Genomic DNA, 72,089 nt, shown 5'->3' with positions numbered 1-72,089 from the left:
GGACACAGTTCTAAATTAGAGGGGCAAAGGTTTAAAAGTAATATAAGGAAGTATTACTTTACTGAGAGAGTAGTGGATGCATGGAATAGCCTTCCTGCAGAAGTGGTAGCGGCAAATACAGTGAAGGAGTTTAAGCATGCATGGGATAGGCATAAGGCTATCCTTCATATAAGATAGGGCCAGGGACTATTCATAGGATTCAGATATATTGGGCAGACTAGATGGGCCAAATGGTTCTTATCTGCCGACACATTCTATGTTTCTATGTTTCTATGTTTCAGGCTCTTGAGAGGGCTTTCTTATGTTTTTCCGCTTCTGGGGGGCGTATTCGGCATCTTCGCGCTCTTGAGAGGGCGTTCTTATGTTTTCCCGCATCTGGGCATGAAGAAGAAGCGCCATTTTACGAATATGGCAAATTAACCCTTTGAATGCTGGAGCGCACATTTAGCGCTTTCTGGCACAGCAATAAGGCAATAAAGTCACTTTTCAGGGTTTTTTGCCCAGGTGACCCTCCCCTCTTCCTCCGAACTGCACATGTCACTGGCATAACCTGGATGCCATGTGAAGTCTAGGATCTCATCACCCTCCACATCACCTTCTACCCACTCCTCACCCCTTCCCTCCTGGCTGGTCTGCACTCTGCAGAAAGCCCCAGCAGTTGACACCTGTCTTTCACCATTGTCATCAGAGACGTTCTGCGATGGTTCTCCCACGTCCTCATCCTCAAACATAACTGGTTGGGCATCAGTACACTCAATCTCACTTCTGGGACAGGGCTTGGTGGGTGTCCTACGAAAAACCTGCCAGCAGAGTCATCAAAAAGCATAAGTGACTGCCGCATGACTTGTGGCTCAGACTGCTTGGCTGATGTGCAAGGGGTTGAGGTGGAAGACGGATGCCTGTGGGCCGCCGGTGTCAACCCTGTGCTTTCAGAAGTGGACCGGGAGGAAGATAATGTGAAGGAAATGGAGGCACTCTCAGCCATCCAATCTACTACCTCCTCTACTTGTTCTGGCCTCACCATTCTTCCCTGCAGCAGGAGCTCCACCACCACCTCCAGCAGCACCACGACCACCGCCCCTAGTTGATGCTCTCCTCATTTTGTTACGGTCACCCACTAAATTGGCTGACAGACGAAAATTGTATATCTGTGTCACTGAAGCAAAAGAGGTGTTTAGCACAAAAAAAAAAATAGGTATCTCTCGCCGCCCCAATTAACAGTGATTAACTATTATATTTCCCTGTGATAGTGGCAAGTAAAGGTTTTTTCACCCCAAAATATAGGTATGTCTGACCCACACAAACAGGCTGATTAACTATTACCTTTCCCTGTAAGTGGTGCAAAGGAGTAGGATTGCACCGAACAAAAATCCCAACAGGTCACCCTCAGACTGAACGACATGTAAGTACGGTATTTCAGTCTCATTGGTGCAAAGGAGCTGTATTGCATAATGCCTACAGGTCACCAGTAGTGATGATCGAGCATGCTCGGCCGAGTACCACATGTGCTCGAGCGCCATGCTCGAGTCTCCTCCCCGGACGTTTGGCGCCTTCTAAGCAGCCAATTAACATGCTGGTAAGTATTGCCATCACTGTAATGCCATTAGACATGTTTTCTCCTGGCATTACAGTGATTGGCTGGCCGGAACACATCATCGGGTGCTATATAGCACCCAGTCACGCGGGTTCGGCTCATTGCGAGTCAGGGAGAGCTGCTGTTAGGAAGGGACAGAGCGAGTGTAGAGCGAATTTGATCTCAAACCTTTACGAGACCCAAAAGTCCTTTTAAGGACTATTGTTAGAGGTGGCAGCAAAATATATTTTGGGGAAATAATTATTTTGTGTCAGGGCGACCGTTAGTGACATTCATTTTCTGCATTCTGCAAACTCTGCTTGCTGTGACCAGTGAGAAGCAAATCAGCACTGATATCTAGACCGTGTGTGACGCCTATATTTAATCCAAATTGCAGTTACAGTCAGTTTCTGTATCATACAAACTCTGCTTGCTGTGACCAGTGAGAAGCAGATCAGCACTGATCTCTAGGCCGTGTGTGACGCCTATATTTAATCCAAATTGCAATTACAGTCAGTTTCTGTATCATACAAACTCTGCTTGCTGTGACCAGTGAGAAGCAAATCAGCACTGATATCTAGGCCGTGTGTGACGCCTATATTTAATCCAAATTGCAGTTACAGTCAGTTTCTGCATTCTACAAACTCTGCTTGCTGTGACCAGTGAGAAGCAAATCAGCACTGATATCTAGGCCGTGTGTCACGCCTATATTTAATCCAAATTGCAGTTACAGTCAGTTTCTGTGATATACAAACTCTGCTTGCTGTGACCAGTGAGAAGCAAATCAGCACTGATATCTAGGCCGTGTGTGACGCCTATATTTAATCCAAATTGCAGTTACAGTCAGTTTCTGTGATATACAAACTCTGCTTGCGGTAATCATTGAGAAGTAAATCAGCACTGATATCTAGGCCGTGTGTGACGTCAAAATTTAATCCAAATTGCAGTTAAAGTCAGTTTCTGCATTATACAAACTCTGCTTGCTGTGACCAGTGAGAAGCAAATCAGCCCTGATATCTAGGCCGTGTGTGACGCCTATTTTTAATCCAAATTGCAGTTACAGTCAGTTTCTGTATTATACAAACTCTGCTTGCTGTGACCAGTGAGAAGCATACCAGCACTGATATCTAGGCCATGTGTGACACCTATATTTAATCCAAATTGCAGTTACACAGTCAGTTTCTGCATTCTACAAACTCTGCTTGCTGTGACCAGTGAGAAGCAAATCAGCACTGATATCTAGGCCGTGTGTGACGCCTATATTTAATCCAAATTGCAGTTACAGTCAGTTTCTGTGATATACAAACTCTGCTTGCTGTAATCATTGTGAAGCAGATCAGCACTGATATCGAGGCCGTGTGTGACGCCTATATTTAATCCAAATTGCAGTTAAAGTCAGTTTCTGTATATTACAAACTCTGCTTGCTGTGACCAGTGAGAAGCAAATCAGCACTGATATCTAGGCTGTGTGTGACGCCTATATTTAATCCAAATTGCAGTTACAGTCAGTTTCTGTATTATACAAACTCTGCTTGCTGTGACCAGTAAGAAGCAGATCAGCACTGATATCTAGGCCGTGTGTGATGTCTATATTTAATCCAAATTGCAGTTAAAGTCAGTTTCTGTATATTACAAACTCTGCTTGCTGTGACCAGTGAGAAGCAAATCAGCACTGATATCTAGGCTGTGTGTGACGCCTATATTTAATCCAAATTGCAGTTACAGTCAGTTTCTGTATTATACAAACTCTGCTTGCTGTGACCAGTAAGAAGCAGATCAGCACTGATATATAGGCCGTGTGTGACGCCTATATTTAATCCAAATTGCCGTTACACAGTCAGTTTCTGCATTCTACAAACTCTGCTTGCTGTGACCAGTGAGAAGCAAATCAGCACTGATATCTAGGCCGTGTGTGACGCCTATATTTTATCCAAACTGCATTTACACAGTCAGTGTCTATATTTAATCCAAATTGCAGTTACAGTCAGTTTCTGTATTATACAAACTCTGCTTGCTGTGATTAGTGAGAAGCAGATCAGCACTGCTATCTAGGCCGTGTGAGATGCCTTTATATAATCCAAATTGCAGTTACACAGTCAGTTTCTGCATTCTACAAACTCTGCTTGCTGTGACCAGTAAGAAGCAAATCAGCACTGAAATCTAGGCCGTGTGCGACGCCCATATTTAATCCAAATTGCAGTTACAATCAGTTTCTGTATTATACAAACTCTGCTTGCTGTGACCAGTGAGAAGCAAATCAGCACTGATATCTAGGCCGTGTGTGACGCCTATATTTAATCTAAATTGCAGTTATAGTCAGTTTCTGTATTATACAAACTCCAAGGGGAGGGATTTGGGAAAAAGATTGAGTCCAGACCTCGTATTGAGTTAAACAGCAGCTTTACTTGAATAATGTTCCTCAGAAACAGTCTTCAAGCTTTGTCTTGGTCTCAGCAGGCTTTAGCCTTAAACTGGCAGGCTTGCTTAATAACTATGCTTGCTTTCTCTCTTTCTGCTGTACTGACAGGCTTGCTTAATACTCTGCTTCTTCTGTATGCTGCACTACACTTTTTAGTCTGACTCTAAGTTACGCCAGGGAACTGTCCTCCTGGCTACTGAGGCTTTAAACTTTGGCCTCCATGGCCAGCAGAGCTTAAGGTGCTTTGTCTGGTTTGGGAACGTTCAGCAGAGACGTGCCCAGGTACACCCTTGCCATATCAGGGGGTAAGCTAGACTGACTGGAACTAGTCCCCACCCTTCTTGAACGAAGTGGGACTGTCACTTGCCCACTTCTGCACTGGGGGGGGGGGGGGGGGGTTAGAATTAAATGGAAGGGTCCATTCTATCAAAGAATAGCTCGGCCGTGTTTGCTGCCAACTGGCACATTACTTATGAACAGTTACAAACAGATTAGGAAAATCAAAGGGGCAGTAACAATTAAAACGTGATATTTATTGGTATGACTAAAACATGTATAGTCCCCTTACAAGACAAACAAACAGACACAGTCGGGTCCTGCGTACAGGTGTACCACTGGAGAAGTGTCTCACTGTGCTCGGAGTCCCTAGAGCGAGCCCTTTATAAGGCTGTGTGGACCCCAAGGATCACAAGGTGCCACTAAAGTGCTAAAAGACCCCGGCAAGGGTGTCCTGAATCCCACTTGGAGAACAGGAGAAACCCTAGTCGGGATGAAAAATAAGGATGGATCTTACCGGTAACGGGTCACACCGTGCTTGGTAACAATCGGGCAATGCAGACGACCAAGGTAAGTTCTTATTCCAGCACGTGGATAAGGTGTTCCGATTTGAGGGAAGGGTACTTCGTAGGTAGGAAAATGCCTTTTGGGGGGGGCAGCAGGGAGAACAACTGTCCCTGTCGCGCCCTACTTGACCTACTGTGACCCTGTTACCCTAACACGGGATCCGTGCCCGCAAGGGGTGGTCCCGTCCGGAACCTTACCCTGAACTAAGGTCCCTATGAGACCCTGTCAGGGTGATGTGGAGGGGAACACCTAATCTAGTTAGGCTGAAGGTGGTGATGACACCGTGGACAAAATGAGAGTATGCTCATATGTCCCTGGATAAATTAAAGTATGCTCATATGTCTCTACGCGTTTCTTCAAATAGAACATACACGGGAGAAGTACTAGTACTAGCAACCTCTTGAGTCGTCAGGGGACGGGGGTTGGTACTAGTGGCTGTTGCCTAAGTCACTAAGTGTCGGTGATGTACTACTAGACACCCGTGGCTTAGGACAGACTAGAGAAGATAATTTAGTAAACTTAGTCTATTTAAGAGAGACCTCACAGCCACATAAGGAACTGAGCTTATGCTAGGCAATTAGGAGGGAGGTACTGGCTACCTCTAACCACTTAATGGTGGATAGCGTGGTTGATTTGTATCTAGAATGCGTGTGGCAAAATCCAGGTACATCTGAAACACACAAGAAAAAGGTACAAACGCCCTATAAGCTACTATAACATGATAGGTGTGTTTGGTAGAAAACAGCATACATGAGTACAATGACCCCCTGAAAACGATATGTGGATAAGCAGTCTTCAAACATATGGGTGGGGATTCAGGCAGTAGACAATACTTGTACTTACAATCAGGCCTTGGTGCGTATGGCATCCAACTAGCTAGGCCGGCATCAATCCGTTTCGCTGAGGCTGGATGTATGGCGTCTGGCAGCGTTGCTATGCGCGCCGCTTCTGCTTTTAAATGGTAAGGGGGGCGGAGTAAGCGCTGCGCATGCGTGCGCCGATCTCCACTGAGTGGCGCAGTCTGATGACGAGGATGACGCAGTCGCAGTCAATGACGCGGCCCACGTTATGGGTCACGTGTGTTCGTGTCATCAGTCTGGAGTGCCGCGACCGTCTCCCCGCTGTATGCGTCCATCTGTCAGCCCGTCCGTCACCAAGCAGATAAGCGCTGCTGAGTGGGCGGGGCTGGCTGACGCTGGATAGGCGGATATATCGGCATCTCCAGGAGGCTGAGTGGGTGGAGCTGAGTACATCAATTAAACTCAGCTACTACAGGCCACTCGCAAATAATTAGTCTGTGGGGGGTCATGGTCACAGAACCTCCACTCTGGACAACACAGTGGATATTTAACGACAGGGCTAACCACAGTGGCTGGCAATAGGTGCCCTTTCTTTCTTAACAGTACAGAGACAAGCCAATATGCAGGAGTATATGAAATGATTGTTGCATAGTCGGTCAAACTAAATTGTCAATTATGGCAATATGGTTATATTCCCCTCCAGGGTCCGATCCCCAAAATAAACAAATGAGGAAGGGTTGCCGGGAGGTAGGAGGATAGAAGGTATGTACAGATGATCCTTTCAGAGGAAGCAACCAAACTGCAGCTGTTTGTTTAATCCTAAGGGATGAGTGTTTTTTTATTAAAAAATCCACCAACACTCGCGTTGAAGTATACGCTTATCCCAGTCGCCTCCACGTTGGGGTTTCTGGACGTGTTCGATACACAAAAAGGACACCGCTGAGGCACGGCCCCCATGATTGTTCTGGACGTGCCTTGCCACTGGAGTATCTCTATCATTACGTATGTCCCCGAGGTGCTCCCCCATCCTCTTGCGCAGTTCCCTGCGGGTCTTACCTACGTATCTTTTGCCGCACTCACAGGTGATGAGATAGATAACACCCATGGTGCGGCAGTTGATAAAATCACGTATGTGATAAGTATGACCCCCTGGGTCCAACGCAAAGGATTTGCCCTGAGTGAGCTGACCACAGAAACTGCAGTGTCCACATCTAAAGCAGCCCTTAACCGGGTTATCTAGCCACGTTCTAGGTTTCTCAGGTGGACTATAGTGGCTGTTCACCAGTTTGTCTCTTAAATTTGTGCCCCTCCTAAAGGTCACCGAGGGTTGAGGGCTTAGAACTGCGGTCAAGTCTGGGTCCATCAGGAGGGTCCCCCAGTTGTGGCCTATAATCTCTCTTACGCTGGTAGATGCCGCGTTGAAAGTCCCTACAACCCTTATCAGTCTCCGAGGGTCGCTGACCGGGTTCTTAGTGGGGTATAAAAGAGAAGTGCGTGTTTCAGCGCACGCTCTTTGGTAGGCCCTCTTAAGTGACCTCTCCGGGTACCCACGTTCACGAAAACACCTCCTCAGGTCATCGGCCTGTCGCTTAAACTCCCTTGTTTCGGAACAATTGCGTCTGAGTCTTAAGTATTGTCCGACCGGTATACCCCGTTTAAGTGGGGTCGGATGGCAGCTATCCCACCTGAGAAGGGAATTCGTGGACGTTGATTTGCGGTAGATGGTCGTTTGTACTCTACCGCAGACACCCCTAGATATGGAGATATCAAGGAACAGAAGGTGATCCTTCACTATGACGGAGGTGAACCTAAGATTTAGGTTGTTGACATTGAGATCCTCAACGAACCCTGTGAACGCATCCTCTGGCCCGCTCCACAGGACGAAAATGTCGTCTATGTAGCGGGACCAGAGGACCACGTGTTCCAAGTACCTTCTTGGGGTGTCGCCAAAAACCACTGTCTCCTCCCACCAGCCCAGGAGCAGATTCGCGTAGGAGGGCGCACACGAACTGCCCATGGCGGTGCCCCTGAGCTGGTGGAAGATACGACCGTCGAAGAGGAAAAAGTTGCTGTGGAAGACATAGTATAACAGTTGTAAAACCAGGTTATTATGTGCAGTGAACTGTAGTCCCCTGGCTCTTAGAAAATGGGCCGCTGCATCCAGTCCCCTGTCATGCGGTATGGATGAATACAGGGCCTCAACGTCAATAGATGCCAAGAACCAGTGTGGTTCCATCTCTATGTTCTCAAGTTTGGTGAGAAGATCTCCAGTATCTTTCACATACGAGGGCAACGATTGTACGAGAGGGCTTAGAATGTGATCTATGTAGATGCCTACATTTTGTGAAAGATTCCCTACCCCTGATACAATGGGGCGTCCCTTGATTGGCGTTGTCTCTTTATGAACCTTTGGCAGGCAATAAAAGGTCGCCATTATTGGGTGGGGGGGATAGAGGAATGCAAACTCATCCACACTGATGAGTTTGTCCAACTTAGCTTGAGTTAGGATGTCTAGCAGTTCTTTTTGAAATCTGCAGGTGGGGTTGGCGGACAGAACTTCATATCCCTGGGTATCTTGGAGAATTGTAAGGCACATATCCCTGTAGTCTGAGGTGTTCATGACGACTACATTGCCCCTTTTATCTGAGGGTTTGATCACTATCTGTCTATCTTTCTCTAATACCTGAAGTGCACCCCTCTCTTCCTTGCTACAGTTGAACCTCATGGAGGTAGAATCCATGGTAGAGAGTTCAGATAGGGTGTGCTTGAGGAAGACGTCAATACACGAGATTTCCCCAATGGGCGGCATTTTAGTACTCTTATTTTTTAGATCTGTGAAGGGACCTCTACCTTCAGGGTTGCTTGGCATGCTATCCAGATTATATAAAAAGCGAACGTCGCCAAGGATCTCCACCGGTATCCCCAGCTTGCGACTTTCTTTTTTGTCCCTTAGCTGGAAGTGTTTATGCCACCTGAGTGTACGTGCGAACAGGTGGAGATCCTTGGTCCAACGAAAAAGGTCAAATCTGGTGGTCGGTACAAACGAGAGGCCCCGTCTCAAGATCCTGACCTCTGTTGGGGTCAGAGGTCGAGATGACAAATTAATCACCAGCCTATCGTCAGTCAACACTGTTGTGTTGCCGGGGGTTGGTTGTTGCGATTCCGCAATTGGTAATGCATCCCTTGATCTAAAAAAGTGGAGGATGAAGAAGATGGTTGTGAGATGGGGGGAATACATTGCGGTTGATTGCTATATTGGTTTGTGTTATAGCGACCCCCCCGACGTCTTCCTTTATACCCACCCCGACCCCGGCCCCTAGTTTTGGGATGTCTCTCTCTCTCGCTGTCCGAGATATCGGTCTCGGTAGAGGATTGATCAGTTTTTTTGGGGTGTTATCAGGGTTTGTCAGGAAAAGGTATGCTTTATTTTCTTTAAAGTCCTGTGAGTCTCTGGAAAACTGCCTATGTTTGCGTTCTTTAAGGTGATACTGATAACGCTCGATGGTATTCTGCAGTTGTGTTTCCTTGTTACTAAACTCGGGGTCTTGGGGGAACCTCTTTGTAATATCAATCTGGTCCCCCAGGTTATTTTCTACCCAATCAAGGACAATCCTTTCCTCATCCAAGAGTATCTGCATTAACCTAAGGGAACTGTTTGTCGCCTCCTTTTCCCACTTTCTCAGTAAGTCGGGATTTCTAATGCGGTTTGCAGGAGTCAGGGATATACGAAGGCCACGTGGTACAATACCTTGTTTAATGTATTGGTCTAAGCCCTGTACTTCCCACCAGGAGCTGATGTGCTCCTTGTATATGCGTGTGAGTTCGGCAAAAGCTCAGTTTAGAGTGGGGGTATACTTTTTTTGCGTGAAGGCTTGCTCAGAGAAGACTGTTTTGGCCTCGTTAAGCCAAGAGTCCCTATCTAGGCCTGTGGTTAAAAAACCTGCCATATCCACAAGGCACGAAAATAGCAAAAGAAGAAGTAGAGTTGTCCTGTGAGGGTGAGAACGGTGCTGCCGCACCTCTCCCCAAGGTACTGCTGTAAAGCGTAATAGGAAAATCAAAGGGGCAGTAACAATTAAAACGTGATATTTATTGGTATGACTAAAACATGTCCAAGATACCCAGGGATATGAAGTTCTGTCCGGCAACCCCACCTGCAGATTTCAAAAAGAACTGCTAGACATCCTAACTCAAGCTAAGTTGGACAAACTCATCAGTGTGGATGAGTTTGCATTCCTCTATCCCCCCCACCCAATAATGGCGACCTTTTTTTGCCTGCCAAAGGTTCATAAAGAGACAACGCCAATCAAGGGACGCCCCATTGTATCAGGGGTAGGGAATATTTCACAAAATGTAGGCATCTACATAGATCACATTCTAAGCCCTTTCGTACAATCGTTGCCCTCGTATGTGAAAGATACTGGAGATCTTCTCACCAAACTTGAGAACATAGAGATGGAACCACACTGGTTCTTGGCATCTATTGACGTTGAGGCCCTGTATTCGTCCATACCGCATGACAGGGTACTGGATGCAGCGGCCCATTTTCTAAGAGCCAGGGGACTACAGTTCACTGCACATAATAACCTGGTTTTACAATTGTTATACTATGTCCTCCACAGCAACTTTTTCCTCTTCGACGGTCGTATCTTCCACCAGCTCAGGGGCACCGCCATGGGCAGTTCGTGTGCGCCCTCCTACGCGAATCTGCTCCTGGGCTGGTGGGAGGAGACAGTGGTTTTTGGCGACACCCCAAGAAGGTACTTGGTACACGTGGTCCTCTGGTCCCGCTACATAGACGACATTTTCGTCCTGTGGAGCGGGCCAGAGGATGCGTTCACAGGGTTCGTTGAGGATCTCAATGTCAACAACCTAAATCTTAGGTTCACCTCCGTCATAGTGAAGGATCACCTTCCGTTCCTTGATATCTCCATATCTAGGGGTGTCTGCGGTAGAGTACAAACGACCATCTACCGCAAATCAACGTCCACGAATTCCCTTCTCAGGTGGGATAGCTGCCATCCGACCCCACTTAAACAGGGTATACCGGTCGGACAATACTTAAGACTCAGACGCAATTGTTCCGAAACAAGGGAGTTTAAGCGACAGGCCGATGACCTGAGGAGGTGTTTTCGTGAACGTGGGTACCCGGAGAGGTCACTTAAGAGGGCCTACCAAAGAGCACGCACTTCTCTTTTATACCCCACTAAGAACCCGGTCAGCGACCCTCGGAGACTGATAAGGGTTGTAGGGACTTTCAACGCGGCATCTACCAGCGTAAGAGAGATTATAGGCCGCAACTGGGGGACCCTCCTGATGGACCCAGACTTGACCGCAGTTCTAAGCCCTCAACCCTCGGTGACCTTTAGGAGGGGCACAAATTTAAGAGACAAACTGGTGAACAGCCACTATAGTCCACCTGAGAAACCTAGAACGTGGCTAGATTACCCGGTTAAGGGCTGCTTTAGATGTGGACACTGCAGTTTCTGTGGTCAGCTCACTCAGGGCAAATCCTTTGCGTTGGACCCAGGGGGTCATACTTATCACATACGTGATTTTATCAACTGCCGCACCATGGGTGTTATCTATCTCATCACCTGTGAGTGCGGCAAACGATACGTAGGTAAGACCCGCAGGGAACTGTGCAAGAGGATGGGGGAGCACCTCGGGGACATACGTAATGATAGAGATACTCCAGTGGCAAGGCACGTCCAGAACAATCATGGGGGCCGTGCCTCAGCGGTGTCCTTTTTGGGTATCGAACACGTCCAGAAACCCCAACGTGGAGGCGACTGGGATAAGCGTATACTTCAACGCGAGTGTTGGTGGATTTTTAAATTAAAAACCACTCATCCCTTAGGATTAAACGAACAGCTGCAGTTTGGTTGCTTCCTCTGAAAGGATCATCTGCACATACCTTCTATCCTCCTACCTCCCGGCAACCCTTCCTCATTTGTTTATTTTGGGGATCGGACCCTGGAGGGGAATATAACCATATTGCCATAATTGACAATTTAGTTTGACCGACTATGCAACAATCATTTCATATACTCCTGCATATTGGCTTGTCTCTGTACTGTTAAGAAAGAAAGGGCACCTATTGCCAGCCACTGTGGTTAGCCCTGTCGTTAAATATCCACTGTGTTGTCCAGAGTGGAGGTTCTGTGACCATGACCCCCCACGGACTAATTATTTGCGAGTGGCCTGTAGTAGCTGAGTTTAATTGATGTACTCAGCTCCACCCACTCAGCCTCCTGGAGATGCCGATATATCCGCCTATCCAGCGTCAGCCAGCCCCGCCCACTCAGCAGCGCTTATCTGCTTGGTGACGGACGGGCTGACAGATGGACGCATACAGCGGGGAGACGGCCGCGGCACTCCAGACTGATGACGCGAACACACGTGACCCATAACGTGGGCCGCGTCATCAGACTGTGACCGCTAGGTCATTTGACTGCGACTGCGTCATCCTCGTCATCAGACTGCGCCACTCAGTGGAGATCGGCGCACGCATGCGCAGCGCTTACTCCGCCCCCCTTACCATTTAAAAACAGAAGAGGCACGCATAGCAGCGCTGCCAGACGCCATACATCCGGCCTCAGTGAAACGGATTGATGCCGGCCTAGCTAGTTGGATGCCATACGTACCAAGGCCTGATTGTAAGTACAAGTATTGTCTACTGCCTGAATCCCCACCCATATGTTTGAAGACTGCTTATCCACATATCGTTTTCAGGGGGTCATTGTACTCATGTATGCTGTTTTCTACCAAACACACCTATCATGTTATAGTAGCTTATAGGGCGTTTGTACCTTTTTCTTGTGTGTTTCAGATGTACCTGGATTTTGCCATATGCACTCTACCGCAAATCAACGTCCACGAATTCCCTTCTCAGGTGGGATAGCTGCCATCCGACCACAATTAAACGGGGTATACCGGTCGGACAATACTTAAGACTCAGACGCAATTGTTCCGAAACAAGGGAGTTTAAGCGACAGGCCGATGACCTGAGGAGGTGTTTTCGTGAACGTGGGTACCCGGAGAGGTCACTTAAGAGGGCCTACCAAAGAGCGTGCGCTGAAACACGCACTTCTCTTTTATCAACCACGTTATCCACCATTAAGTGGTTAGAGGTAGCCAGTACCTCCCTCCTAATTGCCTAGCATAAGCTCAGTTCCTTATGTGGCTGTGAGGTCTCTCTTAAATAGACTAAGTTTACTAAGGTTACTTTCACACTAGCATTCGATCCGATCCGTTCTGAACGGATCCGATCATATTAATGCAGACGGAGGCTCCGTTCAGTACGGATCCGTCTGCATTAAAGGGAACCTGTCACCTGGATTTTGGGTATAGAGCTGAGGACATTAGTTGCTAGATGGCCGCTAGCACATCCGCAATACCCAGTCCCCATAGCTCTGTGTGCTTTTATTGTGTATAAAAACAGATTTGATACATATGCAAATTAACCTGAGATGAGTCAGAGCTTGAAAATATGACTCTTCTCTGGTCACACAAGTAAGATATGACTCTTTTATGTTAATTTGCATATGTATCAAATCTTTTTTTTTTACAAAATAAAAACACACAGAGCTATAGGGACTGGGTATTGCGGATGTGCTAGTGGCCATCTAGCCACCCACGTCCTCAGCTCTATACCCAAAATCCCGGTGACAGGTTCCCTTTAATAACTTAGAAAAAATTCTAAGTGTGAAAGTAGCCTGAGCGGATCCGTTCAGACTTTCAATGTAAAGTCAATGGGGGACGGATCCGCTTGAAGATTGAGCCATATGGTGACATCTTCAAGCGGATCCGTTCCGATTGACTTACATTGTAAGTCTGAACGGATCCGTTCGCCTCCGCACGGCCAGACGGACAGCTGTCCTCCTGTCCGTGCGGAGGCGAGCGGTGTGGAGGCTGAACGCCGCCAGACTGATGCAGTCTGAGCGGATCCGCTCCATTCAGACTGCATCAGGGCTGGACGGAGGCGTTCGGGTCCGCTCGTGAGCTCCTTCAAACGGAGCTCACGAACGGACCTATGAACGCTAGTGTGAAAGTAGCCTAAATGATCTTCTCTAGTCTGTCCTAAGCCACAGGTGTCTAGTAGTACATCACCGACACTTAGTGACTTAGGCAACAGCCACTAGTACCAACCCCCGTCCCCTGACGACTCAAGAGGTTGTTAGTACTAGTATTTCTCCCGTGTATGTTCTATTTGAAGAAACGCGTAGGGACATATGAGCATACTTTTATTTATCCAGGGACATATGAGCATACTCTCATTTTGTCCACGGTGTTATCACCACCTCTAGTCTAACTAGATTAGGTGTTCCCCTCCCCATCACCCTGACAGGGTCTCATAGGGACCTTAGTTCAGGGTAAGGTTCCGAACGGGACCACCCCTTGCGGGGCACGGATCCCGTGTTAGGGTAACAGGGTCACAGTAGGTCAAGTAGAGCGCGACAGGGACAGTTGTTCTCCCTGCGGCCCCCCCCCCAAAAGGCATTTTCCTACCTACGAAGTACCCTTCCCTCAAATCGGAACACCTTATCCACGTGCTGGAATAAGAACTTACCTTGGTCGTCTGCATTGCCCGATTGTTACCAAGCACGGTTTGACCCGTTACCGGTAAGATCCATCCTTATTTTTCATCCCGACTAGGGTTTCTCCTGTTCTCCAAGTGGGATTCAGGACACCCTTGCCGGGGTCTTTTAGCACTTTAGTGGCACCTCGTGATCCATGGGGTCCACACAGCCTTATAAAGGGCTCGCTCTAGGGACTCCGAGCACAGTGAGCCATTTTTCCAGTGGCACACCTGTACGCAGGACCCGACTGTGTGTGTTTGTTTGTCTTGTAAGGGGACTATACATGTTTTAGTCATACCAATAAATATCACGTTTTAATTGTTACTGCCCCTTTGATTTTCCTATTACGCTTTACAGCAGTACCTTGGGGAGAGGTGCGGCAGCACCGTTCTCACCCTCACAGGACAACTCTACTTCTTCTTTTGCTACAAACAGATTAGGAATGCACAGTGTATGGGACCTGGAATAAATACACAAATGACATATAGGTTAGACCAATAAAGACAGTAATAGGGTGCAGAAGTGGTAACACCACTCTGGGGTGTTACATTCCCCCTTACTTAAAACCAAGCCGTCCTCGACTTGTGCTTACTATGTGCTCTAAGGGTACCCAAGGGAAGTTAGAGTGCTGCATGAGGACATTTTTTATTACATACATATATAGACTAACATATCAACGGCTACCAATAGGTTCCTGCCCATATGAGTAGGGTGTCTATTCACAGTTTGCCCTCTCGGTAAGAACCAGTGAACCAAAAGACTGCACTAAGTGCTCAAATACTCCACGACATAGCCATAGTCGTATATGTCATGTACTGTAATCCCTCCACGATGCTATGAGACGCCTGCAAATAGGTTGGCTTAATCCTGTATTCACCTCCAAGCACCAAGGTCTATATAATGCTTTTTGCACGGTCACCTTGATGACTAAACAGGTAGCTTAAAAAATTTCATTAAGGCGGTGCACAAGGCCTTAGGACAGCTAGAACTAGGAGGAGGAGCCGGTCCCAGAACTCCCATGAGGGCTAATCTCTCCAAACACACATTTTAGAAGCGGGGTTAACCTTGACGATGTTAGACTTGCTTGTGACTTACCACTTGGCCCCCCTTGTGTACAGGGGCGTAGCTAAAAGCTCATGGGCCCTGGTGCAAGATTTCAGCTTGGGCCCCTGTCCCTCAGTGCATGTTGGCAAGGGGCAGGGGAGCACAAAGCCTTCCTGCTGCCTGAGGCAAACATTGAAAGGGCACCCCCCTCATGCCAAATTCTTAACCTAACCCTTTCCCTCCAGCCAGAGGTGTAAATTGACCAGTATGCACTTTCTATAATGCCAGTGTCTTATGTGGCACAAGGGTCTTTGGGCCCCCTTAGGCTCCTGGGCCCAGTAGCAACTGCTACCTCTGCACCCCCTATAGCTACGCCCCTGCTTGAAAATACAATACAATGCCTAGGCTTTCTGAGCTAACATAAGGTAACATAAGAACCATTAGTGCAATTAGATTCATATTAGAGTCTTTTCCGTTAGTGCTGGCGGATCAAGTGTACCAATACTAGAACAAATCACGCAAACATACTTTTGTAATCCACATGAGGTAGCAATGTCATTATTTGTAATCCACATGGGCATACAATAAAATAGCAGTAATGGTAATGAGAACCCTTTTAGCAAAAGGGGCTCCCACTTAACCTGAAAAGGGGGAAAAAAGGAATTGGGCGCAAACGTGTGCAACTTGGAGGTATTTTTGAAGATGGGGGGAGTCCTAACAAACCATGTCCATATTGATGAGGATCGAACAGGGCAACAGAACAGAAAATAGGCCAACACTTCCTCACCCGTCAAGTCCAGTCCATGCTGTGGCACCCATTAGTCCATGCTTTTTCTGGCTGTATCTTTAGGAAGGGAGCTCCTTAGAGTAGGTTGCAGAAGTCCTCCTCGCTGCTGCTGAAGGACATTAGAGGGTGCTCCTGCCTTTTATATTCCAGGTTTGTTTCTGTAGTGAAGCTCCACTGACCTCTGGTGGAGGACTCTGGTAATGACCGGGTGGTCACACTGGCTATGGCTGCAGCTACCTTTTCTTTGGACGTGCCGGAACCTCCTGCCACTGCAGGGGAGCTCAGGATCTCCGGCTGTAGGGGCTGCAGCCAAGTGATTTCTAATGGCGGTGATGGAGGTCTTGGTTTTCTTGCTGCGGCCGATACCATCTCCCACGGCAACTGGGAATTTACCACCGTTGGATTGTAAGAAAATGTGGCTTCTAACAAGCTTCCCAGCTGGACAGTTGGAGGCTGGGGCAGACCCGGGATCAGAAGCTCTGGCTGAGGCTGTGGCTTCTCTTGGAAGCGGAGGACCCCCTCCGCGGTCTCCTGGATGCAGCACACGCTGCCTGCAGCAGCAGGATCCTTCCGCCAGCACTCAGGTACCGGCAACGGAACGAGGGGCTTAGATAGGAGGGTCACCCTGGTGGCGAATGGTCCCTTGAGGGAGTCAGTGGGGGTGTACTCCACATGGTCCCCCACATACAAACTGTGACATGCCTGGGGCAGGTAGGGGCGTTTTACAGACCTGCGTCCCACGATTAATTCCTCGTAGCTTTCATCGTTCACCAGGAAACCGGAGCAGCGTGCCACTGAGAACCACAAAAGAGTCCCTGTGCGCCACTCCAGCTTTGTATCTCTTGAGCCGTGGGTGGTCCAGGACGTGGATCACCCAGTCCTCAGTGCTGCTCTTGTAGTCCCACTTGGTCTGGGCATTTGCTGTAACCTACGACTGGACCATCTGATTCAAGTTGGAAAATGACACGCTTTTTATGGACGGTGGAGTGGACATTCCAGCCGCCTCCACAACACCAGCCGGCACAGCGATCGACTCGGACCTTCTCTCCAGGTCCCGCTGTACTTGCAACAGTCGTATTTCTTGCAGTGTAGCCTGCATCTCAGGCTCGTCGCTTCCCCACACCATTTCGCCCCAGTTGGGCCTCAGAGGACGCGCCATCTTGCTGTCTTCTGTCTCTCTGGCACACACTGGCAAGAGAAAAGAAGTCTTATGGGTGGAGTCTTCACTCTGAACATTTGCACTGGGCAGTTCCAGTTGGGCAGGGATGTTGCTTCCCGCTCTTCGTCTGGGCATCTCCCTGTTTTCCCCCCTCTTGAGGTACAAGAAGAACATACGCCATCACTGGCAAAGATGGCGTATTAACCCCTCGTATGCCGACATGCATTTTCCTGCGCCTGTCGTTCCCCCCAAAAAATAGTAAAGTCATTTTTAGGGGGTTCTCTGACAATTCTGTAGGCCTTGTAGTATAAAGGCACGCAAGTAAATCATCAGAAACAGTCTTCAAGCTTTGTCTTGGTCTCAGCAGGCTTTAGCATAAAAATGGCAGGCTTGCTCAATAACTATACTTGCTTTCTCTCTTTCTACTGTACTGACAGGCTTGCATAATACTCTGCTTCTTCTGTATGCTGCACTACACTTTCTAGTCTGACTCTATGTTAGGCCAGGGAACTTTCCTCCTGGCTCCTGAGGCTTTAAACTTTGGCCTCTATGGCCAGCAGAGCTTAACGTGCTCTGGCTGGGGTGGGAACGTCCAGCAGAGACAAGCCCCGGTACACCCTTGACCTAGCAGGGGGTAAGCTAGACTGACTAGAACTGGTCCCCACCCTTCTTGCAGGAAGTGGGACTATCCCACTTCTCCAATCAGGAAGGGGGGGGGGGGTTAGAATGGAATCTAAGTACAGCTCAGCCACACAAGATGACATACGGGTTAGACCAATAAAGACAGTAGCAGGGCACAGAAGTGGTAACACCACTCTGGGGTGTTACACATAGTCATACCTACAACTGCTTTAAAATTTTGATAGAAATGACAATTAGGCGACCGTATTAGGCACACAACCATTTTTTGGGGTTCCGCTTTTTTGGGCATTGAATGCGGACCGTTCCTTCCAACAGGGCCACCAAAAATGTGGACAGCACACAGTGTGCTGTCCTCATCCGTATGTCCATTCTGCTGGTCAGCAAAAAATATTTAGAAAATCTCCTATTCTTGTCCGTTTTGCGGAATACTTTTAGCACAGGGCAGGATGTGTGGAAAGGGAAATTGCAGAACGCACACACCAGTATTTGGGGGATCACGGTCATGTGCATTAAGCCTGATCAGCAAAATGCCGTTGTGGTAAACGTTCATATATTGCTCAAACTCCTTCTAAAAGAGTCTTTTTTGTGGATTGGATGCAGACCCATTCATTTCAATGGGGCTGCAAAAACTGCGGACAGCTGTCCGCATCCGTATGTCAGTGCCGCAGTCCCATAAAAAAAATTGCATTTTAAAGACAAGTATAGGACATTTCTACAGAAGGGAGAAATAAAATGGCGACATGTACATGGCCGGTATCAGTATTTTGTGGATCCGTGGATTGCAGACCACAAAACACATACGGTCATGTGCATGAGGCCTTAGAGCGCCAATCAGTAGCCCATAGCAAACTTTCAGGAAGATTACCAAGAGTGCCTGCCATAGTGTATGTAAGAATTATAAGAGTAGCAATCACAGTGGCCACATTACAATGGCGCCATGGTGCCACAGAATGCAGCAAAATATATTCCCCTTAACCCCTTAGGGACACAGCCTTATTTCACCTTAAGGACCAGGCCATTTTTTGCTAATCTGACCACTGTCCATTTAAGTGCTGATAACTTTAAAAAGCTTTGACTTATCCAGGCCGTTCTGTTTTTTCGTCACATGTTGTACTTCATGACACTTGTAAAATGAAGTCAAAATTATTTGTTTTCTTGCACAAAATAATGCCTAATTTACCTTATTTCAAAGTTTCAGTTTCTCTACTTCTGTAATACATAGTAATACCCCCAAAAATAGTGATGACTTTACATTCCCCATATGTCTACTTCATGTTTGAATTATTTTATTTTTTGGGGATGTTACAAGGCTTAGAAATTTAGAAGCAAATCTTGAAATTTTTCAGAAATCCAATTTTTAGGGACCACTACAGGTCTGAAGTCACTTTGCAAGGCTTACATAATAGAAAACACCCAAAAATGACCCCATTCTAAAAATTACACCCCTCCGGGTATTCAAAACTGATTTTTACAAACTTTGTTAACCCTTTAGGTGTTGCACAAGAGTTATTGGCAAATAGGGATGAAATTTGAGAATTTCATTTTTTTGCCTAATTTTAAATTTTAACCCATTTTTTCCACTAACAAAGCAAGGGTTAACAGCCAAACAAGACTGTATCTTTATTGCCCTGAATCTGCCGTTTACAGAAACACCCCATATGTGGCCGTAAACTACTGTACGGCCACACTGCGGGGCGTAGAGTGAAAGGTGCGCCATTTTGTTTTTGGAAGGCAGATTTTGCTGGACTGGTTTATTTACACCATGTCCCATTTGAAGCCCCCCTGATGCACCCCTAGAGTAGAAACTCCATAAAAGTGACCCCATCTAAGAAACTACACCCCTCAAGGTATTCAAAACTGATTTTACATACGTCGTTAACCCTTTAGGTGTTGCACAAGATTTAATGGAAAATAGAGATACAATTTCCAAATTTCACTTTTTGGGCAGATTTTCCATTTTAATATTTTTTTTCCAGATACAAAGCAAGGGTTAACAGCCAAACAAAACTCATTATTTATGGCCCTAATTCTGTAGTTTACAGAAACACCCCATATGTGGTTGTAAACTGCTGTACGGGCACACGGCAGGGCGCAGAAGGAAATGAATGCCATACGGTTTTTGGAAGGCAGATTTTGCTGGGCTGGTTTTTTTGACACCATGTCCCATTTGAAGCCCCCCTGATGCACCCCTAGAGTAGAAACTCTAAAGTGACCCCATTTTAGAAACTACGGGATAGGGTGGCAGTTTTTTTGGTACTAGTTTAGGGTACATATGATTTTTATTTGCTCTATATTACACTTTTTGTGCGGCAAGGTAACAAGAAATACCTTTTTGGCACAGTTTTTTTGTTTTGTTATTTACAACATTCATCTGACAGGTTAGATCATGTGGTAATTTTATAGAGCAGGTTGTCACGGACGTGGCGATACCTAATATGTATACAATTTTTTTTTATTTATGTAAGTTTTACACAATGATTTCATTTTTAAAACAAAAAATGGTTTTAGTGTCTCCATAGTCTAAGAGCCATAGTTTTTTCAGTTTTTGGGCGATTATCTTAAAGGGCTTCTGTCACCCCACAAAAGTCTTTTTTTTTTTTGGGGATAGTTACATTTAAAAAATCGCGCGCCTCTGTTCATTCGGCGCAGGCGCTCTGAGATGAGGAGGCTCGTCTCCTCAGAACTCCCTCAGTGCGCCTGCGCCGATGACGTCTTCTCTTTCGGTGATGTCATCGGCGCAGGCGCACTGAGGGAGTTCTGAGGAGACGAGCCTCCTCATCTCAGAGCGCCTGCGCCGAATGAACAGAGGCGCGCGATTTTTTAAATGTAACTATCCCCAAAAAAAAAAAAGACTTTTGTGGGGTGACAGAAGCCCTTTAAGATAATCGCCCAAAAACTGAAAAAACTATGGCTCTTAGACTTTTTTAAATACTGACAGGGCCGGCCGGAGGATGAGATCGCGGCTGGCCCTGTCAATCAACCCGGCGAGGGGGCGGTTTTCTGCTGCGGCTACCAGCAAGTAGACGCCCTACTTGCTGGTAGAGACCGGATTTACATATTATAAAACTTCATTTTCTAAAGAAACGGCCGCATCAAAGTAAGCGACAAGATTATATTCTCCTATATCGCGCTATAAGTAATGTTACTATCCCCCCCCAAAAAATGACTTTTGTGGGGTGACAGAAGCCTTTTAAGTAGGGTCTCATTTTTTAGGGAATGAGATGACGGTTTGATTGTTACAATTTTGGCGTACATGCGACTTTTTTGATCACTTTTATTACCTTTTTTGGGGAATTAAGGTGGGCAAAATTTCAATTTCATCAAAGTTTTTTATTTTTTATTTTTATGGCGTTCACCGTTCGGGTAAAGTAACGTGACCGTTTTATAGATCAGGTCGTTACGGACGCGGCGATACCAAACATGTGTAGGGAATTTTATTTTTTTTCATTTTTAATCAATGATAAATGTGTTTTTTGATTTTTACTCTATATAGCAGGGCTGGCCAACCTGCGGCTCTCCAGCTGTTGCAAAACTACAACTCCCAGCATGCCCAGACAACCTACAACTATCAGCCTACAGCATGGCATGGTGGGAATTGTAGTTTTACAACAGCTGGAGAGCCGCAGGTTGGCCAGCCCTGCTATATAGGGTACTGTATTTTACTTACACTGAACAGATCAGCACAGATCTGTTCAGCACCATGGACAGCAGGATGCCTGAGAAGGCATCCTGTTGTCATGGGAACCTTCCCTATCTGCCACAACTTCGCAGACGGGGAAGGGTGAGGACGGGGCTGGTGGGGGGCTATCTGGGGGCTCTCTCCCTCTCCATCGGGGGGCTGCAAAGGCACAGCAGCCCCCCGATCGGAGAGGGAGGGAGCTCCCTGCGCTGTTAACCTTTTCCATACAGCGGTCCGTATGGACCGCAGTATGAAAAGGGTTAAACGGCTGACATCGCATCACCGATGTCAGCCGTTTATACCAGGGTGCCAGCAATGTGCTGGCACCCTGGTATACCCACTAGACGCCAACGATTATTCAAGGGGAGGCACCGCCCGCACCGCCCGCAAACCCTCCCCCTGCACCACCCGCCCACATAATATAATTCAGGGGTGCAGGGGGAGGAAAAACATATATATTTTGGGCATTATAAAGTTTCTGATCCCCGCGGTCGATCAGAAACAGCAAAAAGTGCATCAAACCGCAGGTCTGAATTGACCTGCGGTTTGTTGCGATCGCCGACATGGGGGGTCCCCCCCGCGCATTTAGCCTAGGTGCCTGCTCAATGATTTGAGCAGGCACCTCGTTCCGATCACCGCCCGCCGGGCGGCAGTGATCGGAACAACACATGACGTACCGGTACGTCATGTGTCCTGAAGAGGTTAATACATGTATGGTTTCTCACCTAAAGCTATAATGCATCAAAGCCATAGGAAGCTGATATACTTCCAACTTTGACTTATCAAAGGGACTTGGGTTGATTTGGCAACTACTGTGTCTTTGCATGGCACTAGTTTTGATCTATTCCCTGTTTGATATACAGATGCCTCTTAGTGATTCATGTTAACCGTGGATAGGGGTTGTTAGTTTTCAGCCATAATTATGAAATGTGACTTGCCATAAGCAATCTGACATAAACTGCTGGGCTACGTTCACCTGGCTAAAATCTGCCACTGATTAAAGGGCTTCTGTCACCCCACTAAACCGTTTTTTTTTTTTTTGTTTACTTATAATCCCTATAGTGCGATTTGTGCATACATAAGCTAAATAATTAATTTGGTTCAGTATAATTTGTTAAAAATGTAATTTTAAAATATGCAAATTACCTTGCTACCAGCAAGTAGGGCGGCTACTTGCTGGTAGCAGCCGCATTCTCCGATCCTAAAGACGCATGTTGATTGACAGGGCCAGGGAACGGGATCGTTCTCTGCTGGCCCTGTTTGAATTAAAAATATCGCGCCTGGGGCGTACCTGTCTTCAATCGGCGCAGGCGCACCGAGAGGCGGCCGCTCGCTCGGCCGCTCGCTCGGCCGCTCCATCCTCAATGCGCCTGCGCCAGGTGTAGATGCGACGTCATCGGCGCAGGCGCATTGAGGATGGAGCGGCCGAGCGAGCTGCCGCCTCTCAGTGCGCCTGCGCGACTGAATACCGTTACGGCGCAGGCGCGAGATCTTGATAGCAGACAGGGCCAGCAGAGGACGATCCCGTTCCCTGGCCCTGTCAATCAACATGCGGAGGGGGCGTCTTTAGGATCGGAGGATGCGGCTGTTACCAGCAAGTAGCCGCCCTACTTGCTGGTAGCAAGGTAATTTGCATATTTTAAAATTACGTTTTTAACAAATTCTACTAAACCAAAATGATTATTTAGCTTATGTATGCAGAAATCGCACTATAGGGATTATAAGTAAACAAAAAAAATCCACATTCAAATCACCATCAACAGCTTCCCAGTGACGTCAATGTAAAACCTAGTCTATGTACACAACTTGTACACACGGTAGAGTCTTTTTCAGCAGCTGATTTGAAGAACGCTTCAAAGCGATGTTATTTCTTTGAAGCTGGCGTCCATACTCTTCTTAAACACTTAAAACTCCTCTAAAAACCACCACCAAAAACAACCTGTATTCAGCTACTGGTTCTGTTACTGAACCAAGTGAACATAGCCCTGAACCCGAGGCGCCCCTTCTCCTTCTTCCATTTAAAACGTTATAAATGAGACAAGTTCAGACAATGTTGCAGTGCAAAAGCTACGTCACAATGCAGAGTGAAAATGTGGAAGATAAAGAGCTGCCGATCACTAAACATGGGGTTTTAGATGCTGCTGGATTTTTATTAAAGGACTAGTTATGGAAATTGGCCAAGAATTTCTTCCAATAGTCCCTGTAAATACCGCTATCAGGTGGTACATGTGCATTTCAAAATGGGGATAAACACAGCAAAATGACAATAGATAAAGATGGGACTTTAAAAAAATGCTAAAATGCATCATTTTAATTGTAACAGATATGATTTATATTAAATCTACTGTAAACATCATGAGACATCTGGATGCATCAATTGCCCCACTGCAAAAACCACTTTAGTGAAACTCCAAATGTAACCTTGACCTAGTGCCATTTTATTTATGTTTTTAATCACTGGCAAAAAAAAATAAAAAAATTAAATCCTACACGTATCTATATAGACATATATCTGAATGCGATCAGTCAGGTATTAGTCACATGACCAGTGGTGTGAGGGTAAATGGAACCTTGGCACTTGGCAGTTAGAGAGTGACAGTTGGCGTTGGATGTGGATGGAGCGGAGCTGCCTTCAGCGAAGCAAGAAAATGGATAGCGAAGAGGAGGTCTTCAGGAGGAGAGAAAAGAAGAGGAGAATCGCATTTTTGGAGGATGAGGAATCGTCCAGCAAGAAGAGCCAGGGAGAGAAGAGAACTGGCTCTGAGGAGGGGATCGTCTCCCAAAAGACAGATCACCAAGGCCAGAGAGAAGAACAGGAAGAGGAAAAGGAGGTCCTTGACAGAAGAAACGGAGCCAAGAGGAGAAGAGAAAACTCTTCAAGCAAGAAAGAAGAGGAGAACTCCAGGGGCTTAGGTAAATAATGATATACTGCAGCTTACCATAGGGCACACCATGAAATGTAGCTTCTCGTGTACATACTTCTATGTGTCCATGTTAGAGTCATCTTGTGGCACCATCACTTATAGACAGTGATGAAGAACAGTTCTTTCAAATCAGGGCAATATTTATAAGTCTTACCTCTCACCCCAGTACATAGCTTTATAGCATCAGTATTAGTTAGACCGGCAAAACATTAGAACCTGATGAGTTTATTAATTATTGATGGAAAAATGCAGAAAATAATTTGACCGTCCCTTTAGCTGTTGTTTAATGAAGACAAGTGATATTACATATTCTTTATTTAAAACAAGAAAAACTAATTACAGTTTTATTACAAATTGTGTTAACCACTTAAGGACCACAGGTTTATACCCCCCTAGTGACCAGGCCCTTTTTTACAAACAACATTAACGGTTTATTGCTCGGTCATATAACTTACCACCCAAATGAATTTTACCTCCTTTTCTTCTCACTAATACAGCTTTCATTTGGTGGTATTTCATTGTTGCTGATATTTTTACTTTTTTTGTTATTAATCGAAATGTAACGAAATTTTTGCAAAAAAATGACATTTTTCACTTTCAGTTGTAATTTTTTTTTTTTTTTAAAACGACATCTATATATAAAATTTTCTCTAAATTTATTGTTCTACATATCTTTGATTAAAAAAAATGTTTGGGAAAAAAATGGTTTACAAACTATGGTACAAAAATGTGAATTTCCGCTTTTTGAAGCAGCTCTGACTTTCTGAGCACCTGTCATGTTTCCTGAGGTTCTACAATGCCCAGACAGTAGAAAAAACCCACAACTGACCCCATTTTGGAAAGAAGACACCCCAAGGTATTCCGTGAGGGGCATAGTGAGTTCATAGAACTTTTTATTTTTTGTCACAAGTTAGCGGAAAATGATGATTTTTTTTTCTTACAAAGTCTCATATTCCACTAACTTGTGACAAAAATAAAAACTTCCATGAACTCACTATGCCCTTCATGAAATACCTTGGGGGTCTTATTTCCAAAATGGGGTCACTTGTGGGGTAGTTATACTGCCCTGGCATTTTAGGGGCCCAAATGCGTGCAAAGTAGTTTGAAATCAAAATGTGTAAAAAATGGCCTGTGAAATCCGAAAGGTGCTCTTTGGAATGTGGGCCCATTTGCCCACCTACGCTGAGAAAAAGTGTCACACATGTGGTATCACCGTACTCAGGAGAAGTTGGGTAATGTGTTTTGGGGTGTCAATTTACATATACCCATGCTGGGTGAGAGAAATATCTCGGCAAAAGACAACTTTTCCCATTTTTTTATACAAAGTTGGCATTTGACCAAGATATTTATCTCACCCAAATATTCACTTTGTCCCAGGTGAAAGGAGAGGTTTGTGGCAGCTCTGTTTGAAAGGGCCCTTTAAGACCCCTGTGTGCCTGTCCTGTGTCACGCAATCCCTATGCTAATAGTGTACCTGAGTGTGGAACTTGCGGAAACACTCCCCTATGCATAAGGCAGGCTGGTCAGGACAGTCAGGACAAAAAAAGATGGTGTCACGCCTTATTCCACCCCTGCTACAGACACGACATCTTTTTCTTGGGGAACGTTGAGTTGGGGTACCAGGATAGACAGACGAGAAGTGTCTGCCATGTAGCCGGCTCACTACATCAGGGCCTCGGACCCTCCTGGATACAGGATTTCCGAAATGATCTCTTCCTGGAATTTTAGGAAGGATCCTGTTCTCCCAGCCTTACTGTAGAGAACAAAACTATTATATACAGCCAATTGGATCAAATATACAGACACCTTCTTATACCAGCGTCTGGTGCGTCGGGAAACTAAATAGGGAGCCAACATCTGGTCATTGAAGTCCACCCCTCCCATGTGAAGGTTATAGTCGTGGACAGAGAGGGGTTTCACAATGACTCCAGTTGCCCTTTCAATTTGGACAGTCGTGTCTGCGTGAATGGTGGACAGAAGGTAAACGTCCCTCTTGTCCCTCCACTTCACCGCGAGCAATTCTTGATCACACAAGGCAGCCCTCTCCCCCCGTGCAAGTCGGGTACTAACGAGCCGTTGGGGGAAGCCCCGGCGACTAGGTCGCGCGGTGCCACAGCATTGAATTCCGACTAGATGTAAGTGCCGAAAGAGGGCCATGCTTGAGTAAAAATTGTCCACGTATAAGTGGTACCCCTTATGGAGTAAGGGTGACACCAAGTCCCAGACAATCTTGCCACTGCCCCCCAGGTAGTCAGGACATCCGACCGGCTCCAGTTTTGAGTCTTTTCCCTCATAGACCCTAAAACGATATGTATAGCCTGTGGCCCTTTCGCAGAGCTTATACAGTTTGACCCCATACCGGGTGCGCTTGCTGGGGATGTACTGTTTTATGCCAAGGCGCCCGGTAAAATGTACTAGGGTCTCGTCTATGCAGATGTTTTGATTAGGGGTATACGCATCTGCAAATCTGGATGACAAATGGTCTATGAGGGGCCGAATTTTGTGGAGCCGGTCATAAGCAGTGACTGGTTTCCACCGGTAAGGCTGGGCATAGAAGCTTTCTGGATTGGCGGTAATAAACTGTGTGGCGTAGCGGTTGGTTTCTGCCACAACTTGGTCATAGAGATCCGCAGTTAAGAACAGCTAAAAAAAACTGAAGGGCCGATCCTAAATGAGCCGTCTCCACGCGAACTCCAGACTGGGCGGTGAAAGGGGGCAATGCGGATGCGGCGGAAGCAGGGGAGTACCAATTAGGATTTGCCAACACCTCTGGGAGACTAAGGGTTCTACGGGCCTGTGAACGCAGTGGCTGCGACGGCGGAGTTATTGCACGTGCCACCGTACCAGCTGGAACTGCCCTTCTGGTGCTCGCCACTTCACCAGGAAATACGGCAGTGCTGGTAGAAGGTCCAGGATGTGCTGCGCTGCTGGTGTATGCCGCACCATAAACAAGATCAGCGCTAGCACCACTCTGCTGCAAATGAGGCTCATTATGCGGGGTATGCAGAACCCTGACATGGGATCGGGTACGCCTGACCGTAGCAGGGACCTCTATCTCGTCATCTTCGCTAGCGGTTGGAGTGCCACTGCTGTCTACAGGTTCATATTCTGAACCACTGGATTCAGCAGGTGAGGCGTCCCCATCCATCACGGCCAGAATCCTGTAGGCCTCTTCAGCAGAATACCCCTTGTTTGACATTTTGGGTTCACTAAATTTAGGGGGTATTCCTCTGAGACTACCCAGGAAAAAGAGCAAACCTACCTAGTAAAAGGAGTGCTTGCATATACCCAGGGCTACCTCTCCAAACCTTTTAAACTGGAAAAGGGTACAAGACAGGGGTGCCCGCTTTCACCCCTGCTCTTCAACCTAGCACTTGAGCCATTATCACGGCTTCTTTGCACTTCGGACCTGTATACAGGGGTTGAGGTGGGAACAAAACAAGTGAAGGCGGCGCTCTTTGCCGATGATGTGGTATTATTTCTGGCTAGACCGGGAGTACATATCCCAGTTATTTTAGAGGCTTTGGAGGCTTTTGGAAGTTATTCTGGGTACAGGGTGAATATTTCAAAATGTGAACTCTTGCCTTTGGTGCCCATGAATGACATCTTACAAAAAGTAAAAAGGGATCAAGGAATTAGCATAGCCAAATCCAGCATAACATATCTAGGGGTGAAAATAGGGAGGGACCCGCACTCTCTATATCAAATAAATTTTCCACCATTACTGTCCCATATAGGGGCCGACCTGGATAGATGGCAAGGCCTACCTCTCTCCCTGATGGGGAGGTGCTGCTTGGTGAAGATGATGGGAGTCGCTAGGCTGTTATATCCAATGCAGACTATTCCATTACTGCTAAGACATGCTGATGTCAAACTCTTGGAAAGCAGATTTGTGCGGTTTATATGGCAAGGCAAAAAGCCGAGAGTGGCTCTGGACAAATTGAAACTGAGAAGGGAGGTGGGGGGAATCAACTTCCCGGACGTCAGGGGTTATAATATAGCATGTAACAGCAGGTACATATTGGATTGGGCAAATCAGACCTCTTATTATACAAATCTCAGTCTGGAGAAACAGTTAGCAAAACCTTGGGACCTGATGGCGTTATTGCACACCAGTATGCCTAACTTGCCGAGATCAATTAAAATGTCATTGCTGTTAAGGGATACTATTGTAGTGTGGAAAATACTGAGGAAGATGTATGATTTGCCCTATCAAATATCTAAGCATCTCCCAATAGCAGCCAACCCTAGTTTTGAGCCAGGAAGGAATAGCAAAGGTATAGCAATGTGGTTAAGCAAAGGGATAAGAACGATGGGTGACGTATTTCATGAGACAGAACCTCGGTGGAGGACACAGGAGGAGTTGAGGGAGAGGTGGGGATTGCAGGGTCTGACATTCTTGCCGTACATGCAACTTATGTCATATGGCAAAGGATTATGCAGGGATCTAACAAAAGAATGGAGGACAAATGATTTTGACAGTCTTTTGCGGCAAAAGGTTAGACCGACAATCTCACTTCTTTATCAATCCCTGAGAAATAGATGGGAGAGAGTTGATTCCAAGAACATGTTTCGGAAGTGGGGAATATTATTGGAGGTTGAGGATGTGCACCAGTTGGTTTGGACGGGCATAGGGACGCTACATCAGGCTGTTCCGGATGAAAACTGGCGCGAGACTCACTTCAAAATTCTACATCGCGCAATATATGGTTTTGATGTTCCAAGGGCAGGTTTAAAACTAGACAGAATAGTGGCATGTCCAAAATGTGATTCCCCTAGAACAGATTTATACCATGGACTATGGAGCTGTCCGAGATTGAGATCATATTGGGATGAAGTCTCTGATTTACTAAAAAAGTGTGGTAGGAGTGAGACGGAGATTACTCCTGTAGTGGTGATCTTGCATGTCCAATACCACAAAGATGACCGGTCCGATAGTTACACAACGTCGTCTCTATTGCCAATGGAGCATAAAATTGTGCTAGGGGCAAAAAAATGCTTGTTAAACTTGTGGCTTCAATCTCAGACTCCCTCGATATCCATGGTCATCACGTGTCTCAGACGTATATTCCATCTGGAATGGTTGGAAGCGACACAACAAAAAGAGGTTAGAGGGAAAAAATTATATCTAACATGGCGCAAATTTATTCTGGGTCATATTGATCACGGTGAATATAACCGGATTATGTCCCCCTTCAAGTTGACGGAGTAGTATTTGTTGGAGGACCTCAAGGATAGACTGGGAATATTAAAAGTGACATAGGTGTTACCAGATACATATGTACTGATGTGTAGCCAGGTATGGTGTTTAAGCTGATGCTGGGAAGCGGGGGGAGGGGGGAATTGTGTTTTATATTGGGGGGTTTTGTTTTAACTTTCCAAATGATGTAACGTGCCGAGCATGTATTTTCTATGTCAAAGTCATCTTCATGTACAATGTGATATGATGTCAATCTGTTTCTTTTTGGATTGTGGGAGAAAATAAAAAAATTATATTTAAAAAAAAAAAGGAGTGCTTGCGAAGTAAAGCTGCGATCGCTAATAAAGATCCAAAAAGCTCAAAAGTGATCTTTATAGCGGCGCAGCGATTTTACAGTGTTTTTGCAGTTATCAGAAAAAAAAAATTCTGTCACTGCGGTGGGGCGGACTGAACGTAAGTGTGCGCACAAGATCAGGCCTGATCAGGCGAACACTGCGTTTTGTAGAGCCTAAGGTGACCCTAATGTACTTATATAGATCTGAATGCGATCAGTCTTGATCACTTACAGATACTATATAGTACTAGTGCTGATTACTGACAGCGATGACGCTAATCAGCGACTAATCAATGACTGCAGTGCGGTGGGCTGGGCGCTAAACTACCTAGCAAGAAGCTAACTAGCTGGCAGGGATAAGGGACCCTTACAGGGGGGTGATCAATGACAGTTGGGGTGGACAAGGGGGTGATCAGGGAGTCTAATATGGGTGATCAGGGGCTAAATAAGGGGTTAATAAGTGACGGGGGGGGGGGGTGTAGTGTAGTGTGGTGATTTGGTGCTACTTACAGAGCTGCCTGTGTCCTCTGATGGTCGATCCAAGCAACCACCAGAGGAGCAGGTAGCAGGTATATCAGTCGCTATTTTCAAAATAGCATCTGACATACCGATTTCATTGGTCATTTCAAAAATCCACAGCCTGCCAGCCAATGATCGCGGCCGGCAGGCTGCAGATGAACTTGTGAACTGCGTGATCCTGTGAGCGCACGTTCACAGTAAATCTCTGCTCACGCGAGATGACACCGATCGGCGTTAGTGTGACCTGGCAGCGCCGCAGCAATCACGCCTTTCGGCGTTAGCGAGACGGGAGGTGGTTAAAGTGACCATCCTGGTGCAGCTAGTGCCAAAATAACGCTATATACATCTGTATATCAAGTAATGCCACAGTTGCTCATGGCTGATCAGTCTGCTACGTTATGCTCAATCATGGTAAAGGGGTTGTGTCAAGTTTAGAAGTTATCCCCATCCACAGGATAGGTGATAACTAACTGATTGCTGGGGGGTGACCACTGGGACCCCATCAATCCTGAGAACATGGGTCGACAGGTTGGGCATACACTCAAGTCATTCTCTATGGGCCGTCAGAAATTGCCAAGCACTGTACTATTGTACTATCTTTTATATGTTAAAGGAACTACAGGGAGTGCAGAATTATTAGGCAAGTTGTATTTTTGAGGATTCATTTTATTATTGAACAACAACCATGTTCTCAATGAACCCAAAAAACTCATTAATATCAAAGCTGAATATTTTTGGAAGTAGTTTTTAGTTTGTTTTTAGTTTTAGCTATTTTAGGGGGATATCTGTGTGTGCAGGTGACTATTACTGTGCATAATTATTAGGCAACTTAACAAAAAACAAATATATACCCATTTCAATTATTTATTTTTACCAGTGAAACCAATATAACATCTCAACATTCACAAATATACATTTCTGACATTCAAAAACAAAACAAAAACAAATCAGTGACCAATATAGCCACCTTTCTTTGCAAGGACACTCAAAAGCCTGCCATCCATGGATTCTGTCAGTGTTTTGATCTGTTCACCATCAACATTGCGTGCAGCAGCAACCACAGCCTCCCAGACACTGTTCAGAGAGGTGTACTGTTTTCCCTCCTTGTAAATCTCACATTTGATGATGGACCACAGGTTCTCAATGGGGTTCAGATCAGGTGAACAAGGAGGCCATGTCATTAGATTTTCTTCTTTTATACCCTTTCTTGCCAGCCACGCTGTGGAGTACTTGGACGCGTGTGATGGAGCATTGTCCTGCATGAAAATCATGTTTTTCTTGAAGGATGCAGACTTCTTCCTGTACCACTGCTTGAAGAAGGTGTCTTCCAGAAACTGGCAGTAGGACTGGGAGTTGAGCTTGACTCCATCCTCAACCCGAAAAGGCCCCACAAGCTCATCTTTGACGATACCAGCCCAAACCAGTACTCCACCTCCACCTTGCTGGCTTCTGAGTCGGACTGGAGCTCTCTGCCCTTTACCAATCCAGCCACGGGCCCATCCATCTGGCCCATCAAGACTCACTCTCATTTCATCAGTCTATAAAACCTTAGAAAAATCAGTCTTGAGATATTTCTTGGCCCAGTCTTGACGTTTCAGCTTGTGTGTCTTGTTCAGTGGTGGTCGTCTTTCAGCCTTTCTTACCTTGGCCATGTCTCTGAGTATTGCACACCTTGTGCTTTTGGGCACTCCAGTGATGTTGCAGCTCTGAAATATGTCCAAACTGGTGGCAAGTGGCATCTTGGCAGCTGCACGCTTGACTTTTCTCAGTTCATGGGCAGTTATTTTGCGCCTTGGTTTTTCCACACGCTTCTTGCGACCCTGTTGACTATTTTGAATGAAACGCTTGATTGTTCGATGATCACGCTTCAGAAGCTTTGCAATTTTAAGAGTGCTGCATCCCTCTGCAAGATATCTCACTATTTTTGACTTTTCTGAGCCTGTCAAGTCATTCTTTTGACCCATTTTGCCAAAGGAAAGGAAGTTGCCTAATAATTATGCACACCTGATATAGGGTGTTGATGTCATTAGACCACACCCCTTCTCATTACAGAGATGCACATCACCTAAGTTGCTTAATTGGTAGTAGGCTTTCGAGCCTATACAGCTTGGAGTAAGACAACATGCATAAAGAGGATGATGTGGTCAAAATACTCATTTGCCTAATAATTCTGCACTCCCTGTACATTTTGTCCGTCGTATTTGACAGAATTTGAGATGTGGCTTTGAACATAACTAGGGATGAGCGAACTCGAACTGTATAGTTCGGGTTCGTACCGAATTTTGGGGTGTCCGTGACACGGACCCGAACCCGGACATTTTTGTAAAAGTCCGGGTTCGGGTTCGGTGTTCGTCGCTTTCTTCGCGCTTTTGTGACGCTTTCTTGGCGCTTTTTGAAAGGCTGCAAAGCAGCCAATCAACAAGCGTCATACTACTTGCCCCAAGAGGCCATCACAGCCATGCCAACTATTGGCATGGCTGTGATTGGCCAGAGCACCATGTGACCCAGCCTCTATTTAAGCTGGAGTCACATAGCGCCGCCCGTCACTCTGCTCTGATTAGCGTAGGGAGAGGTTGCGGCTGCGACAGTAGGGCGAGATTAGGCAGATTAACTCCTCCAAAGGACTTGATTATTGATCGATCTGCAGCTGTGGGTCATTGAGCTGCTGATACTCAATTGCTCACTGTTTTTAGGCTGCCCAGACCGTTTGTCAGTCACATTTTTCTGGGGTGATCGGCGGCCATTTTGTGTCTTGTTGTGCGCCAGCACAAGCTGCGACCAAGTGCATTTAACCCTCAATGGTGTGGTTGTTTTTTGGCTAAAGCCTACATCAGGGTGAAGCTGTCACACCAAGTGCATTTAACCAGCAATAGTCTGTTTATTTTTTGGCCATATACTACATCAGGGGCAAGCTGCGCCTGTCACTAAGTGCATTTAACCCTCAATGGTGTGGTTGTTTTTTGGCTAAAGCCTACATCAGGGTGAAGCTGTCACACCAAGTGCATTTAACCAGCAATAGTCTGTTTATTTTTTGGCCATATACTACATCAGGGGCAAGCTGCGCTCGTCACCAAGTGCATTTAACCCTCAGTAGTGTGGTTGGTCAAGCTGTGACACCAAGTGCATTTAACCAGCAATAGTCTGTTCATTTTTTGGCCATATACTACATCAGGGGCAAGCTGCGCCCGTCACCAAGTGCATTTAACCCTCAGTAGTGTGGTTGGTCAAGCTATCACACCAAGTGCATTTAACCAGCAATAGTCTGTTCATTTTTTGGCCATATACTAAATCAGGGGCAAGCTGCGCCCGTCACCAAGTGCATTTAACCAGCAATAGTCTGTTCATTTTTTGGCCATATACTACATCAGGGGCAAGCTGCGCCCGTCACCAAGTGCATTTAACCCTCAGTAGTGTGGTTGGTCAAGCTGTGACACCAAGTGCATTTAACCAGCAATAGTCTGTTCATTTTTTGGCCATATACTACATCAGGGGCAAGCTGCACCCGTCACCAAGTGCATTTAACCAGCAATAGTGTGGTTATTTTTTGGCCATATCCCAGTCTAATTCTGTCACTAAATCCATACCAGTCACCCAGCGCCTAAATACTAGGCCTCAAATTTATATCCCGCTAAATCTCTCGTTACCGCTGTACTGTTGTGGCTGGGAAAGTTATTTAGTGTCCGTCAAAGCACATTTTTTGTTCTGGGTTGAAATACAATTCCCAATTTAGCAATTTCATAATTTAGTGGTTTCTGCTATATCAGAGGTATTTGAGATCTATCCCTAAAAGGGTATATAATATTCAAGGTGCACATAGGGTCATTCAGAATAACTTCACACACACGCTACTGTGCATTTCCAAGTCTAATTCTGTCAATAAATCCATACCGGTCACCCAGCGCCTAAATACTAGGCCTCAAATTTATATCCCGCTAAATCTCTCGTTACCGCTGTCCTGTTGTGGCTGGGAAAGTTATTTAGTGTCCGTCAAAGCACATTTTTTGTTCTGGGTTGAAATACAATTCCCAATTTAGCAATTTCATAATTTAGTGGTTCCTGCTATATCAGAGCTATTTGAAATCTATCCCTAAAAGGGTATATAATATTCAAGGTGCACATAGGGTCATTCAGAATAACTTCACACACACGCTACTGTGCATTTCCAAGTCCAATTCTGTTAGTAAATCCATACCGGTCACCCAGCGCCTAAATACTAGGCCTCAAATTTATATCCCGCTAAATCTCTCGTTACCGCTGTACTGTTGTGGCTGGGAAAGTTATTTAGTGTCCGTCAAAGCACATTTTTTGTTCTGGGTTGAAATACAATTCCCAATTTAGCAATTTCATAATTTAGTGGTTTCTGCTATATCAGAGCTATTTGAAATCTATCCCTAAAAGGGTATATAATATTCAAGGTGCACATAGGGTCATTCAGAATAACTTCACACACACGCTACTGTGCATTTCCAAGTCTAATTCTGTCACTAAATCAATACCGGTCACCCAGCGCCTAAATACTAGGCCTCAAATTTATATCCCGCTAAATCTCTCGTTACCGCTGTACTGTTGTGGCTGGAAAAGTTATTTAGTGTCCGTCAAAGCACATTTTTTGTTCTGGGTTGAAATACAATTCCCAATTTAGCAATTTCATAATTTAGTGGTTTCTGCTATATCAGAGCTATTTGAAATCTATCCCTAAAAGGGTATTGTAACGGCACCGTTTCAGCAGACAAGGGGTTAAGATCCGTTCAGGCGATATGCCCCTTTCCGAGAGACAGGCACAGCTACTGCAGAACACCAACCTCCCGAACTGGATACAAAATAGCACTCCAAACTGGAACCTCGCAAATAGCTGTCAGCAGGCGAACAGGAAAAGCGTACACTCGGCTTACACTCCTGGCAATCAGAACAATTGGTGGCAAGCAACGGGATGAATCCTACCGCCCAGAAGGCCAGCTACAAATCCCAGGGTGGAGATGCAGTATGAGGAATTAAGGCGTGCTACCCTTAAAGATATATTGGAACGCAGAGGACGATCAGCGAGTAATCTCAAGAAGAGAGAGATTATTTCTATATTATTGGAGATGGATGCAGCACAGGGAACGGAGAGAGCTAATGTGCCTGGCATACTGGATTTAACACCCGAGGAGGTACAATTTAACCGGGCAGTCCAGATAAGGCTGGCACACTTTGGCCCCAACCCTGCAGCAGATATTGTGGTCCAGGTGCAAGCAGCAGTAGCAGCACAACAGGGAAGAGGAGCTGCAGCAGCAGAGGTACCCCATAATAATAATGGAAAGAGAAAGGTACCTTTTGCTGCATTTAGACATTTTGTGGAAGCGGAGGGAGAGATTGACGGGTTCCTGGCCGATTTTGAAAGGCAGTGTGCCTTACATCAGGTACCCGCAGAGGAATGGGTCACTATCCTCTCTGGGAAATTATCCGGCCGGGCCAGGGAGGCTTTTCGGGCCATTCCAGAGGAGGAACTTACCAGTTACTGGGCAGTAAAAGATGCCCTTTTGGCCAGATACGCTGTCACCCCTGAGGCGTATCGGCGGCGATTCCGGGACACTAACAAGCAGGCTGGCGATTCTTATGTGGAGTGGGCATGCAGGGTACACCGCACCGCAGCCCACTGGATGGCAGGGTGCCAAGCGGTAACTGGGGAAGAGGTGCTGCAAGTATTTTTGTTGGAGCACTGCTTGACCCTCAAGACGGAGCCTTGTTTCGTTATTGGGGGGATTCCCTGTATGCTGTTGGAGACTGATTGCCAGGAGTGTAAGCCGAGTGTACGCTTTTCCTGTTCGCCTGCTGACAGCTATTTGCGAGGTTCCAGTTTGGAGTGCTATTTTGTATCCAGTTCGGGAGGTTGGTGTTCTGCAGTAGCTGTGCCTGTCTCTCGGAAAGGGGCATATCGCCTGAACGGATCTTAACCCCTTGTCTGCTGAAACGGTGCCGTTACAGGTATATAATATTCAAGGTGCACATAGGGTCATTCAGAATAACTTCACACACACGCTACTGTGCATTTCCAAGTCCAATTCTGTTAGTAAATCCATACCGGTCACCCAGCGCCTAAATACTAGGCCTCAAATTTATATCCCGCTGAATTTGAATACAATACATTGGGCCAAATAATATTTTTGTTGTTGTGGTGAACCATAACAATGAGGAAAACATCTAGTAAGGGACGCGGACATGGACATGGTCGTGGTGGTGTTAGTGGACCCTCTGGTGCTGGGAGAGGACGTGGCCGTTCTGCCACATCCACACGTCCTAGTGTACCAACTACCTCAGGTCCCAGTAGCCGCCAGAATTTACAGCGATATATGGTGGGGCCCAATGCCATTCTAAGGATGGTAAGGCCTGAGCAGGTACAGGCATTAGTCAATTGGGTGGCCGACAGTGGATCCAGCACGTTCACATTATCTCCCACCCAGTCTTCTGCAGAAAGCGCACAGATGGCGCCTGAAAACCAACCCCATCAGTCTGTCACATCACCCCCATGCATACCAGGGAAACTGTCTCAGCCTCAAGTTATGCAGCAGTCTCTTATGCTGTTTGAAGACTCCGCTGGCAGGGTTTCCCAAGGGCATCCACCTAGCCCTTCCCCAGCGGTGAAAGACATAGAATGCACTGACGCACAACCACTTATGTTTCCTGATGATGAGGACATGGGAATACCACCTCAGCATGTCTCTGATGATGACGAAACACAGGTGCCAACTGCTGCGTCTTTCTGCAGTGTGCAGACTGAACAGGAGGTCAGGGATCAAGACTGGGTGGAAGACGATGCAGGGGACGATGAGGTCCTAGACCCCACATGGAATGAAGGTCGTGCCACTGACTTTCACAGTTCGGAGGAAGAGGCAGTGGTGAGACCGAGCCAACAGCGTAGCAAAAGAGGGAGCAGTGGGCAAAAGCAGAACACCCGCCGCCAAGAGACTCCGCCTGCTACTGACCGCCGCCATCTGGGACCGAGCACCCCAAAGGCAGCTTCAAGGAGTTCCCTGGCATGGCACTTCTTCAAACAATGTGCTGACGACAAGACCCGAGTGGTTTGCACGCTGTGCCATCAGAGCCTGAAGCGAGGCATTAACGTTCTGAACCTGAGCACAACCTGCATGACCAGGCACCTGCATGCAAAGCATGAACTGCAGTGGAGTAAACACCTTAAAACCAAGGAAGTCACTCAGGCTCCCCCTGCTACCTCTTCTGCTGCTGCCGCCTCGGCCTCTTCTGCTGCTGCCGCCTCGGCCTCTTCCTCCGCCTCTGGAGGAACGTTGGCACCTGCCGCCCAGCAAACAGGGGATGTACCACCAACACCACCTCCGTCACCAAGCGTCTCAACCATGTCACACGGCAGCGTTCAGCTCTCCATCTCACAAACATTTGAGAGAAAGCGTAAATTCCCACCTAGCCACCCTCGATCCCTGGCCCTGAATGCCAGCATTTCTAAACTACTGGCCTATGAAATGCTGTCATTTAGGCTGGTGGACACAGACAGCTTCAAACAGCTCATGTCGCTTGCTGTCCCACAGTATGTTGTTCCCAGCCGCCACTACTTCTCCAAGAGAGCCGTGCCTTCCCTGCACAACCAAGTATCCGATAAAATCAAGTGTGCACTGCGCAACGCCATCTGTAGCAAGGTCCACCTAACCACAGATACGTGGACCAGTAAGCACGGCCAGGGACGCTATATCTCCCTAACTGCACACTGGGTAAATGTAGTGGCAGCTGGGCCCCAGGCGGAGAGCTGTTTGGCGCACGTCCTTCCGCCGCCAAGGATCGCAGGGCAACATTCTTTGCCTCCTGTTGCCACCTCCTCCTTCTCGGCTTCTTCCTCCTCTTCTTCCACCTGCTCATCCAGTCAGCCACACACCTTCACCACCAACTTCAGCACAGCCCGGGGTAAACGTCAGCAGGCCATTCTGAAACTCATATGTTTGGGGGACAGGCCCCACACCGCACAGGAGTATGGCGGGGTATAGAACAACAGACCGACGAGTGGTTGCTGCCGGTGAGCCTCAAGCCCGGCCTGGTGGTGTGTGATAATGGGCAAAATCTCGTTGCAGCTCTGGGACTAGCCAATTTGACGCACATCCCTTGCTTGGCGCATGTGCTGAATTTGGTGGTGCAGAAGTTCATACACAACTACCCCAACATGTCAGAGCTGCTGCATAAAGTGCGGGCCGTCTGTTCGCGCTTCCGGCGTTCACATCCTGCTGCTGCTCGCCTGTCTGCGCTACAGCGTAACTTCGGCCTTCCCGCTCACCGCCTCATATGCGACGTGCCCACCAGGTGGAACTCCACCTTGCACATGCTGGACAGACTGTGCGAGCAGCAGCAGGCCATAGTGGAGTTTCAGCTGCAGCACGCACGGGTCAGTCGCACTACAGAACAGCACCACTTCACCACCAATGACTGGGCCTCCATGCGAGACCTGTGTGCCCTGTTGCGCTGTTTCGAGTACTCCACCAACATGGCCAGTGGCGATGACGCCGTTATCAGCGTTACAATACCACTTCTATGTCTCCTTGAGAAAACACTTAGGGCGATGATGGAAGAGGAGGTGGCCCAGGAGGAGGAGGAGGAGGAGGAGGAGGAAGAGGGGTCATTTTTAGCACTTTCAGGCCAGTCTCTTCGAAGTGACTCAGAGGGAGGTTTTTGGCAACAGCAGAGGCCAGGTACAAATGTGGCCAGCCAGGGCCCACTACTGGAGGACGAGGAGGACGAGGATGAGGAGGAGGTGGAGGAGGATGAGGATGAAGCATGGTCACAGCGGGGTGGCACTCAACGCAGCTCGGGTCCATCACTGGTGCGTGGCTGGGGGGAAAGGCAGGACGATGACGATACGCCTCCCACAGAGGACAGCTTGTCCTTACCCCTGGGCAGCCTGGCACACATGAGCGACTACATGCTGCAGTGCCTGCGCAACGACAGCAGAGTTGCCCACATTTTAACCTGTGCGGACTACTGGGTTGCCACCCTGCTGGATCCACGCTACAAAGACAATGTGCCCACCTTACTTCCTGCACTGGAGCGTGATAGGAAGATGCGCGAGTACAAGCGCACGTTGGTAGACGCGCTACTGAGAGCATTCCCAAATGTCACAGGGGAACAAGTGGAAGCCCAAGGCCAAGGCAGAGGAGGAGCAAGAGGTCGGCAAGGCAGCTGTGTCACGGCCAGCTCCTCTGAGGGCAGGGTTAGCATGGCAGAGATGTGGAAAACTTTTGTCAACACGCCACAGCTAACTGCACCACCACCTGATACGCAACGTGTTAGCAGGAGGCAACATTTCACTAACATGGTGGAACAGTACATGTGCACACCCCTCCACGTACTGACTGATGGTTCGGCCCCATTCAACTTCTGGGTCTCCAAATTGTCCACGTGGCCAGAGCTAGCCTTTTATGCCTTGGAGGTGCTGGCCTGCCCGGCGGCCAGCGTTTTGTCTGAACGTGTATTCAGCACGGCAGGGGGCGTCATTACAGACAAACGCAGCCGCCTGTCTACAGCCAATGTGGACAAGCTGACGTTCATAAAAATTAACCAGGCATGGATCCCACAGGATCTGTCCGTCCCTTGTCCAGATTAGACATTAACTACCTCCCCTTAACCATATATTATTGGACTCCAGGGCACTTCCTCATTCAATCCTATTTTTATTTTCATTTTACCATTATATTGCGAGGCTACCCAAAGTTGAATGAACCTCTCCTCTGTCTGGGTGCCGGGGCCTAAATATATGCCAATGGACTGTTCCAATGTTGGGTGACGTGAAGCCTGATTCTCTGCTATGACATGCAGATTAATTCTCTGCTGACATGAAGCCAGATCCTCTGTTACGGGACCTCTCTCCTCTGCCTGTGTGCTGGGCCTAAATATATGCCAATGGACTGTTGCACTGGTGGCTGACGTGAAGCCTGATTCTCTGCTATGATATGAAGACTGATTCTCTGCTGACATGAAGCCAGATTGTCTGTTACGGGACCTCTCTCCTCTGCCTGGGTGCTGGGCCTAAATATATGCCAATGGACTGTTGCATTGGTGGCTGACGTGAAGCCTCATTCTCTGCTATGACATGCAGACTAATTCTCTGCTGACATGAAACCAGATTGTCTGTTACGGGACCTCTCTCCTCTGCCTGGGTGCTGGGCCTAAACTTATGAAAATGGACTCTTACAGTGGTGGGTGACGTGAAGCCTGATTCTCTGCTATGACATGAAGACTGATTCTCTGCTGACATGAAGCCAGATCCTCTGTTACGGGACCTCTCTCCTCTGCCTGGGTGCTGGGCCTAAACTTATGAAAATGGACTCTTACAGTGGTGGGTGACGTGAAGCCTCATTCTCTGCTATGACATGCAGACTAATTCTCTGCTGACATGAAGCCAGATTGTCTGTTACGGGACCTCTCTCCTCTGCCTGGGTGCTGGGCCTAAATTTATGAAAATGGACTCTTACAGTGGTGGGTGACGTGAAGCCTGATTCTCTGCTATGACATGAAGACTGATTCTCTGCTGACATGAAGCCAGATTGTCTGTTACGGGACCTCTCTCCTCTGCCTGTGTGCTGGGCCTAAATATATGCCAATGGACTGTTGCAGTGGTGGCTGACGTGAAGCCTCATTCTCTGCTATGACATGCAGACTAATTCTCTGCTGACATGAAGCCAGATCCTCTGTTACGGGACCTCTCTCCTCTGCCTGGGTGCTGGGCCTAAATTTATGAAAATGGACTCTTACAGTGGTGGGTGACGTGAAGCCTGATTCTCTGCTATGACATGAAGACTGATTCTCTGCTGACATGAAGCCAGATTGTCTGTTACGGGACCTCTCTCCTCTGCCTGGGTGCTGGGCCTAAATATATGCCAATGGACTGTTGCAGTGGTGGCTGACGTGAAGCCTCATTCTCTGCTATGACATGCAGACTAATTCTCTGCTGACATGAAGCCAGATCCTCTGTTACGGGACCTCTCTCCTCTGCCTGGGTGCTGGGCCTAAATTTATGAAAATGGACTCTTACAGTGGTGGGTGACGTGAAGCCTGATTCTCTGCTATGACATGAAGACTGATTCTCTGCTGACATGAAGCCAGATTGTCTGTTACGGGACCTCTCTCCTCTGCCTGGGTGCTGGGCCTAAATATATGCCAATGGACTGTTGCAGTGGTGGCTGACGTGAAGCCTCATTCTCTGCTATGACATGCAGACTAATTCTCTGCTGACATGAAGCCAGATTCTCTGTTACGGGACCTCTCTCCTCTGCCTGGGTGCCGGGGCCTAAATATCTGAGAATGGACTGTTCCAGTGGTGGGTGACGGGAAGCCAGATTCTCTGCCATGGGACCTCTCTCCAATTGATTTTGGTTAATTTTTATTTATTTAATTTTTATTTTAATTCATTTCCCTATCCACATTTGTTTGCAGGGGATTTACCTACATGTTGCTGCCTTTTGCAGCCCTCTAGCCCTTTCCTGGGCTGTTTTACAGCCGTTTTAGTGCCGAAAAGTTCGGGTCCCCATTGACTTCAATGGGGTTCGGGACGAAGTTCGGATCGGGTTCGGATCCCGAACCCGAACATTTCCGGGAAGTTCGGCCGAACTTCTCGAACCCGAACATCCAGGTTTTCGCTCAACTCTAAACATAACCTCTAACCTGGGTGTGAATAGAGCCTTACCCTGAATACTCAGCTGAACAGAACATTATAATCAGTCTTCTACATATTCCAAAACTGAGCGAAACATATGGGGGTCATTTATCAAACTGGTGTAAAGTTGAACTGGCTTAGTTGCCCATATCAGCCAAACAGATTCCACCTTTAATTTTCCAGATGAGCTGTCAAAAATAAAAGGTGAAATCTGATTGGTTGCTATGGGCAATTAAGTCAGTTCTACTTTACATCAGTTTAATAAATGACCCCAATAGTTTTCTTCTAAGATTAAAAATAAAATCCAAATAATTAGGAACAAACTATAGTAAATTAATTTCTAATGTTGTGTTGTATTTGTTTCTCAATTAGGAAACAGCAATTGTCAGCCCTCCCACCCCACCAGCACAATCTCTAACAACATCCAGAGATTCATTTTCCATCATGTGCTTGGTCGGGGAAGTTTTGGAAAGGTAAGAAACCATAAAACTACAAGCATATTGTTTGCCTAATAAAGCAGACGTGACCCTTTAAGTAATGTCAGAAGCATCATGCCGCCCTCAAGGGCTTCTGACTGGTGCTACCTCACCAGAGGCACATAGCGGAGGTGGCAGATATTTTGGCATTAGTGGTTAGTAGTAATGTTCCCTTTAGGAGAAAACACCTAATATCCCTGGTGTTTTAGGATAGTGAAGAGGTTTATAGCATTATTTGTGGTAGACCAGGGCTATTCATGGGTTAATGGGTACTTATAATATAATAGATCTACAATTCTGTGCTGATCAATTTCATAATATATTTCTGAAACAAATGGTTAATTCCCCTGAATCCTTTTTTAGATTAACTGACCTTTTTCCTAATATGTCTTTATATGAGTGGGAGCTTTGCTTTCATGTGCTTCTGGGTCCCTGCATAGGACATGTCCTATTTTTGGGAGGATCTTCAGTGTTGCAGACTTATTGTAGTCCATTGGTCAGCACCGCAATGTAGGGTGCACACAACTGGTGCCTGTGTTTTGCAGATTTGCGGTCTGTGGTCTGCAAAATGTACATGGCCATCACATGGTCATGTGACTGGGGCCTTGTATCAGAAACATTGTCATTAGTTTACCTAGTACAGTTAGAAAATGACACAGGCTTAGCCTGGGCATGGGAGAGGATGTGGATGAAGGAAGACGTATGGCTAAGCTTTAGACATCTGTTTCTAAGCTTATAGCACCCCTTGTAGTACCCCCAGTCATTACAGTGTTGTCCATGTATTGCTCCCATATCTTATAGTGCCCCCTGTAGTGCCCCCTAGACCTTATACTGCCCACTTGTAATGCTTCTAGACTTTATAGTGCCCTTAGTCCTTATTGGGCCCCCTGTATTGTCCCCATACCTTACAGAGCCCCTAGACCTTATAGTAGCCCCTGTAGTTATAATGCCCCATCCTAATTCCATATTGCACCAATACTATTTTCCCTGACACACAAAGAAGAAAAAAGATACTCACCTGACTTCCCACCACTGTCAGCGATGCCGGCCACAGGCCTCTTCCGGTACACATCTATGTGACTGTGGCTAATGTTCCCATTTTACATAAACTGACATTTATATGTATATATAGCAGCACTGGTGGTATTTTCCTGCTCCCTGTCCACACTTATGAAGATAGTCCAGTAAGAAGTGGTTTTTCTAGGTGGTGCTGGCAGAGGACAAGTATACCCACCAGCAATTTGCCGTAAAAGTCATCACAAAGAGAGACCTGCTTGCTGAAGGAGAAGAGCACGCAATGGTGGAGCGGCGAGTGTTACAACTTGCATCTGGCTGCCCCTTCCTTCTTCATGGCACATTTGCATTCCAGACCAAGGTAAAATTGTGACTACTTTATGAGTATATCATAAACTGCACTGACATATATGTATATATACATATTTATATATATGGTGTTTTAATATCCTGCTTCTTGTATGTGTAGCTGGCACCACCTATGGCAACACTGGACAAACCCTGGGGACCAGGCAATGTGCCTAAAACATTTGGGGCTGACTTTGGGTTTATTGAAGTCTATGGAACATCTTACTTGCACCTGGAGTGGTCAAACTGGGTCCTAAAATCTACTACTGTCCTCCCCTTCCCTATGGATGTAGTTCTTAATGAGTGCTTCAAAATGGTGAGAAATGTGCCCTTCATGATAATGTAAAGTTATCCAAACATTGAAATGTAATGTCTTACACAATATATCTGCATGGTCTACATATGCATGCATAGAATATGCCAGACACAGAGAACAAGCAGAGGAAAGTCACAGTATTACTGTAATTACACAACTATATTATCAGGAGTAAGTGGCTTAATGATCTGTTATACAGGGACCATCAGAGGAAGCCAGACTGTCTCTATATGGCCTATGTCTTGGCTGATGAAATAGCTGGTTACTGTAAATGTGTAAACTCTACAACCACTTTAACAGATATCTAATATATATATAATATGTATCCATCTGACAGGAGCTTGTTCTACTTGGCATGGAATATGTCACCTGTGGAGATTTCCACCAACTCCTGCGGAGGAAGGGGCGTCTTGACATCCCCAGTGCAAGGTACAGTAGTCAAAGCCTAAACAGTACAACTATGTGACAGATTTACTAATGCTATCTAAGATTTAGACAGTGTAAACTTAAGGCCCCGTACACCATAAGCTATTGTCAGCTGAACCTGCCGGGAGAAGATCTAACGTATATGAGGATCCCCTGATTTTCCCCCAACAGATGAGGTCAGAGGAGAAAAGGATTGGGTGCACTGAATTTCCACTTACAATGCTTTTGTTCTCCAAGGAGATAAGCCACCATCAGAGGTGTCTGGCAGCAGCTTTCTTCTCTCTCCCCATTGACATCACATATGAGTTTGGGCAAACTGAGCGTGTATGAGTTTGGGGGGCTCAGGAGGTATATCTCTCACAAAAGAGTGTTCAGCCAATAGCTGTTGAAGATCCGTGGGCACCTTTAGACTAAATGTGCCAGATGACTGATGAGGAGTAAATAATTGGGCGACCTTTGGACTGTATAGTCTAAGTTTATACCACCTAATATTTGTTCATTTGGTCTGTTGCAATTATGGTACACAGTATTCCATCTTATAGGGAATGTGTCAGCTCTGAAACACCCCCAAACTAGCGTAAGTGGTGTATAGTGTAAGTGGTGCTGAGTCCAGTTATGTAATTTTCATCTTCATACTCACCTGCATTCTGACGCTGTGACCTGACAAACCCCTATTCTTGCACAACCCCTTTAACTATTCACCAATACCTGAAAATTAAATTTAGGGATGACGATGTGAGCTTCAGATCCTAGATTCTAAGTCGCTTCGCTCATAACTTCGGTTTAATGCTGTATGGAGATCCATCTCAGTAAATCATTAAAATGTATGACCTCCGACAAGGCGACGTGAGTTATTCCCGAAGTCTTGTGAGACTTTGGTGACTAACTTCGGTATTTGATTTTTAAACTGAAAAAAAAAAAAACATTTTAAAACTGAGATCCGAACTCGGCTTCAATTCCGACATCATTAAACCGAAGTTTTGAGCAAAGCGACTTCGAATCTAGGATTCAAAACTTGCTTCGTTCATCCCTGAATATATTCATTAGCACAGTCCATTATATGCAGTCTAATAGGTAGCACAAAGTCACTTTCCAGGTGACCGTGGCCCTCTATGTTCTGGCCTCTGTGCAGCTGGATAAGTTATACATGTGATATGTCCACCGCTGATATAATTATTTTTACACTATGTCTTAGGTAATGGATACTTTACATATGCCAGGACTTTTTTTAATCAAAACAGCGTGAAGATGATCTAATTTGAAGGAATTAACAATTCCATAAGTTCTATATTATTGGAAGTATGTCTTCAATATTAACATAAAACAATCTCATATATTCAGAATCTAACACGTTTAGGTACATATGTGCTATGAAGAGAACGATAAGTGCAGTTGTCCCACCGGGCCATAATAGTAACATAAACTCCAGTCATAAATAACATAAAATCCAGCCGGTCGGGTCTACTGAGCATTGTGTATTTCTGAGACTATATCATCCATTAAATACTATTCTTTCCTTTTTCTTTCCTTTCTACCAGATTCTACGCCGCAGAACTTGTGTGTGGAATTCAATATCTGCATTCTAAGGGTATCATCCACCGGTAACCCGAAATATATTGTATCACCCTGATATAGCACCGAGCACCAACATAGTCCACTGCACTGTGCACAGAATGTACTCTTGGTCTTTGCCCATAGCCAGGATCACAGTCTCATTTTCGTATGACACAAGTACATACTTGTAGCAATTGCATAGAAACCCAAGCAAGGGAAAGGAGAAAATACATGCACTAATCCTAGTGACACCATGATCCTCTGTGATATAGGCAATGGGACAGATTGATACGCCAGTCTTATCTACCATGGTGCTGGTAGAAGATCCACCAAATTTATAAATACCTTTGGAAAATCTTCTGGCAGTTAGTGTACCAGAAAACCAAATGTCTGCCAGCCGTACCATCTGCAGTTCCCCTCGACCAATATATTTCCAGATAGTCTGGTGACTATTAGTCCACTATCTGTTGGGGTTTAATCAGCAGATTCCCTCTTCCTCTAACACAAAGCTACATGCAAGCACCCAGTTCCTGCATTCATTTCTGATATCCTACATCAGGCACTTAGAGATTGAGCTTGTGGAAAAGGTTTTCCTTAAAACCCGGATAAAACACCACAAAAAATATTTTTGTCTTACACTGACTAATATAACATTAGCCAAATGCAGCATTATACTCTGATAATTATAGGAGGAACACTGACAACAATAAAGGTTTTTCTTATCTTGACAGAGATCTCAAGCCTTCCAACATCCTGGTGACTGAAACGGGCCATATTAAGATTGCCGACTTCGGTCTGGCACTTGAGAACATCTATGGAGACCGAACAGCCACAGAATACACTGGAACACCGGGCTTCATGGCTCCTGAGATCCTGGCTGCGGAGGAGTACAATGCTGGAGTAGACTGGTATGCATTTGGCATCATCTTGAACATCATGATTACCAACAGCCACAAATACCAGCGAGGACTATTCAATGCCTCCAGCAAAGAGGCAAAGAACATCATTAAAAAGGTTAGTATATTATAAAGTAATATAATCTACAAGCTGCAATAGGCCATGTTAACAGTGTGGCTTGAAGGACTGGACTTTTTTTTTTTTTACCACACGGCATCAAAACGGCTAGAAACAACACTGGTAGTAGTAGTAGTACTGAAGCAGTACTGAAGTAGTACTGAAGTAATCTGATATATAACAGCCAACCTTCCCTCTGGTGTTTATAACAGTGCTCAACTTCTTATAGGGACATATTAGTGATATATATTACTTAATTATTGCCTAATTATTGTATGTTTGAAGATAAATCAATTAATATGCATTTCTAAAAATAAATTGACAATTAAGTTTTGCTATTGGTTTTTTCATCAAAATTTTTATGGAGCTGTAATATAACTTTAAATTAATATTCCTATTTGTAGCTCCTCCGGGAAGATCCTACCAGGCGTCTCGGAGTCAATGGCAACATCAGAGCCCACAGGTTTTTTCAGTGTATTGACTGGGACTCGGTGGAAGCCCTTAGGATGCGTCCACCACACATTTCTAAACCAGTAAGTATAAGAAGAAACAATGTACAGTCCTGTTTAGAGACATTTTAAGTATAGACATAAATTATAGTGACATATCTTTCATCTCCTTTTTCATATTCAGTATGGTACTAAGAAGAGTAGATATCATTATTGTGGGATAACCTCCTTCTACTATCTCTTTCTTATAGCCAAACAACATCCAGCGTGGCTCAAGACCATTCAATCTCCAAATCCTGGAAGCAGCAGAGGCTAGCAACTTGGCCATGTCAGCAAACCACCAGGCCTTATTCACAGGGTTTTCATTTACCAACATCAGCTGGAAAACCCCAGACCATCCACCAGCTCTTTAATACCATCAGAGCAAGCTGTCTTCCTAAGCCCCAAGTAGAGCTTCAGAAAGGAGAAGATCAAGATGGGCAAGCCGGACCTGGACAAGCAGGCAAGAAACATCATCATCACAAGACTAAAGTCAGGATCAGGACCTCAAAGGAACACCAGAGATATTCCTGTTCAAGAGGATGGCCACAGAGATGGATGACACCAAAGAGGTAAGTACCCTTGGGGAAATATTATTTGGCATTATGATGTGCCTGGACATACCAGGCACACTACATGCCCATGACAATTGCAGCCTTATGCTACTATATGTATAGTGTTCTGCTGTATATATAATACATAAGAGAGCAAAAAAACCACTATAATTATATTTACCGGTGATGACCGGTAAATATAATTACAATTTTTCCCCTCTTCTATAACAACTGATTGTGATGTTATGGGCGATGGGAAGATAAGGTGTGTGATGGCTGGCTATTAAGGGGTGGAGGAGGCCAGACGGGGGGGAATTTACTAAAATCAACATTTCATATCATGGTCTTGGTGAAAAGCATGCTAAAGTAAGATGTGACACACAGTCGAGTCTCATTATTATGACTACCAGCTAATATCTAAAGTAACCATTATGTGCAGCACGGACAGCAGCTAGACGACCTTGGAGTGACTCAATAAGGTCCTGGTAGGTTGTTACAGGTATCTGGAGCCATGCTGACTGCAGTGCATGGAGGGTGCGTGGGGGTGAATCCAAACAGCGAACGCAATGATCGAGGTGGTCCCACAAATGCTTAATTGAGCTCAAGTCTGGGAAATTATGGGGACCAGGGTAGTACTTGGAAGTCTCTTCCAAGCAATGTGAGACATTTCTAGCTGTGTGACATGTCACATTGCCTTGCTGGAAGATCCCATCTGCCCAAAGGAAGACAATCAGCTTGTATGGGTGTACGTGATCTGCAAGGATGAATTCATACCCACATGCATGGCCAACTCTGCCACCACCAGCTTGTGTTCTTCCAGTTATGGTTGCAGCGTGTTTGTTCTTTGAGGTTTCTCGTATGACACACCAATGTCCATCCAGTCAAAAAGCAAAAAAAATTACCCATTGGAGAAGGCAATCCTTTGCCAATTAGCGGAGGTCCAATTTCTATATTGGCACGGAAAACGAAGCCTTTTATGCAGCTTTGTTATCAGAAAGGCAGTGACCATTCATCTGCTTTAGGGCTCATTCAGACCCCCGTATAAATGGGTCTGCATCCGTTCCACAATTTTAAGGAACGAATGTGGACCCATTCATTTTAACGGGTCCACAAAAGATGCGGACAGCACACCGTGTGCTGTCCGCATCCGTAGTTCCATTGCGTGGCCCTGCAAAAAAGAAAGAGCTTGTCCTATTCTTGTCTGCAATCGCGGAAAAGAATAGGCAGTTCTATCATAGTGCAGGGCGTGTGCAGTGCGCAAAATGCAGAAAGCACACAGCCGGTATCCAAGTTTTTCAGATCCGCATTTGCTTATTACATCTCAGATCTGTACATACACTGATCAACTTTCTTTTGTTACAGCATCTTATAAATGCCATAATTAGTGTTGAGCGAACTTGTGTCTTCAAGTTTGGCATACGAGGTACTAAGAATTACGTTATGGATTCCGCTATCACAGAACATAAATTATGGTCAATGGTAGCGGAATCAATAACGGAATTCTTACATAACCCGAACCCGAACCTTGTACGCCGAACTTGAAAACAGAAGTTCGCTCATCCGTAGCCATAATAATAAAGGGCCTGCCTAGTGTCAGGAACATTTTCGAGGCTTCTGTTGAAAAGTACAATGCCAGTCATTAAAGGGTTAATACTTGAGCACACTGCGTGTAACTTCATAGTGAATGTGAATAAGGCATTAAACACATATAGTTACTATGGCAACTGTGCTGATATCAGATACATAAGTCTATGACATAAAGAACTCATGGAATAAGATTCCATATCAGAAGGTCCCACGGTCATATGCAGCACCATGCTTGATGTGTCTGGAGACAAGGAACTTCATCATCTGTAAGAGAGAAAGGAGAAAACTGCCTAGCCAGCAGATCAGCCCTAACCGCCTAGACAGCCTATCAGCCTATCCACCTAGCCAGACAGATCAGCCCTATCTGCCTAGCCAGCCACATCAGTCCTATCCGCCTAGCGAGCCAGATCTGCCCTATCCGCCTAGCCAGCAGATCTGCCCTATCCGCCTAGCTAGCCAGATCAGCCCTATCCGCCTAGTGAACCAGATCATCCCTATCAGCTCTATCTGCCTAGCAAACCAGATCAGCACTATTTGCCTAGCGATTAATGGGGTGACAGATGCTGCATCCAGATCGTCCTCACATCCAATGCTAGCTGCTACACCTTTATCTGTAAGCCCTTTAGTGGGCAAATATCTCCATAAGAGGCTCACACAGGGCCTGCTTTGGCCTTACCTTCTTTAACACTGTGTCACTGCTTACTAATCTGTTCACTGTTTAACCTTTATGACTATGTAATGTCATCATATCTATAGTGGATTCATATTATGTGGCATTGTAAATGTACAAATCTTGATAAAATATGCAGTTTTATGTTGTCATTAACTTTCTAAGGCCAAGGGAAGGGCAGCCCTCCAGCCAAGGTTCCCTAGAGCAGTGGTGGCGAACCTATGGCACGGGTGCCAGAGGCGGCACTCAGAGCCCTCTCTGTGGGCACCAGCAAGCTAAAAAAAAGTCTATGGTGTACCAATATGCCTTAGACTTTTCCTGCCATTAATTAGCGCAGGACACGCAATGAACGGCACAGGCAGCGCTATTATAGCTAAATGTTAAAGTACATGGAAGTTCTACTATATTGCATGGTAATATTCAGGATAAATTGCTGTGTTGGCACTATGCGATAAAAAAGTGGGTTTTGGGTTGCAGTTTGGGCACTCTGTCTCTAAAAGGTTGACCATCACTGCCCTAGAGGTTTCCTCCACAGGGGGTTTTCCTCTCCAGAATGCTGGGGGAGACTCTTTGTGAGTCGGGGAGTGCCATTTTCAGAGCCATTTTCATAGTGATTGGTCTGATAATAAATTTGAGGCACTGAAAGAATATACCGTAATTGAATTTTAAATAAATTTTCTCCATTTAAAACCCAATTTAAGTGTGTTGTGCATTTCTTTCATGATCTTTGGTTCGGGTGGTCTTGCTTGGGAGTGATGATCCATTACATATTACCTAGCGATAAAACCAGATATCCACTGGATGCGGTTTTAATGAGGGTCCATTACATATTACATAGCGATAACGCCATATATCCAGTGGGTGCATGTTTAACACTGTGCTGGTAAATAGGATGGAGCAGAGATGATAAGATTTACTGCACAGTCAGTACTAATGTGCTCATATCCTCGAATTAAGATAATGGCGGCGGTTTATCAGTAGTGTTATAAGGTGCATTCATTTATTAAAATGTTAAAACTAACAATTTCACCAAATTTATCAAAAAGGCATGTGTTGTCATAAACTTGGTGCAAATCATTAGGCAGCTCCACCGGCTTAACGAGGTTGTCTACTTGTGACCAATGTGTATGTAAGACGACTATATGGCACTTAGTAATATAGGGGCACATTAAGACCACAGTTTTAGACACCGGTCTTAATAAAGGCCCTGTGCTGGCGGTGGATCCAGCGCCAGTTCTAAATGTAAGAAACCTACCTGGCCGTCTTCTTCCATGCCATGCCGACAATTTTAGATAGTGGAGCAACAGTTACACCTAATTTAGGTGTATTTTGGTATATTAAACAACCCCCATAGTCTTTGTTGATATTCTGTGTTGTTTGCCACATCTTTAGGCAAATAATCGGAGCTGTCCACATAGAGGGCCTGTCCATAAGATGGCCGCTGATGGAGGATCATGTGACCAGACACATCACTTAGTCTCCTTCATTCAAACACACTGCACCTGCACTAAACTCCCAACAGTGCAGATGGCAGGTAGAGTGGAATTACAGATGGCAGGTGGGGTTTATGGAGGAGACATCACATGGAGATGATTTGCCTGGTCACATGACCCTCCGTCAGCAGCTATTTTATGGACAAGACCTCTGTATGGACAGCAAAAAGGACTTGGTATAAAAGGGGGCATACCTTATGAAATAGAGAAAACGGCAAGGCTATATTAGTAAGTGCTATATAATCATCTTACAAACACATTGCTGAACAGTAACCAACAAGGGGCCAAACCCTTTAAGTACCAACCAATGGTTTTCCCGCTGCCTAAATCTTGACTCTTGAAGGCCATGCAAGAGTGGCGGCGGAGTGTAGCTGCAGTGCAGGCCGGGCATGCTAGGCAGAAGGCTATAATTATAATATAAGAAAAGGAGACATGGCATCCATGGCACTAAATCGAAGTAGGATGGAGTCAGCTATAATCAAGCCTAAAAGCTACATAGTGAGTCCTATATTATCATCATCAGATAATCCTTTTGGTAATTCCAATTGTGATCAAATGAACACACAAACATACATGTACATTTACCTTACTGTGGAGGACGAGGTTTAGAACAACTTCAGAGGACTCCATGTGATGTTGTATGGGCCTGGGGGCTAGTAGAAGAGGAGGGAAGGAAGAAAGGGAGGAGAGAAGGGAGGGAGGGCAAAGTCACCTGAGCTCATCCTCCAAGGTTCAAGCAACTGAATTCTCCTGGCAGATGTTGTACTTTAAACAGGGGGGGCTTTGTGGAAGTTTGGGGGTTGTCTATAGGAGTTCTGTGCTGCAGCCTCCTTGGGCTCAACACTCCTAATAGTGGAAGGTGAAGGTGTGGAATGCTGGAGGAACAGAACCTGTAGCTAGGATGGAGCCTGGCGCCCATTCAGTGTACTGGGGTAATGCTCCCGGTACAATTGCACAGCTTGCATACGTCAAGCAGGGAGCTTCCACAATCAATACATTTGCAATTTAATCCTTCGAAATACAGAAACGAGATAAGGTAGGTACCATTCAGTCTCCAAAGAACAACCAGTAATGCAGGAATGGTTTGTGTATGTGCATTCATTACACATACTAATTGTTTTATAGATGACGGGACTTATATATGTATTCAGACATAAGAACATGGACTGCATAATGAGTGTAAGGATCAGCAACAAAGAACCATGGAGAGCATTATGCAACACGCCAGACCTGCAGGGTATAGCGACAGTGAGGTCACGGTATGGGCAATCGAGGGTTACTCACTTTTTGGAGGACCCTGGGCAGGCATGCAGCAGTGAATGAGAGGCAGACACTAATTCCTCTGGGGCACACTCTGGGTGTAGAGACCTGGCCTGATGTTGGGTGAGGTGCCCTGGTTGTTGCAGGTGTTTAGAGTGCCTGAGCCAAGGTCCCTTTAAGGATCGTGACGCCAGTGCCTGTAACGGTAGCACACTGGTTTGCAGGAGGATTAAATGAGTACGCAGTTGTTGAACCAAACGTTGCTTTACTTGGTGAAAACAGTCCAACTTTATACATGCCGTTACAGAAGATGTTAATGCAGTCCTTTACAGTTCCCAATGCACAGCAGTTTTATATCACAGCAGGTTTCAATCTTTCAAGATACTTGGAGGGTATATATAGTTAATGCTTTGCAGTGCAATGCTGCTCTATCCCCACAGCTATTCTAGCTGGCTGGATCCCAAGGCCCGGATGCCTAATTGATGGCTTAAATCCTTGGTATAAATTCCTTCCTCCAGTATTGGCACTTGCTTAAGGTTACAGTACCTTTGTTTCTTAGCTGTCTCTCTCTCTCTCTGCTTCCTAGCTGTCTCTCTCTCTCACTGCTTGATGTGAAAGGTGGCTGCAGGTTTCTCCCAGGAGGTGCTGTCCTACTACTGGGGTATCTCAACTGAGCTATCCTTAGCCTCAGGAGCTTCAGGCTGACGAGGTAACTCCTCTAGTCCCCTGGAATACACTCGGTCTCCAAGCAGGCTTACTTCTTCTAGCCTCTTGGTACAGCTAGGGACTAGGACTGTCCAGCTGCATGTCAGGAGGAGGCCCTCAGCATATCCTGGGCTGGTGCCTTCTCACTTCTGTCTCCACAGACTCCTGACTATGACCTAACCACTCCCTGTCTGGGCCTGGACATTTATACTAGGGGCTCCCTATCTCCCTCTAGTGTCTGGGAGGCTAAATTACACCCCACTAGGCCTGCAAAGCATATAACAGGGAAAATACACAAATGCAAAAACACATTGAAAATACGTTAAATGCATAGATCAATACAATATCACTGTCTCTTGTGAGTAGAAGTACATGCTACCCAATTGACCCTTGTGTAGTGCCCACTCCTACCTAGTGGGACACTACAATTATAATCTGCAACTGCGCATCTTCCTTGGCTGATTGTAGCCCATTCATTACCTGTATACTATGTAGGAGGGCCAAAAGAGGGTGGTCAAGTAGGGTGTTCCCCTTTATATAAATGATCATAGACCAAGAGTCCGATAGATGATTTTACTTTTTCAATGAACCATGCTTGTTGCACAGTGTGCGTAGAAGATGCTGTCGTCGACTCTAAGTGGCGCAATGTACTTGAATGTCACAGAACACAACCATTGTTTAACACATACACAATACTATCTATAGTAAGACAGTATAAACATACACCGCACCAGATTTACCACAGAGGCTGATGCTGGAGGATGGACAGCTGAATGCTTTCATGGAACAGTGTGGAGATGCTCGATGACGGTGGTGGTGGTGTTGCTGCCACATCCTCTGTTTGCAGGGTGGCAGGTGCTTCTCTCGTTCCAAAGGGGAAGGAAGAGGCCGAGACAGCAGCAGAAGAGGGAGCAGTAGGAGCCTCTGATCTTTAGCGGTTCTTGAGGTGTCTACTCCACTGCAGCTCATGCTTTGCGGTTAGATGCCGCATCATGCAGGTGGTGCTCAGATTTATAACATTTATGCCTCGATTCAGTCTCTGACTGCACAGCATACAAACCACCCATGTCCTGTCGTCAGCACACTACCTGAAGAACTGCCATGCCAGGGAACTCCAATGCGCTGGCTTTGGTGTGCTATGTCTCTTGGCGCGTTGGGAAGTAGCAGGCGTACTGGCTGGGGGACGGCCGCTCTGATTTTGCACCCTGCTCCTATATTTCCACACTGTGCCCTTCGACGGCCCCCTCTTCGCCTGCGTGCGGGAGGTGCCACTAGAACTTGGTGGGAAGACACCTTCAGGTGAGGACATTCTGGTGTAGGAACCCTCAGGGTCGCCTGATAGGCTTGTTGACGGGCCGGACAGGCCACCTCAGGGAGATAGCACGACTCCATCCATTTTCCAGGTGCGTCAGCTTTTCGTGCATAGCACTCAGGGAGCTCTGTAAGTCTTGTACCACTCTGACTAGGACTTCTTCGCTCTTTGTAACCCTGAGGGGTGCGACAGTCTGGGTCCGTATCACTCCGGACGCATAACTTTTCTCTTTACTCCGCGCTACAGCCTCTGCCAATATTTGTCGGAAGGTTAGGGCAGGGTCCACCCTGACTCGTTCCTGCAGGGCCTGTCTCAGGGGAGTGCTATAGAGTCCCAGAATAAATTGTTCCCGCAGTATCCCTAGGCCGGTTACTCCGTCTGCCTCTTTTTTCTGTATCTCGGCCAATATTCCCTGTAACGCCATCGCATATTGTGAGACCCCTTCCTCTTCTCGCTGAATCCGGTAAAAGAACGTTGCCCGGAGGTGCCCCGCACTAGTCGTCTCACCGTATATTTCTTCTAGAAATTGCAAAATCTCTTCCAACGTTCAACGGGTGGCTTCTGGTTGTAGGAAAACAGTCTTCCGGGCCTCCCCCTCTAAGGCGGCTAACGCGATTTCCACCTGGAGTTTTTGGCCGACATTGTAAATTCTAGCAGCGCTCCTTAACCTTATCACCCAGTCCGACAGTGACATATTCTGGCCATCAAATTTGGGTAGCAAGTTAAACAACGTGCCCATAGGTAGGGCCCTTGCAGGGGTTCCACCATTGCCTGAGGTGCTCACATTAGCATTATGCACATTGCCTTCAGCCGCCTCCATCTCTGTGACTGTATCCTGTTGGTGACGCCACTTGTAGCGGTCAGAGGAGGGAGAGACCGCAAAGCAGGATTCAAGTACAGTATAGCAGACATGGAGACTGAAGCTAAAACCGCTTTATTACAGAACCAGATATAACTGCCGGAAAATCGAATTAACAGTATAAACAGGTTTACACAGATTACATGAACACGAGTTAGAATAAATGCGTTCCACAGTATACACATACGAGTCCAGGCTACACTCAGCTAGTATACTCCTATCTAGCCCTGCTACCCAGGGGATGCTTCTACAGCGCACTGACTAAGTCCCTGACCCTATAACCTATCACAGATAAGCACCGGGGCCACTCACAGTTCTGCAGATTCTCCTTGATCCCATAAGATGCAGTCTGGCTCCAGGTCCGGTCGCTTGCTTATCTGTCTTTCTCTCTCTGGTTACAGCAGATACAGATCTTCTTCAGCTCTGGCAGGAAGGATCCGACTTGTAGTGGTTTCTGACACATGGTCCCACTCCTCTGTAACACACTGTGCAGTATCTTTCTCTGGATCACAGCTGCAGCACTTCAGTTCAGAGTCTATCTTGGCCTGTCTCCAGCACAGCCAGCTTTTTAGGACTCCATCAGTCAGGCTCCATGTCCCATCACTAGCCTTTACTTGGTTCCTAACATGGCAGCCATCCTCTCACAGCTCTCAGGGCACTCCCACCTCTAGCCAGGACTCAAACCTCGGGAACTTCTGGCTCCTCCTAAGAGACACAGTGGCCTCTAGTGGCTGAAATAAGTCATTACAGTCTATGTAGCACCATATTGTAGATATCTGTGCAAAGAACAGTTATTCTAGGGGCTGACCCTTACAAGCCAAGGTAATAAAGACTCCTCCCTCTGGGCTCCACCCTCAGATCTGGCAGTTCGCTTATTTGGGGAGGCAGAGAAGATGGCGTACCCTCGTCCCAAATGGAACCAAATGTCCGTTGGAGGAGAGCCAGTTTATGAGGAGTATCCACTTGAGATCCAGGTCTCCCAGCTACTAAAAAGACGCGGTCCCTCGATCATTGGTACTGGCCCAGAGGCAGTGGATCCCTCAGTGGCCAAAGAGCCTGTGCCACCTACCTTGGCCCGCACGCCTGATGTGCCGGAGAAGGCCGCTGCTGATGTCCCGGTCCCTGCTAAAGAGAACAAGGACTTAATCGAGTTCCTGGAGGCCGTGGATCCCTCCGCTGCATCAAGTGTCACTGCGGAAGGCGACTGTCACGGCTGGAGATGGGGGAAACCCTCAGCCGTGCGGTACCCGTAGATGTTTGGCTGCTGCTTGGCCAGGACCACAGGATCAGGGAGCAGGTCACCTCCTAAAGCCTCCCTAATCTGACCCTAACTCCTAGCGGCATGAGCCGACCTTAAAGGTAGGAGGACTCATGCTCTGGAACCTCGGGTCCCTACTAACCCTCCGCAGGTCCCTAAGCTAGGAGCTGGGTAGACTACCTGTTCCTCCTGGACATAGAAGAACAGGAGCCTAGAATGGGCAAGCTGTAAATAAGGGGAAACCAATACAACTTATGGCAGTGGCAGGTACATGGAAACTACAACCTTATCTACCTGCCACAGACACACAGCCTGGAACCCATGTGCAAGTGCTGCTATCCACAACCAACAGAAATGACAACAGCACACACCACATATCACACGGGAAACCAGGAAACCATAAGGTGCAATAAACAAGCAACCACATACACATAAACATCACATCAGACAAGGTAACAATTTATGACCAGAAGGGTGGCCCCCACTGGCAGTTTGTAAATAACCAGGAGGATGTCTCCAGCAAGCATGGCTGAAGCACCCTCTCTGACTACTGCCTTCCGCTTTATAGGGCCACGAAGCCACACCCAACAGTCAGACACACCCAGTGCACACACACACTAGGAAGGAAGTTAACCCTTCCAACACCAGGGAAGGGAAAACATCCACTTAAAGTGGAAGTGCACACAATAACCCCCGTGCACACCAGACAAGGGAAGTGCACACAAACACATGTTGCCAAGGGCAGCCGCACGCATACCTGTTGTCCACGGCAACCGCACTTTAGGCAAACAACTAAGTGCCCCCAGCTGCGGTTGACACAACACCAAACCGCGGGCAACTGCATGCGGCTCCCAAGGAGTCACGACCATGACCAAGGGTCGTGACAGCGACGCACCAGTAAAGATGGACGTTGACGTTGCTCCTGCTCCCGCGGAGGACGCCGCTTATGTCGCCGAACCAGCCATTGACAAGTCTGCATCACAGATGAAGATGGCACCCGATGATGACAACCAGGAGGCACCGGAACCGACCACCCGGCTGCAACAACAGGTAGGAGCTGTGGCAGAGAGCGTGGTGCTCTCTGAGGCCTCGGCCTGGTCCGCATCTGCCCCTGCATCATATCCTGGGGCCCCAGCAACTGCCACCAGGCCTAGTCCTGCTCCGTGGAAGTCACCTTCTGGTGCGGCAGAGGCGGCTGGCGTTTCCTCTCCGCCGCCCAGTTCTACTTCCACCAAGCCAGGAAGCCTGAACCCTGAGGTTCCCCAAGAGATCACCGCTTTTGCCCAGACAGCCTGGGAATACAAGTCCGCCGTTGAAGAGTGGGTAAAGCAAGTGGTGGATGACCCCCAGCCAGTCCGACGGACCGGAACCGTCCTGTGGTTCTCGGTAGAACGGGGAGTGGGGTTCCTACAGGACAACTACTCAAGGACTGAAATTTTCGTGGGCCGGCGCTCTGTAAAACGGCACTACCTGCCGCAGGCCCGTCATAATCTATATGTGGGGGATCAAGTTGAATCCCGGCAATCGCAGCAATAACAAATATGTCTATTTTATTCTATTTACTTTTTTTTATTCCTTACTTGGGGAATTGTTTTTTAACATGTGAAACCTTTTTTTTTTTTTTTACACTTTTTGTCCCCCATAAGGTCATACAAGACCTCTGGGGGACATTTACTTAATTTTTTTTACTGTTTTTCTCCTGTAACTGGGGCTGACATAGTAGCAGGAGTAATACAGCCCCCCCAGAGAGGCTGTACAGTGCAATACAGCGCTGTGCAGCCTCAGTGCAGGGCTGATCGAAGTCTCTGAAAGACCTCACGCAGCACCTGCACTCTCTGGTCACTTCTTGGGGAGTCGGGCGTTTTACAGCGCGATCGTACGCGCTGTAAAATGCTCAGGTGAGAACCATTCCCATAGGGAATCATTAGTTCTTGCCTGTTGAGCGTTTTACAGCACGTAGGGAACGCGCTGTAAAACGCTCAGGTGTGAACCCAACCTTAGAGTTGCCCTACTGTCACTGACAGCAGGCAACCCGATCAGCAGCTACACGATTAGCATGCAGCTGCAGTTTCTGAATGGACGTTCTGGAATGTCCATTCAGAAATAGAGAACCACCTCCCGGACGTTTTTAGTCTATAGGCGGACGGGAGGTGGTTAAGTGAGGTATTATGTCACTTAAAGTTTGCTCCAGCATTATGCATAACGCAATCTTTAGTTTCTTCGCATACCACTGTTTTCCTTGAGTTTCTTCCCTTAGTTACGGCTGTTTAAACATTTACAATGAGGACCTTCTCAAGATGGCTCCTTTGCCATTCTCTGAGGCCAAAACTGCTTTTCCTCACTTCACATACACACTTGCTGTAGCCAGCAGCTCCCTGCCAGCCAATCTGATTGCGGAGAGACACACCTCCTCACTCTGAAGCCACATGCAGTGTGAAGGAGCGCCCCTCTGTCTTCCCTCTTGGACAGAGACAGACAAGCCATAGCAACTGTCTTTTAAGGGAGCAGTGGAAAGGGACAGACTACATTAATAAAGCCGTTATTATAAGGTAATTACAGATCTTTTGACAATCATTGACAGACTAACTTAGGTATACATGCCTAGCTCTAATAAACTAGCCATTAAGCCTCAGTCACACGTCAGATTTCCTTCAGCTTTTTATATACTAGCCAAAACCAGGTGTTGCTGTAAACACAACACGTACAGATCTTTTCCCTCCAATCCCAGGTTTGATTCAAAATCACTGACATGTGAATAAGGCATTGTGGTTTTTTCTAGCATACATAAAAATAACCTGCAACCTCCATACCATATTCACATCTTGTAATGAAATGGGGGTAGGAGGCATGTTTTAATGTGAATTTGGCAAATTTTGGGAGTAAATGGGCTTAACAGGCTTGGTGATAAATATGTCAATTAAGCGTGATTAAAACAGACAAATCGCATACAGAATAACCCATGGTTATTAAGTTTCAACCACATCATCCTACCTGGATGATTTTCTTCAAGGGCGTGCCCATTGTCTATTCTGCCTTTCAGACCCTCCTCCCAAGGATGTCTAGTGTGCAGCACACGTCTCTGAGACAACAACTAAAAATAGTATTTAATATTGGCACACCCCCTTTAAGGGGACAGCTACTCTAGCTATGTGTCCAGGCTGGCAATCCTAACGTTGTAGAAACCACTCTAAGTACAATGCAACATTAACATTATAAAACAGTCCCAAAAATAAAGTGCATAAGGGCAGAGTAGCATCGAAATTATTTTTTATTTTTTCATAACCGCATTCCAAGATTCATAACTGTTTTTGCACAATGTGATGCATTTTTAATGATGCCGTTTTGGGTTACATAATGCATTGAAAATATGTAATTACGTTTTTTTTTAAACTTTTAGGGCACTTAAAAAGTGCGATTCCACAATTCTGTGTTTTGTGTTTTTCTTGATGCGGGATTCAATTTTAAGTGTAAATAACATGTTAACGGCAGGCCACGCGATTACAGTGCTACCAAAATTGTACAGCTTTTAGGTTTAACTACAATAATAAAACATTAAAAGAAAAAAAAAGAAGAAATTTTTTTTGGCTCTCGGCACAATGGGGGTTGGATTGGTTGTTTATCTATCATTACACAGAACATGGGCAATATAAAAGGTGACAAACACAAGGGTTGACATACTTAAGCTGTACGAGTTGAACCTGATGCTTAAACCATCTCCAATAGCTTTCAGCTTCTAGTACATGGTTGCTAAACTTAACAGATGTGTAACTCTTAACCTCTTAAAGACACAGGGCGTACAGGTTCGCCCTGTGTATTTCCGATCGCGGGAGGTGATCGGAACAGAGTGCCTGCTGAGTGATTTCAGCAGGCACTCTAACAATGCCTGCCCCCCCCCCCCAAGTTTCGGCAAACCGCAGGTTAATGCAGACCTGCGTCTCCGGTGACCCGATAACCTAGAATAGGATGGTGATCGGTGGTGTGATAATACACCACCAATTACCATCCTGAGAGGTGGCAGTGACATCACCTCTCAGGATCGCATCCTATTGGGCGGGCAGGGGTTAACTTTCCCCAGCTCTGCTCTCCTCCTCCACACTGCTTCCGTGGAAAGAGGATCCTGTCCGTCCAACTCTGAGCCCAGAACCCCCACGTGAGCCACCATAGTGCCATCTTGCACTCAAAAGTTATTAGCGACAGCTTTAGGGAAAGGTTAGCTTAGGCAGGGAGCCTGAGGCATAGTTTTAGGGGAATTTTTTATTTTTTTGTGCACTCTTAGCGTCTGGCCACTGTTAGCACATCGTCCACCCACTGCTGATCAGCGAGAATGTTTTGTTTTTGGGGCTTTAATATATTTAGTTCGTTTTACTTTCTGTTGGGTTTAGAGTGGGGTAGGGTATAAGTGAACATGAACACCCGTCCCCCTATGCACACACTTCCCTATGGCCCGCTGGATGTTCTTGGCCGAGAAGGCATACACCCTGCTGGTCTCAGACTCAGAGCCCCAGTGAGGACGAGGATTACCCCACTTTCCTCTTGTCATCCACATCCTCATCTAGTGATGAGCCCCCAAGGCGGCGTAGATGCTGCCAGGGGGCCCCCACACTAGTATGAGCAGCCCTGGGGCTTGTGCTAGTTTTCTGGCCCACCAGATAAGTCCACCAGGCCCCCTACTGGTGAACTTGTCTGGTGTTTCCCAGAGGATTTTGAGCCCGTGATTCCTGACTTTGTTGGCCAACCAGGAATCCAGATTCCCACAGTGGGCTTCACTGAGTGACTTTTTTTAATTTATTTTTTCCAGTGACCACTTTGTGAATCTGATGGTGGAGCAAAGAAACTTGTTCGCCCAACAGTTTATTGCTCAACACCCGGGCTCTTTTTTGGCTAGGTCCAGGTGCCTGTACTCCGGTCAGTGCAGCTGAGATGAGGCCGTTTTAGGGCCACGTACTGCACTTGGGCCTAGTAAAAAAAAGAAAATGTGTCAGGCAGTACTGGAGTGGGGGAAGTCCTCTACCAGACCCCACTCTACTGTATGGCCATAACACGTCCCCGTTTTGAGGCCATTTGGAAATGCCTGCATTATGCATATAATGCAGCATGTCCCCCCCGAGGTGATCCTGCCTATGACCGCCTGTACAAAATCGGGCCTATTATCGATCACTTCAGGGCCAAATTTTTGGAGGACTATGTACCTGGAAGGGAGGTCGCTGTTGATGAGTCTCTAATTGCTTTCAAGGGGAGACTCATTTTCCACCGGTATGTTCCCTCTAAGTGGGCGAGGTATGGAGTGAAGCTGTACAAACTTTGTGTACATCAGGGTACACTTACAAGTTTTGTGTGTGATAGGGGCGAGATTCTTGTCTTGAACCCCCAGAATGTCCCCCCCCCACCTCTGGCTCTTAGAGGGGAAACTTGTGTGGGACCTTATGCACCCACTGCTAGATAAGGGTTACCATCTGTACGTGGATAACTTTTATACTAGTATCCCCTTGTGTCCGTCGCCGCCAGATCCATGTCCGCTTGTGGGACAGTGTGGAAAAATCAACGTGGCCTCCCTACCCACCCACTCCAGGGATGTCCTTGTACTGTCCACAATTCAAGGTAACAGCATCACCCCTGTCCCTGTCCAAGGTACCATGGCAACGGTCCTCAAGCCTGATTGTATTGTGGACTACAATCGGTATATGGGAGGAGTTACTCTCTCTGATCAAGTCCTCAAGCCATATAACGCCATGTGCAAAACCCGGGCATGGTACAAAAAAGTTGTGGTCTAATTGGTACAGGTTGCCTTGTACAACTCTTTTATGCTGTCCCGGAACGCTGGCAGCACAGGGAAATTCCTGCAGTTCTATGAGGCAGTCCTCAAGGCCCTGATCTTTTCTGACCGGGAAAGAGCAGGCCGGAGTACCTCGGGAACTGTAGGCGCCCGGATCGTCCCTGGCCAACATTTTCCAGGTGTGGTCCCCCATACTGGAAAGAAGGGACTGTCCCAAAAAAAGTGCAGTGTGTCACAGGAGGGGAATACGGAAGGACACCACCACTTAATGTGACACGTGCCCCGATCATCCGGGCTTTTGCATTGACGGTTGCTTCAGGGAGTACCACACTTCCATTGAGTACTAAATTTATAATCCCCTTCCCCAATTTTAATTCTATTTGGCCACAGACAATCGCCCAGATAAAGAAAAAAAAGAAAACTATAGCTCTCAGACTTTGGAGACGCTTTTATTTTCAGAAATGATATAGTGTAAAACCTAAATAAATTTCAAAAAGTAAACCTATTAGGTATTGTTGCGTCTATAAGAATGAGCTAACCCCTCAGATGAACAGTAAAAAAAACGGTGTAAAAAAAGCCTTTTTGTCACCTTACATCACAAAAAGTGTAATAGCAAGCGATCAAAAAGTCATATGCACCCCAAAATAGTGCCAATAGAAGTCCTCTAATGCCGCAAAAAATGAGCCCCTACTTATGGCAATCGGCTAAAAACTGACTCAGACTATGGAGATACTAAAATGTTTAGTTTTTTTTGTTTAAAAAAAGGAAAATCTAGTGTAAAACCTAAATGTAAAAAAGTAGGCATACTGTATTAAGAGTAAATTCAAAAAAAGGGATCCGCTCACCTCTACTCTCTCAGGATAGGTGCTCCAAACCAAAATTTGAGTCACCCCTCAAAGATTGAAGTATATAGTAAAAAGAAGATGGAATGGTCACTCTTATATGGAAATATAGGACACTTTATTGGGCATATATCATGGAATTGTGTGCAATAAAATTACAATAAAATGTTAAAACTAAATTTTGATCAATAATATATTAAAAAATAAAATGAAACAAAAAGCAGTGTTGAATGGGTGCTGATGGCTCCAAATAAAACCCCTCTCTATCATTCGCATCCAGACTTGTCCAGTCCCAGGTGCGATAGTTCTATCTGGTTTGCAGAGGTAGGTTGGTGCAAACAGCATTCACTCAGCTAAAAAATCCATATAATAGCAAAGTACATCAGATATAATTATACATCAGATATAAAGTATATAATCCTATAAACAATTAAAAAGAAATGTCACACTGTTTGGGATCTGTGAATGTCTAGATTTTTGTTGTTCACTTGTGTTTGGACACAATTGGTTAAACCGTCTGTATCAAAAGGCTGCTACAAACTGGTTGAATAATGTCAGTTTTCCTGCTGCTGACTGTTGCAATCTACTGTTTGTTTGGCTTGATTGTAGCAGAAATCATTACTTGAATAACCAGCAGTTCATTTGATATGATGCTTCTTAGTATAATACCCACTACTGTGGGCTTACCTTCACCCGCGCCGTCGGTCAAAAAAGGGACTTACTGTTGAGCTCTTACTCCGTTGAATCTGCCGGCGTCCCGGCTATGGAGCTACTCACGTCCCACGTGTCTCCCCGAAACGCGTCTGGCGTCAAGCAAACTTGGATGAATACCCCACTTTCCGATTCTACCTAGTGCACTACAAACAAAAGAAATTCATCTATCCTAAAAGACTGCAACACGCCATCCAATAGCGCCGGCAAAAGAAAGGTCTGTGATCCTCACTTTGGACTGGATTCTAACATCACCTGTGAGAGACACGTGGGACGTGAGTAGCTCCATAGCCGGGACGCCGGCAGATTCAACGGAGTAAGAGCTCAACAGTAAGGCTGCGTTCACACGGGCGAGATTTCCGCGCGGGTGCAATGCAGTAGGTGAACGCATTGCACCTGCACTGAATCCTGACCCATTCATTTCAATGGGGCTGTGCACATGAGCATTTTTTTTCATGCATCACTTCTGCAATGCTTTAAAATCGCAGCATGTTCTATATTCTGCGTTTTTCACGCAGCCCTGGCTCCATAGAAGTGAATGGGGCTGCGTTAATAACGCATTGCATCTGCAAGCAAGTGCGGATGCAATGCGTTTTTCACTGATGGTTGCTAGGAGATGTTGTTTGTAAACCTTCAGTTTTTTATCACGCGCGTGAAAAACGCATCAAAACGCATTGCACCCGCGCGGAAAAAACTGAACAACTAAACGCAATTGCAGCCAAAACTGACTGAACTTGCTTGCAAAATGGTGCGAGTTTGACTGAACGCACCCTGAACGCATCCGGACCAAATCTGTCACGCTCGTGTGAACTCAGCCTAAGGCCTCTTTCACACTACAGTTTTTTGCGTTCCGTATACGGTCCGTTTTTTGCGTTCCGTATACGGTCCGTATACGGAACCATTCATTTCAATGGTTCCGCAAAAAAACGGAATGTGTTCCGTATGCATTCCGTTTCCGTATTTCCGTTTTTCCGTTCCGTTGAAAAGATAGAACATGTCCTATATTTGGCTGCAAATCACAGTCCGTGGCTCCATTCAAGTCAATGGGTCCGCAAAAAAAACGGAACACATACGGAAATGCATCCGTATGTCTTCCGTTTCCGTTCCGTTTTTTGCGGAACCATCTATTGAAAATGTTATGCCCAGCCCAATTTTTTATATGAAATTACTGTATACTGTATTTGCCATACGGAAAAACGGAACGGAACAACGGAACGGAAACGGAACCACAACGGAAGCAAAAAACGGAACAACGGATCCGTGAAAAACGGAATGCAAAACACTGAATTCAACATACTGTAGTGTGAAAGAGGCCTAAGTCCCTTTTTTGACCGACGGCGCGGGTGAAGGTAAGCCCACAGTAGTGGGTATTATACTAAGAAGCATCATATCAAATGAACTGCTGGTTATTCAAGTAATGATTTCTGCTACAATCAAGCCAAACAAACAGTAGATTGCAACAGTCAGCAGCAGGAAAACTGACATTATTCAACCAGTTTGTAGCAGCCTTTTGATACAGACGGTTTAACCAATTGTGTCCAAACACAAGTGAACAACAAAAATCTAGACATTCACAGATCCCAAACAGTGTGACATTTCTTTTTAATTGTTTATAGGATTATATACTTTATATCTGATGTATAATTATATCTGGTGTACTTTGCTATTATATGGATTTTTTAGCTGAGTGAATGCTGTTTGCACCAACCTACCTCTGCAAACCAGATAGAACTATCGCACCTGGGACTGGACAAGTCTGGATGCGAATGATAGAGAGGGGTTTTATTTGGAGCCATCAGCACCCATTCAACACTGCTTTTTGTTTCATTTTATTTTTTAATATATTATTGATCAAAATTTAGTTTTAACATTTTATTGTAATTTTATTGCACACAATTCCATGATATATGCCCAATAAAGTGTCCTATATTTCCATATAAGAGTGACCATTCCATCTTCTTTTTACTATATACTGTATTAAGAGGTTCTGCAGCAGCTGAGGTGTGTATTAGGAGGTTCTGCAGCTGCTGAAATGTTTATTATAATTTTCTGCAGCAGAGATGTATATAGTGATGTGCTGCAGCAGCTGAGGTGTGTATTAGGAGGTTCTGCAGCAGCTGAGGCGTGTATTATAATGTTCTGCAGCAGCTGAAGTGTGTTATAATGTCTTACAGCAGCAGAGAAGTATATAGTGATGTGCTGCAGCAGCTGAGGTGTGTATTATGAGGTTCTGCAGCAGCTGAGGCGTATATTATAATGTTCTGCAGCAGCTGAAGTGTGTTATAATGTCCTACAGCAGCGGAGAAGTATATAATGATGTGCTGCAGCAGCTGAGGTGTGTATTATAATGTCCTACAGCAGCGGAGAAGTATATAGTGATGTGCTGCAGCAGCTGAGGAGTGTATTATTATGTTCTACAGCAGCAGAGAAGTATAAAATGATGTGCTGCAGCAGCTGAGGTGTGTATTATGATGTTATGTGGTAGTTCAGATGTGTATTATTCAGCGAAGGTTTGTATTATGAGGTTCTGCAGTAGCTGGGGTGCATATTAGGATATTCTTCAGCAGATGAGGTGTGTATTATAATGGTCTGCTGCTGCTGAGATGTGTATTATGAGGTTCTGCAGCAGCTGAGGTGTTTATGATGAGACCAGTAAAATAAGCGGCTAGTGAGTGGAAATAAAACCAGTCACACAACGATATGTGTGTGTGTGTGTGTGTGTGTGTGTGTGGGGGGGGGGTTATAGAGAATTTTATTTCCGTTATAATGTTATTAGTGATGGGACAGATGTTTTGATGTAAATTCCAAATCAATGTCAAGGAAAAGTTACATCCATTGACTTTCATTGATTCAGGGGAGGGCGAAAAAAACAACAACCTGTAGGGGTAAAAATTCCTATTCCTTCCCGACTCCGCTTAGGGCAGTCAGACTATTTCCCTGGATCAGATAGTATTAATCCAAAGGAAGGCGAAAAAACCTCACATGAGGAAAAATTCCTTCCCGACTCCACGTATGGCAGTCAAATTAGTCCCAGAATCAATTACTAAATAATCTGTCCACAAAGGGTTGGCCAAATTGTAATTTTAATTAGGGGAGTGGCTGAATTGTGGGGGAGCGCAACTGTGTTGATCCAGATGAAGGCGAGAAAAAACCCCTTTATGACATCTGCCAATCGTTCCTGATCTAAGGGGAAAAACACTCATTCCAGACTGCAAATATGATAGTGGGAAACTAGTCCCTGGATCAAATGCCCATATGTATACGTATAGTGATCCAGTGGCATTGGCCAGGATCGGTGTTCTCTGTTGACAAGTGTCTTCAAGATGCTGCTTTACTTTGGGCCAGTCCAATCGCAGGTGTTTTCTCTGGGTCCAGTTTTTCACATTCTGTCATGGTCTTCATACTGTGGTATATATAAAAGGATGAATCAATACAGATATCATAGGATGTAGTATAATATACAAATACTGTGCTACATGTGAAGATGAGGGATTTTACACAACAATATAATGCTCATAAAATCTAAGCTTTACATTTGGGGTAGCTTAAATCTTAAGTCATCAGGAAATTCATACAATTGTATAGGAATGCTGCTTATTTCCAGCTATATACCTGGATCTGTTCTTCTGTCCAGCCATTGATCTTTTCCAGGAGCTCAGGAGGACATCTTGCTCTGGTGATATTAGAGCTGGTGGAGAGTTTACCGGGTGACAAATGAAAACCCTCTGAAAATGGCCTGATGTTTCAGTGATAAAGCTCCCTTCTTGGCCTGTGCTGCCTCATTCTGTCCAGATTAAATCGTCTGGCATGATGATGAGGTATAGATGGCTATAAGAAAAATAAATAGATGAAAATGAGGATATGATCATCACAAGTTGTCACCGACCTGATATGAAGCTTATGCTGGAAGTACGTTCACATATAATATTATCACCTGGTGTACTCGTCCTCCACCATAATAAGATATAGTGTTTTGTACAGGAGTATAAAACATATTAAAAGCCATATTAGGGAAGTAGCTTACACTAATTACAGAGGTCTGCCTCCGACCAGTAGAGATGTCGCGAACATAAAATTTTCCATTCGCGAATGGCGAACGCAAATTTCTACAAATGTTCGCGAACGTGCGAACCGCCATTGACTTCTATAGGCAGGCAAATTTTAAAACCCACAGGGACTCTTTCTGGCCACAATAGTGATGGAAAAGTTGTTTCAAGGGGAGTAACACCTGGACTGTGGAATGCCGGAGGGGGATCCATGGCAAAACTCTCATGGAAAATTACATAGTTGACGCAGAGTTGGATTTTAATCCATAAAGGGCATAAATCACCTAACAATTTTTTTTTGAACAACGTGGTTTGAAACATCCAGTGTGTGTATACGATCAGGTATGATGTTGTATCGATCAGGTAGTGTAAGGGTTACGCCCGCTTCACAGACATTGACAGACCAAACTCCCTTTTTAATGCACCCAGGGCCGTCTTTACCAAGGGGCAAAAGGGGCAGCTGCCCTGGGCCCAGTTGCTCCTGGGGGGCCCAAGGCAGCTGCCTCTTGAGCCCTGCTAGCTACTGCCCCGGGTGTCAGGCTGTCGGCTACACAGGCATCATGATCGTACTGTGTTAATGATCTTAATTCTAGGACCTTAATGAGTTTTGCTCTAGGACCTTAACCCCTTCACGTCTGCAATCTGTATATATACGTGATAGCTGCACATACCCCGTGCAGCTACCACGTATATAAACGTTCTGGCAGCTCTTTAATCCAAGCGCTGCAAAGCGCTTGGATTAAAGCTTCTGCCCCTGCCCTGTATGCTGTCACGGACAGCATACAGTGCAGTAATGCCGGCAAGGGACCAATCAGAGTGGCCCCTTGCCGGCAATCGATCCGATTGGTTAGTCTGTGCAGACTAACCAATCGGATCGCGGCAGTGTTAAATGCCGGTTTCAGGCTCTGATCTGCGCTCTGCAGATCAGAGTCTGAAAGCAGATAGTGTACCTCATGCCCCCCGATTTGTGCCCCTCCAAGCACTTAGTGCAGATCTGTGCCCCCTCATCTGTGCCCCTCATCTGTGCCCCGCTGATCTGTGCCCATGCACTTATGCGGTCCGCCGCCTCCCCGCCCCCTGCATTAATTTTCAAGCCGCCCCTTCCTGCCCGCCTCCCTCGATATTATGGGCAGCCTCCCGGAACCCCCCTCTTTCCTGCGCTGCCCCCCCCCCCATCCCCCTGCTGTGTGCGATGGCGGCGGCTCAATTACTGAGCCGCCGCCATCAGCAGAGAGTGTCAGCTCTATGCTGACACTCTCCTGTAACCCCTATAGATGCCGCGGTTGCGGCATCCATGGGGTTAACAGAGGGAGGGAGCTCCCTCTCTCCACCATCGGGGCTGCAGCGCTGTGATTGCAGCACCCGATGGTTGCCATGGCAACCGGACGCTTTGCAAAAGCGTCTGGTTGCCATGGCAAAGGCGTCCAGTGCTGCCACCTACAGGCAATCTGGAAGTACTATACTTTGCAATGCAAGAGCATTGCAAAGTATAGTACAACTATCAGCCCCACTGGATCTTCAAGATCCAAGAGGGAACTGATAAAAAAAAAGTGAAAATAATAAAAGTAAAAATAAAGAAATAAATAAAAATGTAAATTAGAAAAAAGAAATTGCCTTTTCCTATAAAAAAATGAACAAATAAAATAAAATACACATATTAGGTGTCGCCGCGTCCGTAACGACCATCTCTATAAATATATCACATGATAGACCCCGTCCGATAAGCACCATAAAATTAAAATTAAAAAAACTGTGCCAAAAAAGCTATATTTGTCACCTTACATCACAAAAAGTGCAACAGCAAGCGATCAAAAAGGCGTATGACTCCCAAAATAGTACCAATCAAACCGTCACCTCGTCCCGCAAAAAATGATACCCTATTTAAGACAATCGCCCAAAAAATAAAAAAGCTATGGCTCTCAGACTATAGAGACACTAAAACATCATTTTTGGGGTTTCAAAAATGCTATTATCGTGTAAAACTTAAATAAATAAGAAAAAGTATACATATTAGGTATTGCCACGTCCGTAACGATCTTCTCTATAAAACTATCACATGACCTAACTCCTCAGATGAGCGCTGTAAAAATAAATAAATGAAAACTGTTCCAAAACAGCCAATTTTTGGGTCACCTTGCCACATAAAGTGTAATAATGAATGATCAAAAAATCCTATGTACCCAAAAATGGTACCAATAAAAACCTCAACACTTTCTGCAAAAAACGAGCCCCTGAACAAGACGATCGGCACAAAAATAAAAAACATATGGCGTTCAGAAAACCAATCCAGCACAATTTACCTTCCAAAAACCATATGGCATTCCTTTCCTTCTACGCCCTGCCGTGTGCCCGTACAGCAGTTTACGACCACATGTGGGGTGTTTATGTAAACCGCGGAATCAGGGTAATAAATTATGAGTTTTGTTTGGCTGTTAACTCTCAATGTGTTAAAGAAAAAAAATATATAAAATGGAAAATCTGCCAAAAATGTGAAATTTTGAAATTTCATCTCCATTTTCCTTTAATTCTTGTGGAACGCCTAAAGGGTTAACAAAGTTTTTAAAATCAGTTTTGAGTAACTTTAGGGGTGTAGTTTCTACAATGGGGTCATTTATGGGGGTTTCCACTATGTAAGCCCCACAAAGTGACTTCAGACCTGAACTGGTCCTTTAAAAAGTGGGTTTTGGAAATTTTCATAAAAATTATAAGAATTGCTTCTAAACTTCTAAGCCTTCTAACGTCCTAAAAAAATAAAATGACATTTCCAAAATGATGCCAACATAAAATAGACATATGGGGAATGTTAAGTAATAAATATTTTATTAGGTATCACTTTCTGTTTTAGAAGCAGAGAAATTGAAATTTGGAAAATTGTGAATTTTTCCACATTTTTGGTAAATTTGGGATTTTTTCCTAAATAAAGGTGAAATTTATTGACTCAAATATATGACTATCATGAAGTACAATGTGTCACGAGAAAACAATCTCAGAATGGCATGGATAAGTAAAAGTGTTCCAAAGCTATTACCACATAAAGTGACGCATGTCAGATTTGAAAATTTTGACCTGGACATTGGGGCATCAATGACCCTTGGTCATGAAAGGGTTAATGACATCATTACCATGTGACCAGTAACCTAGCAATTACTGGTCACATGGCTATGAGGTCATCACAGGTCCTACTGAGTGTTGCAGAAGTTAACTGTGGAGCTTTTTTTGTGTAAAGATTAC

At 45.9% G+C, this 72,089-nt stretch overlaps 1 protein-coding gene across 1 annotated transcript; it reads left to right on the top strand.

The window, feature by feature from the left end:
* Nucleotides 1–24,137: 24,137 nt before the first annotated feature.
* On the top strand, nt 24,138–49,469 carry LOC122926079 (protein kinase C delta type-like). Its single transcript, XM_044277466.1, has 9 exons — nt 24,138–24,441; nt 42,525–42,625; nt 43,833–44,003; nt 44,112–44,306; nt 44,644–44,735; nt 46,271–46,333; nt 47,018–47,300; nt 47,705–47,833; nt 48,001–49,469. Exons 1-9 carry the CDS (start codon nt 24,138–24,140, stop codon nt 48,160–48,162), a joined length of 1,500 nt encoding a protein of 499 aa, XP_044133401.1. The 3' UTR covers nt 48,163–49,469.
* Nucleotides 49,470–72,089: the final 22,620 nt, after the last annotated feature.

The sequence above is a fragment of the Bufo gargarizans genome, chromosome 2 (assembly GCF_014858855.1).
Source record: "Bufo gargarizans isolate SCDJY-AF-19 chromosome 2, ASM1485885v1, whole genome shotgun sequence".
Classification (NCBI taxonomy): Eukaryota; Metazoa; Chordata; class Amphibia; order Anura; family Bufonidae; genus Bufo; species Bufo gargarizans.
Note: the sequence above shows the minus strand (reverse complement) of the source record. Positions and strands in the feature narration are given on the sequence as shown.

Bases quoted from the DNA above. Each gene is read 5' to 3' on its own strand.
- LOC122926079 (XM_044277466.1), top strand. From the start codon at position 24,138: ATGTGGATGGAGCGGAGCTGCCTTCAGCGAAGCAAGAAAATGGATAGC. The intron at 42,626-43,832 runs GTAAGAAACCAT...TGGTTTTTCTAG, and splicing joins GTCGGGGAAGTTTTGGAAAG to GTGGTGCTGGCAGAGGACAA. The intron at 47,301-47,704 runs GTTAGTATATTA...TCCTATTTGTAG, and splicing joins CAAAGAACATCATTAAAAAG to CTCCTCCGGGAAGATCCTAC.